The sequence below is a fragment of the Cannabis sativa genome, chromosome 9, assembly GCF_029168945.1.
Source record: "Cannabis sativa cultivar Pink pepper isolate KNU-18-1 chromosome 9, ASM2916894v1, whole genome shotgun sequence".
Taxonomy (NCBI): domain Eukaryota; kingdom Viridiplantae; phylum Streptophyta; class Magnoliopsida; order Rosales; family Cannabaceae; genus Cannabis; species Cannabis sativa.
The window spans coordinates 17,374,772-17,442,055 of NC_083609.1; the positions used below are offsets into that span (position 1 = coordinate 17,374,772).

Sequence of the window (67,284 nt, forward strand, 5' to 3'; positions counted from 1 at the left end):
AACTTGACTTAAAACTTCAAACTTGATTTTCAAACACAGACGGAGTGTGTTGAGCATCCAAAATTTAAATTTTCAGCTCAATATTTCGTACAACCCCCAAATTCCATGTTAAATCCGCCATATTCATATTTTGATCATGTTTTTCTCTCATTTTAACTCATATGATGTACTTTACCATTAAAACCTTGAATAAGAAGAAAATAAGCATAAACTCAAATAATAAAAAAAAACTAATAAAATATGTTCTAAACTACATAAACGAGTATAAGTCTCGTTTATCACATCCTTGTATGAACCATAAACCAACGAACTAGGACCCATGAAGAATCAGACCAATCGATGAACCAGACCCATCGACGACTTACGTGAGATGAAAAAAAAGCCTCTGCCATTGTCGATTTCAAGCTATGTCTTTTCTGTCTTCTTTTTCTTCCTCTTTTTCGTCGTTGGTATTCATTTGGTTCGTCTAGAGGCATTGAAGAGAGAATCTTAGGTTCGAGTGGGTTCGAATGAAAAGTGTTAGAATTTGGGGATAAGATGAATGAGGTTCCATCTCAAAACTAATTGGCAATGGGAGGAGTAGCTCATTCATCTTATATATCACAATTTATTTTCACACATTACCAATGTGGACTAACTCTTAATACACCCTCCTCACGTTTGAGCCTGGAAAGTGTGGGTATAACGAACGACCTTTAAGAGACTACAGAACCAAACGTGACATTTGAAAGAATCCCATAAGGCCAAATATCGAGAAATTTGTGGTTGTACACGTCGGAAAATTTGTGGATTTTGAAACAGATCAAAGATCCAACTCTAGAAATTGGCACACATTGACAGAAAGGTTCCAAATGGAGGTTAAAGGGGAGACAGTGGAAGTATTTGTTTGGGCCGGTGGCACTTTCGCTCACAACGGATCACAAACGGCTTTTCAGACCGGTGGCACTTTGGGCTCACAACGGATCACAAGTGGCTCTGATACTATGTTAGAATTTGGGGATAAGATGAATGAGGTTCTATCTCAAAACTAATTGGCAATGGGAGGAGTAGCCCATTCATCTTATATATCACAATTTATTTCCACACATTACTAATGTGGGACTAACTCTTAATAAAAAATGATGCGATTTCAAAGTTTGGGTTTCATACGAGAAAAAGGATACGATTATGGGGTTCGATGATTTCTTGGTTCGGGTTTATGACAAGAGGGAAGTAATTTTTTAGAGTTATCAGAGTTTGAGATTCATATATAAATATATATATATCCATTAGGAATGGAAAAGATGGATTAATATTTAAACTAATTTGGGGCTTTTTTATTTGGGGTAAGTTGAAAAATGCCTCTTTTATCAATCAATTAACTAAATTTACCTCAAATTTTATTTAATTGAAATATACCTCTTTTTATATGTATTGTACCCAAAATACCCTGACATAAGGGAGTCACATAGAGAGTATCTTGAAGTGACAGGGGCAAAATTGGTACAATTTTTAAAAAAAGAGGTAAAAATGATAGAATTTAAAAAAGAGGGTAAAAATAAAAGAAGACAATATAAATAGGGTATAGAGTCTAATTTCATTTTTTTTATTTTTACACTTTAAAACAATTTTTTGTTGGTATTTTTTACGGAATTCTACATAGAAACTCATATTACAACTAGTGCTGCAACCTAAATTACAACAAAAAATCGTATAGAAACTTTTATTGCAACTAGCGCTGCAACCACTTTAGAAACCCAAACCGTAAAATTTTTTTTTAAAAAAAAAAAGTTATAAAAATAGTATATGGGCTAATTTCCCAACTTGTTTTTTTCATAAAAGGAATTCCATCTCATAATTCAATAGGAATATATTTTAGTTATTATTAGTAGAAGCTTTTAACTATTATTAATATTTAAAATAATTTAATTAAATAAAATGTCATATAAAAGGAAATAAGTGTCTTATAAAGAAATAATTTAATATTTAATTGGTTGAAAAAAAAATATAGCATTAACGTGTATAAAATTACTTATCAAAAAAAAGTGTATAAAATTAAAAGTATATAAAATATTTATACAGCAAATTTATTTATTTTTTATTTTTTTAATATAGTAAATTTACTTCTATATTGTAGTGAAAATTGCCAATAATCATAATGGATTAGTAATTTAACAAGGAACCCCACACAGCACCGAATAAGAGTTCAAGTGTGAAAAATGAAAAATTCGTACAACCTAATCCCCATTGTTCTTCTCTATCGCATTGGTCAATTCTAGCAACTAGACAAAACAAAACCTCCACGAAAAATAAAAAATATAAAAAATAAATAAATAAAAAAATCAATCCACTAGAAATAAAAATATTCCTTAGATTCCGTCACCCACGGGTGACGCAATTGTTACTCGTAGACTTTGCACCATGAACAACTAATCAACCATCGTCTTCCTCACTTGTCCCACCTTTCCCCCATTTCTACGCTCTTACTTTCTCTCTCTAACTCTTTATCCTTTCTCTTTCATCACTTCCAATCCAGCCACCATAGATGTACACCTCCAACTCATCTTCATCATCTCAGAAGCCAACCGGCCAGCCGCCAACCGGTCTTACCCGGTACGGTTCTGCTCCAGGTTCCCTACTAGCCACGGCGATGGACTCCGTTATTGGACCCGACCGCGAGTTCAACACGCTCAGATCGCCACTCGGCGGACACTACTTCTCGGGCGACTCCTCCTCCACTACCTCGGATTCCAGCTGCAAAGTCAACTCCTCTTTGCATAGATCGCATGGACTCAACGAGATAGCGGCCAGGATTGGATCCTCTTCTTCGTCGTCTTCCTCTTCAGCTTCAGTTTCAGCTTCGGCTTCTCCTTCTTCGTCTTTGGTACGCCAGAGGAGCTCCCCTGCTGGCTTCTTCAGCCATCTCAGTAACGTTGTTACTGATAAAAATGGTATATTAGATATTTTCCTTCTTTTTTTTTTTTGATAAATAGATATTTTTCATTTTTGTTTTGTTTTGTGCCTTTTTTACTTACAATTTTGTGATTTTTGGGTCTGAAATGACTATTTTATCCCTGTCGAATGAGAGGCCATTCTGAAGTATGAACTTCAACTGCCACGTGGGCAGTTGAGCACCTCTTTACGAGAAAAAAAAAATGAAAAAAGAGAAAGAGTAGAATCCTTCTCATATTTACTGCTTAATTGCAATAAAAATTTCAATATTCATATACAAAAATGGAAACTTGTATGGAGAGTGGAAGAATTCAGAAACGTTTTAACATTATCATAAGGCTCCCAAACAATTTTTGTTACGAAAACTGTTTAAAATTTATTTGAACTATTTTTTATTTCTCAAATTTTGTTACAGGTTCCATGAAAGCTAGAGAAGATTTTTATTTATAATTGTTAATTGTGTTCAATATAAAAGCTTCAAAGGTTGTATAACATAAAATATAAATTAAAATGAATAAATAGATTTTTGTGAAGTGGGATATATTCTACATCAAAACCATTGATATTAATTGTAGTTCAAGTGAGGATGTAATTATAGACTTTCCTTCGATGTAACTAGGCAATTACAGTAACTCACGTTTGGTGAGAATGTGAACTGTAGGTTTTTCTGTGACAAGGGGAAGTGGAGGTTATGGGTCTCAACAAGGTGGCACCAATTGTGGACCTGGAGTATCAAGGCTGAAGTCTCAGTTGAGCTTCACCAGACAAGATTGTCTTTCTCAAATTTCTGAAGTAAGTGAAAATGTGATTGATGGTATGAGCTCTGAAAATGGTCACCATAATGCAAGTCATTCTTTTGCCACTAGCTTTGGAATGGACTCCTGGGATAATAATACCAATTCAATTGTTTTCTCCGCTCCTCAAAGCAAACGAGCTAAGAATATGGATGGAGACTTGTATAACTGTCTCAATGTTCTGGATACCCAGGTACTTCAATTTTCACTTGTTTAAAGTTTTTATTTTATTTACTGATCAAATGAACCTTCTACTCATGGTCACACGTTTCCTGGTAACTTAATCTCAATAGTGCATTATCTGCATCACCAAACTGAATATGGTAAACAAATCAACTTGTACGACTTAGTAATAGAACAGTTCATAATTCTTAAGGTTGAATTGTTATAAGGGCTTCTGGTTCAGTATATGTGGATAACTTGCAAGCACTTGTATCTGGACTTTACAGTGATTTTAAAAACTGATACAAGAGAATAGTTCTTATTCCGTTTATGAAATTGATTAATAAATTGAAAGTTCAGTTAATCTTACCAGATGTGGCTAATCAAAGTTGGCTTGTATCGTATATATGTGTTTTACTAGAATTCTGAGACTTACCACTCTTTACAGATGTTAAGTGAAACATATCAACATTATACGTATAATGATGTTATCAGATTTCCACCTTTTTGAGGGGTTGACTTTTGGAAATTTTGTAAACATATATTTCCCTTTAGATCACTTCTAATATTCACTTGAAGCTCAAGATAAGTAGATAAACTTTAGTTATATTTTTTATTCGTTGTCTGTTTCAGTTTAGCCTTCCACAGACGACTCTAGAAATGGCAGCCGTGGAGAAATTACTTCACATCCCAGAAGATTCTGTCCCTTGCAAAATCCGTGCGAAGCGAGGCTGTGCAACTCATCCACGAAGCATTGCCGAAAGGGTTAGTATATTTTTAACTAATAATTGGATTGCCCTTTTCTATTCTAGTTTACAAGTTTTCTTTCTATCTCTTTCTCACACGCAATAGGCATTTTTTTCTTCTGAATCCTCCACTTTAGAGAAATTCATTCTGTATAGAAGGCCACATATTTTAATAGTCTTCTTAGTATGTGGCATCTCATGAGGACTAGTTTTTCATTCTTCCCTTTATGTGTTTATTCTTGGTTTGTATCTTTAACGACCAAGTCAATTGTTTGATAGTATAATTGTGGTCACAAATACTAAGTCCTTTTCTCTTTTAGAAGAGTAGGAATTCATTAATGTGACTTTTTCCAATCTAGGTACATATATCCTATAATATTGTACTGACTCCAGATACCTCGTATACAGGAGAGGAGAACTAGAATAAGTGGGAAACTGAAGAAACTTCAGGATCTTGTTCCAAACATGGATAAGGTATCCGTTTCGTACTTCTGAAACTCTTACTTCATGTAACATGATTTTTTTCTGTTAAAAAACTGTTTGATTTTTCAAAGTTACGTTTTCACCCCATCAGTAATGAAATCCAATGTTATCTTTAAAACATATTGAAATCTATTATTCGTGTTTAAGAAAAAAAAATCATTTATTACTCACTGCATGTGCACAATTTCACGAAACAACTACTGAAGGCTGAAACATCTGAGATTAGTAAGGCTATATGTCAGAAGTTTAGTTCATCAGAGGGACATCTAGCTTTTGTATTTTTAGATAAGTGGGGCACTTGTCTGAGAATTTATTTTGTTCTAACTTCTTAGGTCATTGCAAAATGGCATTTTTAATATTGCTTCTCATGAGAGTTTGCAATATGATGATGCTTCATTGTCTTTAAGGCACTTGGTTGTATTTGATCAAAAGAAGATATAGCTGTCCCTCATGAAAATTTCTGTATAAAATAACGTTAATTGCCTATTACCTTTGTTCAAAGAATTACATTATTAGTTAGTCGCACTTGTATGGACATCATTGTAGGGAAAAAAATTGTGTGGTTTTTTTTTCAAAAAAAAATTACTAATTATTCAAACAATCATCGTACACATATGTAATTTCATCAAATAATTGATAATAAGTGGGTAGTTTCTGAATTTGAAGCTAGAATAGTCTTTTTTTTTAAAAAAAAAAAGAAAAAAGAAAGAAAGAGGCCACATATCTTAGACTGACTCCTCCCCGTTATATATTGAAGCTAGAATAGTCTTGCCTCCAATAGAATACATGAAAGTAAATATCATGTCACTGGTGGAAGGATCCATTGACGCATACATTGTAAACAGAAACAGAACCATTAATGTTTTAGTTAACCTAGATTGAAGTGTGAGCTTGTATCATGGAAACTGATTGTGTAACTAATACCAATGAATCTGACTCTTTTTCTTTTGCATTGTTGTTACAGCAAACAAGCTATGCAGACATGTTGGACTTGGCCGTTCAACATATCAAGGGTCTTCAAAACCAAGTCAAGGTTTGTGACAATTTTATAAAGATAAATGCATAGAAGAGTGTTTTTATTTATTAAATATAAATTCCCTTGACAACGTCTAGATAAAATGATCATGAACTTTTGATAGCTTCACTTGACTTTGGTGTTATTAATAAGAAATTAAGAATGCAAGAAATGACCTGAATTAGTATCATTGCAAGCAATCACAGTTAATGATAGGCATTATCTTGCAGTTTCTATATTTAAGATGATCTTATGATAGCTTACGATTGAAATAATGAGCAAATGCTTTATCTCACCTTTCCACTTAGTTAAGGATATCAAACTATGGAGAGCTTGTATTTGTGTATTATTAATGTTGCTTGTAGCATTGGAGGATTGAAATATTAGATCTTTTTAATAATTGATTATCGTTAATTTATTGGATATCTTGTTTAAGCCATTTTGTGGCCTTGATGTCTATTTTCTTTTTATATATATAATATTACAGAAGCTCCATACTGAACTTGAGAATTGCACTTGTGGTTGTAAACAAAATACATAAGAGGCTCCTCTAACGACACTGCAGTAGACAACTAAACGGACCTCAGAGCTTTAGGGTTTGAGAAGTTTGGGATTGATCAAAATGGGACTAATTTTGTACCTTTACCAAAAGTTAGACTTGATAGAACTAGTAGGTGGAGGAACATTGTCTCAAAATGTTCATTGAGGAAAGTTTCTTTCATATTTTGTAGTGATTTGAATTTGCTGAGGTTCTTGCAATAAACAATGTATATATGATGGTTTAACCGTCATCTCTTAGTTCATGAATGATTGGAAATTGTTTCTTTCTTCCTTGGAAGGAATTGTAACAAAAATAGAACAAAGAAAATACAGTGAACTGTGAATTTTTGGTCTTTGTATCTATAAGCTTTGATCCTTTTACTTATCTAGATAGAGTTAAATAGAAACTGTGCAATATTAAGGCAAAATTTATTGTGGCCAGTAACCCATCTAATGAACCATTCGTTGTGCGGAAATGGAAAATATCGATCTATTTTTATATTGCCCATTTTATTAGTTTCCAACTGAATTTTGAAAACTAAATATTACCTAGTAATGTTAACCTGAAATACAAATCTCTTGTTTGGTATGAGGTGTTCAAAATAATTTGATTATAAGGAATATTATGAAGGAGAATATGATTATAGGGAAATTTGTAAATTATTGTTGAGTATAGGAATCTTATATATTATTTTAAAAAATTAAAATAAAAAATATTTTTTTTATTATATCTATTTAATGTTAATTATATATAAAAATAAAATAATTTATTAAAGGAAATATATTTATTAATTAGGAAACATTAAATTTTATTGTATTTTTTATTAATTAAAATGAACATTTCTATATATTTTATTACTATATTATTTATTTTTGTTCGCTATGTCATTTATGTACACCATCCGCATAAAATACTATTCAAATTAATATAATGGAAGGTAATAATTTAATCCCCTTTTTTAAGGTATGAACATTACCCTCCTGAAAGGTAGTTATATTAGGGAAATTTGATTTTTTATCCTTACATTAAGGGGAAATTTTTTCCTTAAACCTAAAATACCCTATATTGATAAAATATGACAATTTTTACTTAATTCCCATATTACCCCCTCATTCAAATCTGTCTCAACACAAGCATCAGACCAAGCCCAGCCCCATCGGACCCAGCCCAGCCCCATCGGACCCAGCCCAGCACCATCGGACCCAGCCCAGCCCCCATCGGACCCAGCCCATCTTCGTCTTCCCCAACCCATTCACGCCTGAATCGGACTGAATCGGACTGCGCGTGGGTTTTCGTTTTGGTCGGTTTTCGTGGTGGTCATGGCGTCGAGCGGTGCGGTGGTTACGGCGGTCGAGCGGTGCGGTGGAGGAGGTGGATCGGCATGGGTTTTGTGCGGTGGAGGAGGTGGATCGGTGTGGGTTTTGTGCGGTGGAGGAGGTGGCTGGCATGGAGGCTTTGTGGGTTTTGAGTTTGATTTGAGAGAGAAAGGAGGAAGAGAGAGAGAGAGAGGTTGAAAAATATGGGAGGGGTATTTTAGGGTTTAGGGAAAAGTATACCCATTTTTTCAATAGCTATAACTATTAGTTTGGGGAACAAATTTAGGTATAAAAAATGCATAGAAAATCAAATTTCCCTTATATTACTAGGGGAATAACATTCCAAGGCTAAACCCTCAAAACAAACAAGTTAATATTTCACATTACCATTATCTTACTAGCATTAACATATTCCAAATAGTCCCTAGTTTTTCGCATTGATATACTATGAGAGCTATAATTTTACATTGGTAGCATAAAGGCTTATAACATTTTCAATTTGTTGTCACACATGTCAAGTCATTTTTTTTATTAGTCCAACCAATAAAATTAGACTAATAAGGAATTGCACTCCTAGTTATTATAAAATTATATTTATTGAATTATTACTAACTAGAGAACTTAGCCGCGCTTCGCGCGGTGTTGACCAATTTTTATAATCTTTATATATATATATATATTTGTATTCATTCTGTATTATAAACAAACTGGTATTATTATAATTGAAAATATATTTTTATTTTTAAAATATATATAAAAAATTATTATTTTAGAACAAATATTAAAAATCGTGACAAAACAAATATTAAAAATTAATAAATTACTAAATAACAATGTAGATATACTATTAAAAATAATATTAGTCCACTTTTTAAAATTATATATATAGTTATATCAAATAATGATATAAATTTAATATGATTCAAATAAATAAATAAATAAAATTATAACTAATTGGTAATATCAAGTTATAAATAATTGTTCATTATAGAATTTTCGCAAAGAAAAATATTTTTAGAGTCAAATGAAATAAATTTACTAAAATTCTAATAAAATAGATAAAAAAATATTTTAGGATGTACCTTATATTCTTTTGTAATTTTCTTTACATAAATATTTATATATATATATATTAATGGATACAGAAACTTAAAATATTTTATATATTGCATATTTCTTTCCAAATTGAGATTTTTACATAAATACTTACTAAAAGATATTACTGAAATATACAAATAATAAAATTTAAACTTTGAAAGGATTTTTTGAAGAAAAAAAATTAGAATAATATAGATACAATTAGACCTACCTAAATTTAACATCGAACAACTATATAAAATATTTGCAATACAAATTTATTTAATATTTTATAGTGTTGCCTTTGGGATTTTTCGAAAATGTGTCTCCGGAGCTTGGAAGCTTGTATTTCTCATGTCTAATCGTGCTTGTATCTTTTGGGCTCGTATCGATTTCGTATCATGTCAAAAGTTCAATCCATATTTTGCATGTGCAATTATTAGCGTAAAATTTATATATTAGATATAACTACATCACTTAATTTTTTTACATAATATTGTTTACTAAATTTTTTTTTAATTAGGCTTTGAAAAAGAATATTCTTTAATTAGCATATCATATTAAAAATGTGTAACTAATAAAATTTTATTTTTTAATGGATTTCGTTATTCTTCGGTTCAAATCTAAAATGTTATACCAATTAAATAATTAATTATTTTTATGAATAAATTTATTAATTATATCACTTAAAAAACCTATGTTAAATAGTTTATTATTAGTTTAAATTAATTAATATAATTATTTGAAAGTGGAAATAAAATGAACATAATAAAGTACGAAAATAAATAATAAAAATAAGATAAAATTGAATAATTTAAAAATTATGAAAATAAAAAGATATTCATCACATGTATCAACAAAAAGTTGAAAATTACCAATTTATCTCATGTACCAAACTGAAAAGGAAAATAATTATTTATGAATTACGTAAGTCTATATTCAATATTATTATTATTTAGGAAAACAAATATGATCAAAAAATGATGTTTAACTTATGAGAATTTACACTTCAATGGCCAGAAATAATGAAATGATACTTTAATCAAATGCTCTTTATTGTCAAATATATTTTATATTTATGATTTGCATATATAATTGGTTAAATATGATATAATAAATATTTAATATTCTATCAGTTTAATAAAATTCTGTATGTTTCCGTTCATCAGTTTTATTTTTATTAATTCTTCTTTAATTGCATTAATTATAATTTTGAATATATAATTAATATTCTATCAGTTTAATAAAATTCTGTTTTTTTTCCGTTCATCAGTTTCTTCTTTAATTGCATTAATTATAATTTTGAATATATAATTAAGGTGATGTTTAGTTGGAAGTAATAAAAACATAAGAGTAGAAGAATGAGAATATAAATAAAAGTAGGAATGAAATAGAATAAAAGAATGAAATAGTCATTGCACCAAAATAGTGGGAAGTTCATTTCAATACTTTAATTTAATATGCAACTAAATAAAAAAATGAAATAAAAATTATTTTATTTTTATTCTATTCTATTCTATTACCTCCAACCAAAAGCAACCTAAAATCAGTATTTATATCTTGAAGTACATCATAAAGTAAAAGCTTATATAATTTTTTATAAATTCTGCTAATATAAAGGCAATGTATAAGAAAGAGAATGAAAATGTTAAAATTGACAATTACACATTGACACAGCAAATATCATTATAAGTTAACCATTATAAAAAAAAAAATAAATAAATAAATGCAAGAACAATGACACTACAAAATAATTTTGATATTCCAAAAACCATATATGTATACAATAACAACAAACAAAAGAAGCTATCTTTTTTATTTTTTTGATAACAAATTATATGGGTATTATAGGGGTGTCTTAACAAATTATATTGGTGTTATAGGGGTGTCTTTGTTGTATTAAATAATATAAAATAAAATTTATAAAATAATATAAAAAGATTGGAAAGAAAAAACAAACCATAAATTAAAAAAAAAAAAAATAGATGATTGGAAAGAGAGTATGCCATTAAAAAGCTCACATAAGATTAAATTTATTTTGCATCCAAAATATATTATTCTTTATAAGAAATTTATAATTACAACAATAAAAAAATTCTAATGGAGTATAAAAAAAAATGACAAACGATTGCAAGTGTAAACACTAATCAAAAAATGATAATAAATGATATATAATAATGTCTTTGTTTTAAAAAGATTCATGAAGATTAGTGAAGGCTTTTAAGATTTTTTTGTGAGTGAACTTCAGATTCTTGAAAATATAAAAATACCGTGTCAAATAATATGTATTACGTGAATATATGACATAAACTTTAAAGAAGTATTGGAACAATATAACTTTTGGTAAATACTATAATATAACTTTTATGAATTTTGGTAATACTAATCAAAATACTTTATAAAATTAAGAAAGAAAAATGATATATTTCTTAACATCTCTTACACCAGTAATGGTCTCTTTGCACATCAACTCAAGAAGCCTCCACCTTCACTTTAGTCCTTCTTCATATGTCTATTTTGCTTCTTCAAAGCACTTAAGTAATTATTTTTTGCTCACATTAGTTTTATGGACAACATTTCTTCTTTGTCTAACAATTATTTATAGTAAAAACCAATGAGATTAAAGAAATTCATAAAATTAAAACTGATATATTATTTATAATTTTTTTGAATGAATATATTATTTATAATAATAATTATTAACCATAAAATTTTTATTTTAGTAATTAATGAAAAACTGAAATTCAAAAATAAATATGATAAGTTACCTACGTTTTTTTTCTTTTTAATATATCTATATATTCATATAGTTTAAATGTGATATAACTTACATTATATTAAAAGTGGTTTTAATTTGCTAAATAATTGAAAGGTCATCATAAAATCATTAAATGGTCAACATTTATCTATATTAAAAAAATTGATTAAAATATATTTAAATGTGAAAATTTGAGAAAATAAAGAAATGATTAAGAAACTTAACTAAGTTGCCACATAAACTCTAATAAAGTTTCCTTTATATATAGATATAGATAGTCAATCCATTGATAAAATCAATTAAAGTAGTATACTCTTCTATTTATCTCTTGTTCCTTGAGTACATTTTAATTCACTTACAACAATTAAGTCATGTTTAGTTGGAGGTAATAAAATAGAAAAGAATTTTTTTTTTATTCAACTCTTTTGTTTGGTTGTATTTTAAAGTATTTGGAGTGTCATTCCAATGATTTTTTTTATCATTTTGGTAGAATGAAAATTGTATTTTGAAATGAAAAAAATGATCATTTCAATGCAAAACTAAAAAAAATTAATAATTTTTTTATACATTTTAAATTTGATTCTATTTTTATTTTTATTTCCATTTTCATTTTTCTATATTTTCACTCATTCCAACTAAATACACCTTGATTTATAATTATATTGTAAATTATATACAATAACTATTCAACTTTAGAATCAATCCTTAAGGAATCTAATATTCTATCCGTTAACAAAACTTGAATTTTATTATTATTAAATTATGTTCTTAGCTTATTAAATGTTTAATTTAAAAAATTGTTATCCTTACTACTATAAGAGATATTGATGAGTTAATTAAAGACTTGATAAATGTGAATAAGAGTTTATGACTACTCAAAATTATGGTAAGTTTATAATATAAATATATATATATGGGTGCATTTTTAATGGGTATTACTTATGAATGGGTCAAATTAGAAAATTTTGAGTTTTTATGCTTGATTTTTATATCTAATTAAAAAAAATCTCTCATTTTTATATCATATGGTCTGAGATTGTTCCATCGGTAAAAAAAAAAATTTTAAAAAAGTTTTTTAACAAGAAAAATAAGAAAAGAAAAAGTTAAGTTTGAGTTAAATATTTTTGTATGAACATATTTTTGATATAATGTAAAAAGAGATATTTTTTTATATATTTTTTAATTAAGTAGTTAAATTAAGCATAAAAATTCAAATTTGTGATTTCATTATTCGTTATTAGATCAAAATTCGATAGTTTGATATTTTTAATATTAATATTTATAATTAAATTTACTTAGTAACCATTTATAGATAATACTTATTAAGAAGTGTTCCATATATATATAGGGTAATACTATGGTAGGACCTAACAAAAGTTTCCTATCAGTAGAGAATTTTTTTTACCACTAATTTTAAATTTTGTGGTTATTATGATGTAATGTATATACTCTTACTATAGGACTGGTTGTATACAATTAAAACTTTATACATATTATAATAAAATTTGATGATATATTTATTTTTAAAAAATAAAACAATATTAATAATTAAAAATTTTATTAATTTTTATTTTTAATTATTATTATTATTTTCTAAAGTTAATTTAAATTGTTTTCATATAGATATTTATTTTTAAAAGTTCATCTGATGTAGGATCACTTGAATAATTTTAGATGCTTTTTAATTAGTACCGTACCAACTTGCTTCTCCTAAAGTACTCATTTTTTTTTTTGCAGGAAAAATAATATCTAACAGACTTAATTAATTTTTTTTATAAGTGGCGTCTCAAAGGAGCAGCCAAACAACAACAAGATAAAAACCAGAACACTGAACAAAACAGTCAATAGACTAGAACTACTCACAGCCTAAAAGCAAAACAAAGAAAAGACTAGGTGTAAACATAAAAAAAAAAACAGCAGTAAATTATGAAAAGCCTAAAAATGAGAAGCCAAAAAAAAAGTTTAGGAAAGCAATTATTTTTTTAAAATAAATACCAATATAAAAATAATTCAAATTAACTTTATAAAAAAATAATAATAATTCAAAATAAAAAATAATAAATTTTTAATTATTAATATCATTTTATTTTTTAAAAAAATAAATATCATTAAATATTATTATAATATGTACAAAGTTTTAATTGTATACAAGTAGTCTTATTGTAAGAGTATACACCTTACATCATAATAACCACATGATCTAACATCAATGGTAAAAAAAAAGTTCCCTACCGGTAAGGAACTTTTGCTAAGTCCTACTATAGTCTTGCCCTATATATATTTGTTTTCCTTTTTCAGTTAAGTTCCTGATGTATGTACGATATTTGTTGTTGAACTGATTCCACTAATTTCTCAAATTTATTTTCTCTTTTGTTTTATTCAACAAATTTATTATATTATTTCCTAGTGAAATGTAAGATTAAGTTAGTTTCATTTTCTTATGTATAATTAAATTTTAAATATATCAATTGTAATCAATATATATATGGATCATGAATAATAAAATACAAGTTTTCACTGTATATCTTTTCTTCACATGGTATTAGTAGAATAATTTCCCTTGTTTCTTCATCATGTCAGATAATAATCAAACCTCCACTACTCCATTATCATCCTCTCACATCAAACAAGACCCTTACTCTATTCATCATTTTAATAGTCCTGCAACAGTCCTTGTTACACCGCTCTTAACAGGAGATAATTATAGATCATGGCGTCGCGCAGTTAGAATGGCACTTCGTGCAAAAATCAAACTAGGTTTTGTTGATGGATCCTTGCCCATTCCCAAAGAACAAAATGATATTTCCAATTGGGAACGTTGTAATGACCTAGTTGGTAGTTGGATTCTCAATGCAGTCTCTCGTGAGATTCGTCTAAGTATCTTGTATGCTGAAACTGCAGCATAAATTTGGACTGATCTCAAAGATCGTTTTTCTCAATCTAATGCTCCTAAAATATATCAATTGAAGCAGTCAATTACTATCCTCAAGCAAGAAGGTATCTCTGTATTATTATATTCTACTCAACTCAAATCCTTATGGGATGAACTCAATTTCATTCTCTCTATTCCTTCATGTATTTGTGATCATGCTAACAACTATATTGATCAACAAAATCAAGATCGTTCTATGGAGTTTCTTCAAGGACTTCATGACCGTTTTTCTGCTATTCGTAGTCAAATTCTCTTGATGGATACATTCCCTTTAATTCAGCGTATCTATAATTTAGTACGTCAAGAAGAAAAACAATAAGAGATTAATATTCGCACAACTCCGACAATTGATTCTGCAGAACTCCAAGCATCAAAACTACCTTTTAAGTCACCTGGCAAGCGCCAACGCCCTTTTTGTGAACATTGTAACAAGCATGGTCATACTCTCGCTACATGCTATCAAATTTATGGGTTCCCAGACAAGCAGGTGAAGAAACAAGGGCCACCTTCATCGCCTTCCGCTACTGTTTCTAATCAATTGACCCCTGAACAATACAACAAGATTCTTGCTCTTTTATCCAAAGATGAATCTAATGGATCATCAGCTAATTTAGCAGGTTCAATCCTCACTTGTTTATCTCCTTCTTGGATTATTGATTCAGGTGCTTTTAATCATATATGTACATCTCTTTTATTTATTTATTTTCTTCATATTCCACTGTTAATAAAGGTATTTCAGTTCAATTGCCTGATGGCTCTCGTGCGCCTGTGACACACATAGGAACAATTCATTTTTCACCATCACTTATTCTGAAAGATATTTTTCATATTCCATCTTTCAAATTCAACTTATTATCGATTTCTCAATTGAAAAAATCAAGCAATTGTGATGTCTTATTTTCATCTTCTCAATGTATATTTTAGGACCGAGCAACGAAGAATATGATTGGTCAGGGTAGTGCTCGCAATGGTCTATTTTATCTAGATGCTAGTTTGCATTTTAATTTTGTATTTTCTTTTAAGCGTTGTAATAAGTTTGACATATGGCACTCTCGCCTAGGTCATCCATCTAGTTCTCGTTTTAATTTTCTTGTTAAGACTTATCCAAGTATTCTTTCAAATAAAAGTTTTATTTGTGATGTATGTCCAGGTGCTAAACAATCACGTCTTTCTTTTCCTCATGTAACATCCCGATTTCTCGAGATGTCACACAAACAATTTAATAAGATGAAGACAATAAAATATTTCTTTATTTAAAAATATCTAAGCATGAGATCTCACAGTTTAAAACAAAAATATTTTTAGTCTCGTAAACATAAATAATAACTAGTTAGATCAAAATAACGGATCCACAATGTTTAACATTTAAAAAAACATTAAAAGTAAAATACTGCACCAGCCCCCTAACATGCAATCCACGTCTCGAGCTCTTCAATCTCACTGCTTAGCCTTACCCTTACCTGCACACAGAGTACCCGTGAGCTAACGCCCAGTAAGAAGAGTTATGTAGGACATAACCCTCCTAACTATATACTTGACATAAGTTACTCTTAATATTAATCAACAATAATTCACATTCCATAAAATATATTCACAATGTATGTTGTTCTCACATGCATAAATCAAGTCTCATACCGCACATTATACTCACATACGATAATCAACTATACACTCATGTTGATCAGACATGAGTCAACCTGCCCTGCCTTGTGTTATTCTCACACTTGGCATCTAACAGGACAATCACTTATCATAAGTTATACTCACTCATGATAAAGTTATAACCTACAAGTGCTATGCTCACACAAGCAGTAAGACCCTAACACTATTCTCATGCTAACGATGCTAATTATGTAAGGAAATCATCACAACACACAATCAAATTAAATAACAAATAAAACCGAGTTGTATGCATAAACATACACCCTGTGCACAGATGCCCACTCTTCTTACCTCAGTTGCTAAGACCACACTTGCTACCTCGAGCACCTCAATGTGTTTCCTTGTTGAGAACAAGATCTCAAATATTCATTAACACGGCAATACATTCAAGTATGATACTCTAAACTCATACAGAAATTCACGTAAAAATACGTAATAAGCTAATTTCACTTGCATGTCACACTATACATAATCGTTTATCATTTTGATTCACACAAACACATTGTATGTACTCAAATAAACATTTTTAACGTAAAACATGAATTCATACAAATATTTTTTACGTAAAATTTTACTAAAATACTATTTATTCTAACAAAATCCAATTAAATAGTTAATTAATCACAATTAATTATAATAAATACCTACAACAACTAATAAATTATAAAACCTATTTCATTTTATATCATAGACAGCAAATAGTATTACAAAAATATATTTTACTATTTTAACAGCACTTAACTATTTTTTATAATTAATTTGGGAATCAACTAAATAAATGCATGAAAAATATAAAAATAATTGAAAACCATATCTAACTATTCTAACACAATTTATAGTTTGTACTAAGCCATAAATAATTTATTTTGAATTTTTTAAGCAACCTAGGTACTTTTCATAATTAAATTAAGAAATGACATAAATAATTCATGAAAAATACAAAATCGCCTGAAAATTCAATCTATCAATTTTATAGTAGTTTATATCACATAGCCCATAATATAAAATAAACCTAGATTTTTCTGAGCAACCTAAGTATTTTTTATAATTAATTTTTAAATTAATTAAATGATTCACAATAATTCCAAATAAATTCAGAAATTATGAAACTTCACCAGGCACCTTAGAATAAAATAAGGAATCAAAATCTACAAAAATATTTGAGAAAAACACCTTAGAACTGCTCAGAACGTGGTCGCTGGCGTTCACGTCAGTTTTGTCGCCGACAAGGTGTAACTTTGTCCCCGATTGCTCTTGACGAGTCCTTTCGATTGGGGAAGCTCTCCACAGTGCTTATGACCTCAAAAGGATCAAGATCAACCAAAGAAAAGAGGGCCAAGTTGGCAGATCGGAGTTGTCTCTTTTGTTGGCGGTGTACCGTCTTTAATGGAGTCAAAATCTTGGTCCTTCGTTTTGGATGTTAAAGCTTCATTTTCTTACGTAAAAAATAATCCTTAGGGTCCCATACACTCATATCTAACCTTCCTTGACCCAAGAACAAGTTTAAACATGTTCGAATTCGTGTCTCTTTCAAGTCGTGCCTTCGAAGCTTCAACAATGGTGAAACTCGAAACAGTGACCTCCGACCCTTATACAACTTTAAAAGGCTTCCTTAGGTCTACATAAGTGGTCTCAAACATCCACTTTCACCCAGGTTGCAATCCTCTCGAAGAACGAAAAAATTTAATATATTGTATACACCGTATACACCGTACTTTGTGTGTGTGTGTGTGTCTCGTTCTCTGTTTTGGCGTATGAAATCTGAACTCAATAACTAATTTTTCTAAGGTATTTAAACCCAAGCAAAAAGATCGCTTTGAACCAAAAGTGGAACAATTCTCATTCCACAAAAATCGGTCCTCCTGTTATAGGTATCGCACGTATATACACTCGGTTTAAACATTTCGTACAGAATAATAATAATAATAATAATAATAATAATAATAATAATAATAATAATAATAATAATAATAATAATAATATATAAGAAGTGTGTCAAATATATCATTTAACATTATAATAATATTTACCAATATTATTATACTAAAAATAATAATCACAAATATTATTATATTATTATAAGTTAACACATTTCATTATTATTATTATTCCCACACTAATAATAATGTACCAAAATCAAACAAATCACAGAGATTTAATATTCAGATATGTATATATTTATTAGGCATTATGCACATGCCAAGAAAATCAACCATTATATCATCACAAAAATTTCATACATATTTAAACTTATAAATATGTAAACTACAGATCTTGCAAAAGCAATCCTGAATGTTGTCATCTCTGTCGTGCTCTACATGCTGTGGAAGAACAGGAATGATTACCTTTTTAATGATGTTTGTAACAATGTTTCTTCCCTTAGTAAGGAAATCAAATATATTGTTAAGGCTAGAGTTGTTGGGGGCTCATTGTAAAAGCCAAAAGAAGAAAGATCAATATGTTTTGAGTGTTGTAAATAGCTGGTAACAGCTCGGTTTCTGGTGTGTTTTCGTGGTGGTTGGTTTGTTCCTCCTGCCTTGTTCTTTGTATTTGTTTTGTCCATTTTGAATAAAAAGTTTCCTTTTGTTCAAAAAAAAATATGTAAAATAACAAAATACTCTCATTTGGAAAATTTACAAAAATACCCTTCTGAGTTTGCACATATTACAATTATCCCCCTCTAAAAGAAAATTTTGTCTTGAAATTTTACTCAAATAATTGGATATTTATCTCGCATTTCAGACTCTAGTTCCTAAGTAGCTTCCTCAACCACACTATTTCTCCATACGACTTTCACCAAGGTAATTGTCTTATTTCTCATCCTATCTTTTTGATCAAGAATCTTTACCAGGAGTTCATTGTAAGACAAGTCTTCCTGCAAACCCAGTGTTTCATAGCTCAAAACATGTGATGGGTCTCACACATATTTCTGAAGTTGGGATACATGAAATACATTGTGCACCCCAAATAATGATGGCGGTAAAGTTATTATGTAAGCTACACTACCTACTCTGTCCAATATCTGAAATGGACCAACATATATGGGACTTAGTTTCCCTCTCTTCCCAAATCTCTTCACTGAGAGTCCTTTTCGTGGTGTCACTCAAAGAAACACATGATCACCCACTTCAAACACAATGTCTCTCCGCTTCTGGTCTGCATAAGATTTCTGTCTGCTCTGAGCTATGATCATTCTAGCCCTGATCTTCTGAATAGCTTCATTGGTGTGTAGAACTGCATCTGGCCCTAGGAGCTTGTTCTTCCCCAACTCATCCCAATGCAGTGGAGACCTGTATTTTCTTCCATACAACATCTCATAAGGTGCTAACCCGATAGTAGACTGATAGTTGTTGTTGTAAGAAAATTCAATCAAAGGCAGGTATTTGCCCGATGATCCTTGAAAATCTATCACACATGCCCTCAACATATCTTCCAGGATCTGATTTGTTCTCTCAGTCTAGACATCTGTCTCTGGATGACATGCGGTACTAAACTTCAATCGAGTTCCTATCGCTCTCTGTAAGCTTTCCCAAAAAGATGAAGTAAACCAAGCATCTCGATCACAAATAATAGAATACGGTACCCCATGTAATCTCACAGTCATAATCTCATTCACATAAAGTGTGACAGTCAGTAGTCCCATGATCCGTAAGGGGAAATACCGGGTAAGCTGTACAATCCCACACCGCCTGGGGAAGGTCAAGTGGGATGATTCAGAGACTGTGTAGGTATGGGACTACACAGTTGAAGAGAGCTTAAATGGATTGATTGGTACTACCTATATCAACAAGGTGCATCTTGTTTTTCGGTAGCCCATCACGAAAGAACTCCACAGTTAAGCGAGCTTGACTTGGGAGTAATTTCAGGATGGGTGACCTCCTGGGAAGTTTTCCCAGGAAGTGTGCGAGTGAGGACAAAGCATGCTGGAAACACTCGTGTTGGTCTGTAGGGTCAGTCATCAATCCAAGAAGCATCCAGAGTGGCGTACCCGTGTATAAGAGCCATTAGTCCGTGGGTGTAAGGGCCCAATGGAGGCTTGAAGCGGGGACGTTACAAATGGTATCAGAGCCTTGACCCAGCCGGAAGTGTGGTCGACGAGGACGTCGGACCCCGTAAGGGGGGGTGATTGTGACAGTCAGTAGTCCCATGATCCGTAAGGGGAAATACCGGGTAAGCTGTACAATCCCACACCGCCTGGGGAAGGTCAAGTGGGATGATTCAGAGACTGTGTAGGTATGGGACTACACAGTTGAAGAGAGCTTAAATGGATTGATTGGTACTACCTATATTAACAAGGTGCATCTTGTTTTTCGGTAGCCCATCACGAAAGAACTCCACAGTTAAGCGAGCTTGACTTGGGAGTAATTTCAGGATGGGTGACCTCCTGGGAAGTTTTCCCAGGAAGTGTGCGAGTGAGGACAAAGCATGCTGGAAACACTCGTGTTGGTCTGTAGGGTCAGTCATCAATCCAAGAAGCATCCAGAGTGGCGTACCCGTGTATAAGAGCCATTAGTCCGTGGGTGTAAGGGCCCAATGGAGGCTTGAAGCGGGGACGTTACATAAAGTTCAGCGAATTGGTCCATGGAGTAAGTCATGCGTAATGGCAGAAAATGGGCAGACTTTGTATACTTATCCACAACTACCCAAATGGCGTCATGCTACTTTGTAGTTTTAGGTAACCCAGTCACAAAATCCATAGAAATCTCTTCCCACTTCCATTCAGGGAATTTTAGTGGCTGTAGTAATTCTGCTGGTCTTTGATGCTCTACTTTAACTTGTTGACAGGTTAAACATTTGGCCACAAATTCAACTACATTCTTTTTCATACCAGGCCACCAATACAATATTTTCAGGTCATGATACATTTTAGTGGTCCCGGGGTGAACTAAATAAGGTGTAGTATGAGCTTCTACCAATATCCCCTTCTTGAGCTCATCACTATTGGGCACATAAATTCATCCCTTGAACTAAATTAATCCCGTGTCTGATATATCGTAATCTTTGGCGTTACTATTCAAAATTTCTTGCTTCAGTTTACTGAGATTTTCATCTATCGTCTACCCCTCCTTAATTCTTTCTAACAAGGTTGATTGTAGTGTGATCTTTGCAAGCTGCCCTGTGATAAACTCTATAACAGCTCGTTCCATGTCTTCTAATAATTCCCTTGATACTCCTTGTAAAGTAGAAACTAGTCCTGGACCTCTACGGCTGAGTGCATCGGCTACCACATTGGCTTTACCAGGACGGTACATTATCTTACACTCGTAGTCTTTGACTAACTCCAATTATCTTCTCTGCCTCATGTTTAACTCCCTCTGGGTGAAAAAGTACTTTAAACTCTTATGATCGGTGTAGACTTCACAGTTCACTCCATAGAGATAATGACACCAAATTTTTAGTGCAAAAACCACTTCGGCTAACTTAGGTCATGTGTTGGGTATTTTTGTTCGTATTCTTTAAATTGCCTTGAAGCATAAGCAATTACCTTCCCTTCTTGCATTAGAACACAACCCAACCCTTGTTTAGATGCATCACAATATACCGCAAAGTGTCCCTCTTCTGTTAGTAAATTGAGGATTGGTGCCGAAATAAGTCTACTCTTCAACTCTCGGAAGCTTTGCTCACACTTGTCTGACCAGGAAAATTATAGATTCTTCCTAGTTAATGTTGTTAAGGGTGTGGCTATTTTTGAGAACCCCTCAACAAACCTTCTGTAAAAGCTGACTAAACTTAAAAAGTTGCTAACCTCTGAGGCGGTCTTTGGTCTAGGCCATTCTTTCACTGGAGCAACCTTGGCAGGGTCTACTTTTATTCCCCCGTTAGTGACAATGTGGCCCAAAAATGCAACCTCGAACAACCAGAACTCACATTTTTTGTACTTGACATACAACTGACGTTCCCTCAATCGTTGCAAGGTTAAGCGTAGGTGTTCCTCATGTTCCTCCTCTGTCTTAGAATAAATCAATACATCATTTATGAACACAATGACAAACTAATCCAGATATTCCTTGAAGACTCGGATCATGAGGTCCATAAAAGCTGTTGGGGTATTTGTAAGTCCAAATGACATCACCATGAACTCATAATGTCCGTATCTCATTCTGAAGGTTGTCTTCGGTATGTCTTCATTTTTGATTCTTAGCTGATGATATCCTAAACGAAGACCAATCTTGGAAAACACATTTTTCCCTTGAAGCTGGTCAGACAGGTCGTCAATCTTTGTAATGGGTATTGATTCTTTATAGTCACCTTGTTCAGTTCTCGGTAGTCTATGCACATTCTCATAGTACTGTCTTTCTTTTTAGCAAATAGAACTAGTGCGCCCCACGGAGAGTAGCTAGGTCTGATAAACCCTAACTTAAGTAATTTTTCCAACTGTATTTTGAGTTCTTTCAATTCAGATGGTGCCATTCTATATGGTGCGCGGGAAACTAGTGCTGTCCCAAGCACTAATTCTATCACAAACTCAATTTCTTTGTGTGGTGGTAATCCGGGTAACTCTTCTAGAAAAACATCAAAGAACTCAGCGACTACCCGTGTTTCCTCTGGCTTTCTTTCAATTTTCTTGGTGTCATCAACCATATTAACTAGGTACCCTAAGCACCCTCGCTGCAATAGTTGCCAAGCCTTCATTGCTGAGATAATAGGGGTGTAGGGTTTTTTTCCTACCCCCTGAACTCGAATGTCTCTCCCTCTTCTGGTGTGAAAACAACTTTCTTTTGCTTGCAGTCAATTGATGGTCCATATATGGTAAGAAAATCCATGCCCAAGATTACATCAAAATCAAATAAATCTAATACAATCAGGTCTACAAATAATTCCCTACCATTTATCCTAACAGGTATACCCCTAAGCCAATTTCTAGAGATTACAACCTCCCAAACTAGTAACATGGTCCCAAATCCTACAATAAATAATTAACTTGGTGCATTTATATGATTAACAAATGTGCTAGCAATAAAAGAATGAGATGCACCAGAATCAAACAAAACTTTACAAGTGGTGTTGGCCATAGGTATCTGACTCGATACAACCGAAGGACTGGCCTCAGCTTCTGCTTGAGTGATGGCCCAAACTCTGGCTGAAACATACTTGTCATCTTTCTTGGGTTCTGCTTTGTTCCCAGTCTGTCCCCACAATGGGCAACTGCGTTTGATATGTCCTTTCTTTCCACATTTGTAGCATGCTTTTGCGCGACACTCGCTGAGATGACGTTTGGTACATTTAGAGCATTCTGGAATGTTTCGCCCACTGTTACCATTAGATCGTTGGTCGTTATTAGTTTTGTACCTCTTGTCTTGACTTGAGTGACTGGACTAATATTGTCCATTTTTCTTGTGGTCATTAGAATTGGCTCCACCTTTCTTAGATTCTCTCCTGGCAGCATTTTCCTTCAAAATTTTGTTTTCACTCCGCTCAGCCGTAAGAGCCATTTCGACAACTTGAGCATAACTGAATTGACCCCTTGACACAATTTCCACATCTCGAGCAATCATTGGTTTCAAGCCTTCCACAAATCGATGTGCTCGCACTCTATCAGTAGGTACCAGATCTGGAGCAAATTTCGCCAGTCTATCAAATTTTTGTGCATACTCTGTAACATTAAGGCTCCCTTGGACTAATCCAGTAAATTCATCGACCTTTGCTGCTAGAACTGGTGAGTTATAATATTTCTCATTAAAGACCCTTTGAAATCATTCCAGTTCATGGTATCCACATCCTTCGTTTGCTCCACCACCTCCCACCAGATACAAGCATCTTTCCTCAGAATGTATGATGCACACTTCACTCGGTCATTCCCATCAACCCTTAGCATCTGCAAAATACTTTCTATGCGACTCATCCATTCTTCAGCCACCACTGGCTCTACGCCTCCCTCAAACTCAGGTGGGTGTTGTTTTCAAAATCTCTCTACTAACATCTCATGTCTAGCCTTTGTAGCAGGATATACCACCGTAGCTGGTGGGTCTCTATTTTCTGGCTCTGGCGGCCTTATTTGAACTAGCGGCTCCGGTTGATGTCTCAGTTGACAAAGTTCTTCATTTGGCCTACAAATGGTTCCTTCCAGTGCAGCAAGGCACTCTTCCCATCGCTGTGGTGCTTGAGGTGGTTCATTGATCCCTCCATCATCTTGGCCTCTATCTCGGCCTTGGCCTTGGCCTCGATCTCAACCTCGACCTCGACCCAATCTGATTGACCTTCTAGGAGGCATTTCTAAACTCCTGAACCACACAGACCAAAACACATCAAGAAAGATCATTTTGATCATCAATTTTACATAAAAAGAATATTACACTCCCGCGTGCAGAATTTAAAGGCAACTTAATTATAAGTAATAACCACTTACAATACAGTGAGTCGAGCTCGTCTCATGGCGGTGAACTTTACATGTTAGGGCTAACCACATTCTTTAGGACCGTGTTACTCTGATACCATATTGTAACACCCCAATTTCCTGAGATGTCACACAGGATAGTCCGTATAAAACAGTTTAATAAGATAAAGACAATAAAATACTTTTTTATTGAAAAATATCTAAGCATGAGATCTCACTGTTTAAAACAAAAATATTTTTGATATCGTAAACTTAAATAAGAACTAGTTAGATCAAAATAACGAATCCCCAATTTTTAACATTTAAAAAAACATTAAAAGTAAAATACTGCGCCAGCCCCCTAACATGCAGTCCACGTCTCGAGCTCTTCAATCTCACTGCTTAGCCTTACCCTTACCTGCACACAGAGTACCCGTGAGCTAACGCCCAGTAAGAAGAGTTATGTAGGACATAACCCTCCTAACTATATACTTGACATAAGTTACTCTTAATATTAATCAACAATAATTCACATTCAAAAAATATATTCACAATGCATATTGTTCTCACATGCATAAATCAAGTCTCATACCGCACATTATACTCACATACAATAATCAACTATACACTCATGTTGATCAGACATGAGGTAACCTGCCCTGCCTTGTGTTATTCTCACACTTGGCATCCAACAGGGCAATCACTTATCATAAGTTGTACTCACGCATGATATAGTTATAACCTGCAAGTGATATGCTCACACAAGCAGTAACACCCTAACACTATTCTCATGCTAACGATGCTAATTATGTAAGAAAATCATCACAACACATAATCAAATTAAATAACTAACCAAACCGAGTTGTATGCATAAACATACACCCTGTGCACAGATGCCCACTCATCTTACCTCAGTTGCTAAGACCACACTTGCTACCTCGAGCACCTCAATGTGTTTCCTTGTTGAGAACAAGATCCTAAATATTCATTAACACAACAATACACTCAAAAATACATTCAAGTATGATACTCTAAACTCATACAGAATTTCACGTAAAAATACGTAATACATAAGCTAATTTCACTTGCATGTCATAACATACATAATCGCTTATCATTTTGATTCACACAAACACATTGCATGTACTCAAATAAATATTTTTAACGTAAAACATGAATTCATGCAAACACTTTTTATGTAAAATTTTACTAAAATACTATTTATTCTAATTAAAACACAATTAAATAGTTAATTAATCATAATTAATTATAATAAATACATACATCAACTAATAAATTATAAAATCTATTTCATTTTATATCATAGACAGTAAACGGCATTACAAAAATACATTTTACTATTTTAACAAAACTTAACTATTTTTTTAAAATTAAATTAGGAATCAACTAAATAAATTCATGAAAAATATAAAAATGATCGAAACCAAATCTAACTATTCTAACACAGTTTATAGTCTATACTAAGCCACAAATAATTTACTTTGAATTTTCTAAGGAACCTAGGTATTTTTCATAATTAAATTAAGAAATAACATAATAATTCATGAAAAATACAAAATCGCATGAAAATTCAATCTATCAATTTTATAGCAGTTTATATCACATAGCCCATCATATAAAATAAACCTAGATTTTTTTGAGCAACCTGAGTGCTTTTCATAATTAATTTATGAAATAAACTAAATAATTCACAATAATTCTAAATAAATTCAAAAAATTATGAAACTTCACCAAGCACCTTTGAATAAAATAAGGAATCGAAATCTACAAAAATATTTGAGAAAAATACCTTAGAACGGCTCAGAACATGGTCGCCGACGTTCATGCTGATTTCGTCATCGGCAAGGTGTAACTTTGTCCCCGATTGCTCTTGACGCGTCCATAATGGATTGTTTAAAAAGACTACATATTGGTTACCCATATAGTCCAAATATATTCACTGTCGAGATGCTTGTAAATTAAATAAATCTATTTTGGTTTAAAACAAGCATCTCAACAGTGGTTCTCTAAATTCTCAAACACACTCATTAGTCATGGTTTTAAACAATCCATTTCAGACTATAGTCTTTTCACATATATTCACGGTCCCACATCAATTTTTGTGCTTGTCTATGTTGATGATATTATTAACACTGGCAACAACGATGCTGCCATTTCTAAATTTAAAATTTTTTGGCTCAATCTTTTTTTATTGAAGATCTTGGCACTCTTAAATATTTTTTAGGTATTGAAGTGTCACGATCTAAGGAAGGTATTTTTCTATGTCAAAGAAAATATACCATTGACATTTTATCTAATTCTGGTATGACAAGTTCAAAACCATTAGATTTCCCTATGGAACAACATCTTTGCTTGCAACCAGCAATTGGTGCTCCACTTTCTGATCCGACAATTTATCGTCAACTGGTGGGTCGTCTTTTATATCTCACTGTCACCCGACCAGACATCCAATATGTAGTCAACACACTTAGTCAATTTATGCAATCTCCTTATTCCAGTCACCTTGATGCTACAAATAGATTTCTTCGTTATCTTAAAGGTACTGTTGGTAAAGGATTATTCTTTCTGCATCAAGCTCCCTTAATCTTGTTGGATATGTTGATTCTGACTGGGCTAGTTGTCCTACCATACGTCGATCCACCACTAGTTATTTTACCTTGTTAGGTTCTAATCCTATTTCTTGGAATACCGAGAAACAACCAATTGTTTCTCGTTCGTCCGTAGAAACGAAATATCGCTCGCTTGTTGCACTTTAATCTGAATTGCAATGGTTGAAATACCTTCTTACAGACCTTGGTATCACTCATTCTCAACCCATTACAGTCCTTGTGATAGCCAAGCTACAATTCATATTGCTGAAAATCCAATTTTTTACGAACGCACTAAACATATTTAGATTGACTGTCACTTTGTTCGAGAAAAAATACAACAAGGGCTCCTTACTCCATCATATATTTGTTCTAGAGACCAACTGGTAGATATCTTTACCAAATCTCTTGGAGGCGACACTCATTTTCGACTACTTCGTAAGTTGGGTGTTCTTGACATTTCAATTCCCTCTCTAACTTGACAGGGGGTGTTGAACTGATTCCACTAATTTCTCAAATTTATTTCCTCTTTTGTTTTATTCAATAAATTTGTTATATTATTTCCTAGTCAAATGTAGGATTAAGTTAGTTTTTTTTTCTTAAATATTTAAATTTCAAATATATCAATTGCAATCAATATATATATATATATAGATCATGAATAATAAAAACACAAGTTTTCATTGTATATCTTTTCTTCGCATTTGATATATACATAATATTTCTTAATGGATATTATTCATTTACAGAAATTTAACTATAAATATTAATTTTAAGAATATTAAATTATTAAATTTTGATCTAATGACAAATAATAAAACAAAAATTTTAATATCTATTCTTAATTTAGCTACTTAATTAAAAAAAATATCAAAAAATATTTTTTTTTACGCTATATCAAAAATATGTTTAGATACAAAATATTTAAGTCAAACTCAACTTTTTTTTTTATCTTTTTTTTTGCCGAAAATCTTTTTTTCTTATTTTTTTTCAGCCGATGGAAAAAACCCAAAAATGAGAGATTAAACTAAATAGATAGAAAAATTAAACTTAAAAACTAACATTTATCCATTCATGAATAATACCTACTAAGAGTGCACACATACACATATACATATATATAGAATATTTCTACTATAAATATTAATTTTAAAATTATTATATTATTAGATTGTGATCCAATAACGAATAATGAAAGAGAAATATAAATTTTTATACTTAATTTAGGTACTTAATAAAAAAAATATTAAAAAATATCACTTTTTACACTATATCAAAAATACGTTTATATACAAAATACTCAAGCCAAACTTAACTTTTTTTTTTGTTGAAAAACTTTTGTTCTTAATTTTTTTTTTTTTCAACCGATGGAACAACCCCAACTTATATTATATAAATATTATATAAAAGTGGGAGATTTTTTTAATTAGATAGAAAAACTAAGTATAGAAACTTAAATTTTTATAATATTACTTATGAATGGGTAATATCCGTTAAGAGTGATTTTACTTATTAAGTCCAAAATTGTATATTGTTTTTTCTGTTAAATATACAACATATTGCTCTTGCATAGCAGATCCAAAATATTAATTAACTTTTCTTTGACTGCATATTCTTTTTTTTTTTTTTTGTTATTTAAAGGTGAGATCATAGTAAATAAATTGAAGAGAATGAGGGCATTCTTTTAAATTTGTAGAATGAGCACATCTATTTTATTTATTTATTTTTTTTTTCAGAACAAGGACATTCTTTGAATGAAGGCATCTATTTTCTTTTTGGCAAAATAAGGGTATTGTTTGAATGAGAGCATTTATTTTTTTGGTTCACGACATTTCTTAGATGAGAACATCCATTTTTGACGGAATAAGAGCATTCTTTAGATGAAGGCATCTATTTTTTTTGACCGAATGAGAGCATTCCTTAAATGAAAGCATCTATTTTTATTTATGGAATGAAAGTATTCCATAAATAAATAGAGAGAAAATGAGAAGAACAATACACATCAAAATAAACAAAAAAAAAAAAAAAGACATAAGGATGAGAGCATTCCATGAATTACTTACCCTCAAAGCTTGTTGATCCTTACCAAAATGTATTTCTCTGTTTCTTTTCTCTCTCTCAGATTTTTCAAAGTGTATCCCTTTTTCTGATCTCAACTCCTCTTATTGTATACCCTATATTTAATTTAATTTATTTATTAACTTCACCACGTAATGAGAGAAAAAAAAAATAAGAGTAGACAGTTAAAAGAGTAGAGAAAGTTTCCTAATTTTACTCTCAATTTAACTTACTATTTTTTTATTATTATGATTATTTTATCAATTATTTTCTTTCAATTTTTTTTTTAAAAAAAAAAAGTATTTGTATTTAAATAATAATAATTTTTTTTTTTTTTGTGTTCAACACAAGTTTAATTTTGTTTTGAAAAGAAGTGGCCTGTGTTCAAAAAAAATAGAAAAAAGAAAAGAAGTGACCCTTCCAACCTTATAGAGTCGTATTCAAATCTCTATTTTTAGTACAACCTATAATATTTTCAAGAAAAAGTAGAAGAAAAGGTGTTTGTAAAGGAGATGTCCCAAGCTACAACCTTTTTCTAGTATTCTTGTTCTTTTTTTGTAGAAAAACAATAGATAATTAAATACAGTATTCTAGAGTCGAGACAAGTATTCCTACCTATAGTTTTGTAAGCATTTATCATATACATGTCAATGAGGGTCAGATATCCAATTGATTATATATCAAACTCACCATTGTACCAATTATATAGGAGGAATGTGCATGGATTTAGATCGAGCCCTATTATAAACACACATAGTTTAGTTTGCCAAGCCTTGCAGTATGATTCATAACAAGCTCCAGTATGTTACAGTTCTTCAATTTCCACATGTCCAAACATCTGAAAGCACTAAAAGTTACTATACATCCTCTCTAAAAGACAATTTATTACAACAGAGATTAAAATAGTTAAGTGTCAAAGAAAAAAAGTTAAAAAATCAAAACAAGGTTTCGTTTTCTCTAAACTAAACAATTTCTTTCTTACCATTACACATGCTGAAATTTTATACTTTTGTCGGTCTCAACATATACATATTACATGTCTTTTCATGAGGACAGCGAAATTTCACCAATTATATTAGACAAGTCTGCTACATATATATTCACTATTTCAATTATCTTACTGGAGATAAAATGTCATTATTTAGATTAAATCAATCTATATAGACTAATGGACAACATATGCTTATTATTAGAAATAAGTTTCGGTGATGTTAATGCCAAATTCAATGATTTGTTGGAAGAGAAAACACATTGATATTGTTTCGATAAATAAGATAATGAAGAAAGAAATTGAAAGCTCATATTCATTCAATAGAATTCTGCTTGCAAACAAGAGGTAATTCCCAAACCTTTTAGTATGTTTGCAAGGCTGTTACTCCAGAAACACTTGAATACGATCGCCAATTGTGTCATTAAAATCTATCAAGAGTTTCCCTCCTGGTTCATAAGCTGCATCATCTAACAGCTCTTTGAGGTTTACTCCCCCCAAAGCTGTATAACAGAATGAGAAGTTCTGAGATTTAAAGACTTAACAACATCAACAATCCTTTTACAACAAGCAATAAAATAGGAAATACCTGGGACTATACTGGTGACTCCTTCCAAGAATCCAGCCTGTTTGAAACAAAATAAATAATTACATTATTTGTTGATGAACTACTGAAATTTAGGAGGCATTTGGTTGAAGGTAATGAAATGGAATGGACAAGTGATTTTCATTTCATTCTTTTGTTTGGTTGCATTTTGAAGTATTAGAATATCATTCTAATGGAATGCCCTTTCTATCATTTAGGTGGAATGACTATTCTATTTTGAAATAGAAGAAAAGATCATTCCAAGGTACCATGAGAAAAATTTATTGATTTTTTTATCAATTTTTTTTATGCATTTTAAATTTTATTCCATTCTATTCCTATTCATATTCTCATTTTATTCCTATTCCTATGTTTTCATTCCTCCCAACCAAACGCCACCTCAATGTTTTTTTTTTTTTTTTGTACTGCAATTCAATGTTTGATTCTCTTCAACAGCCTTTTTTGTTTTATAATGCAGGGAGAGAAAGGTCCAAGATAGGATCTTGGAGTTCCAACAGTGAAACTAACAATCACGTTTGAAACCCAAGTAGTCAAACATGAAAAATAAAAGCAGCACTGCCATCCATCAACCATGAAAGCTAGAAAGCAATGGAAGATTTAGTTTACGTCCTTAAAACGGAGGAAGATTAACACAAACTTTTGTCAAACAAAGCATTGTATTCAATCCACACTGGCAAGTCCTAACCCCATGGGGTGGTGGTCCAGTAGTGAGGAGAAAGTGCCAGTAGGCGTTTGTTCCAAGGTTAAAATACCCAGAGACTCAAAAACCTTGGGGCCACTAGGAGGTCTCCCGGTCAAACAGTCAGGACAAAAAAAAAAGCCCACATTGGCAAGTCATGAAGCTGCATTCACTATATAACCACCGGTTAATGCAAGAACTATAAATAAAGGACCAAGATCCCCTACGGAATCACCCATGATGGCTGTTTCAGTTCTTGATTCAGTTGAACTGCCCGGCGGAGCTTTTCAATTGCTTCAAGTGTGTTTCGTTCTTCAATCTCTCGGAAAGAAGAAGAGGTCCACCCAAACCATTCTTAATACCACCAAGCCCTCTCAAACGAGTTCTACTATAGAAGCTTTCAACGTAACCTAATGGCTGACCAACATTAAATGGTAACCGGTGGTACCTCAACACTAAAGGAGGACCAGTCAATACATGACTCATACTTGACTTCTATATAGTCACCAAGTGTGAGATCTTGGTACCATATACTGATTAAGAAGTTTTTGAAGATGGTAACAAAACTTTAAGAAACGAAACTTGTATAAATGAGAACATAATACAAGTGTGAATGTATGCACACTAGAAAGAACAATACACAAACTAGAATCTCCAATCCTCGCTATCGCTAAATCAGAAAACAAAACCCTTTAATTCTTTGCATCAAATAAACAGATAGTCACCCAATATCTATTTTTTCCCCATTAACACTCTTCATTGTCTTTGACATCTTCAAAAACAGTTTTGGTTACATAATTAACAAATTAAAATTCATATTAATTAAATAACATCAAAAACAAATCAGAAGACAATTCGTACATTGTGAATCTATTCGGATTATTATTGTGTATGTTAGAATAAAAGAGTATATATCTGCATGTTTGTATGACAGCACACTATTCTTTTTATTCAAGAAAGAGATACAGAAACCAAGAAGATATATATTTTACTAAGCAAAAAACAAGATTTTATTTCAAAACAATGATGTGATAAAGTGACTAAAACATGTGACAAGATTAAGTTTTTGAAGCCCATAGAGGGTAGATGACTTACAGGAATCCTAACATCAAGTTTCTCAAATCCATCTTTTCCTGTTAACTTTATTCTCAATGACCGAGACCAGATCCCAGAAAAAGGATCTCTTGAACCATCGGTACGATAGCTATTGTACACTTCAGGAGTTATTACTTCAACTGCAGGATCTTCCCGACTTCGATCTCTTTGCTCTGCATTATCTTGAGCCCTCTGTTGAATGTCATTTACACTACTGCTAGCTGAAAAATTAACATTACTTTAAAATAATAATTTAAGACTCTGTAATGGTAATTTTATAAATCTATAACAGGCTTTTTCTTTCTAAAAAATATACTCTTACATAGTAATAAAGGTTACAACTTCTTAATATTACCAAAAAAGAAATTATGTTAAAAACTGAAAAGAAAAGGTAGAAAATAAAATGAAAAAAAAAACTAAGATCACTTCAACTTGTATCAGCAATATAGCAAAATAAATATACACACAAGAAAAATGGAATATAAAAAAGGTACATCTTAATGTCTGAAGTAGAATAGAAATCATCACGGAGTTAAACTCTTGACTTAGCATAATGTGGAGATCATTCAAGAAAGACAAGAATCACTCCCACTAGGAGATTTGTGTGTTGTCAGCAAGTTAATACTGATGCTTCTTCATACCTTTGCTCAGTAGTACTAATCAAGATTCAACTAAATAGAGAGGAAAAGTTTAACTTCCAATCAGTAATTATGTTTCAATGTAGAAAACTGCTACTGACCGAGGGCAAATCAACTTTGACTAACAATTGTAAACAAAAGTACTTGACTAAGAAGTATTTCTTACCTCTCCGTGAATATAGCTGGCTCGTGCTGGGCCTAGGCCTGGTAGCATACCGCTTTTCTTCTTCGTAATAGATGTTGAAACCTAAGATTTCCTTCATCTCTTCAAATGATGGCATACTTCCAGGAGAAGGAATACGACCACCTCTAATAGCAGTAAGTGCATCCTGCAGTTAGAGTCATAATTGAAATCAACTAAAATCATATACTAGAAGAAGTAGCCAGTAGGCTTATTATTTTCTCGGTAGGTAAGCAAATAAATGTCAAGCCACAAACGTTTAATCTGCAATATTTAAAATTTGAGCATATGGATCCATAAATCGTTAAATTTCTTTCCCCCCACAAAGTACTGGAATAAAAATATTCTGCTTTCATATTTCATGATCCCAGTCCCTCCAATTAATAAGTGTCACATCAATCCACTTGTATTAATAGTTAAATACAAAAAACAGTTATTGTTAATAACAAAAAATGAGGCAATGTGGTATTTCGTAATCAGGTGAAATGGATTGGTGGGCATGTAATTTTTGTTAAGAAATGTAGGTAGTCAAGGCAAACTAAATTAGCTTGCCTTCTTCAAATGTTCCCATTGAAGTACAATATGTAAAATATTCCTCTACAGATGTCAGATTTACATTTCATCCAGAATTACCCGAGTTTTTTAATTATTAATGCTTCATTAAATTATTGGTTACAAGATGTCAAGATCACTATCCAAAAATTGGACCACGTATAGATAATATTGTTCTCTTTATTTTTCTAGCTCACCAAGTATGCAATCTTTGAATATAAGAGATGTCGATGCTTAACCTGCATTGCTTGCATGGATACCCCAAGTAAGGAAAGTGGATAGGCCACAATTCTATATCCAATATCTCCGAGTTCAAGAAGATTAAGTATCGGTGTTTTGCCCCCTCCTTCAAGCATATTAGCCTAACAATAATCAAGTAAATTCATCACCAATACAATCTATTTTGGAAGCTCTAAGTTTCAACAGAGAATTATTTGTCCATTAATCAGTATTTTACAAAACATGTATACATGGCATACCATTTTTGGAACCAAGGGAGCAGTTTCACAGAAAGCTTTCATTTCTTCTTTAGAAGTTAGTGCATCGATAAAAAGAACATCTGCTCCAGCATCAGCAAACGCCCTTGACCTCCAGAGTGACTCATCAAAAGACACTGCTTGCCGGGAATCAGTCCGAGCCACAATAACAATGTCAGATCCACTCTCCTTCCTAGCATCAACAGCAGCTTTTATCCGCATCACTGCCTCCTCTCTTGATACTACTTTTCTGCCTTGTGTGTGACCACAAGCTTTAGGAGATACCTTGCAATGGAAGTGCATAAGCAAACTGCACATTAAGCAGGGACAAAGTTGCAAATAGGACATCACAACTCAGATAAGGGAAATATCAAATGTTAATTAGATTGAGAAATCAATGTAGGATAAATATTTGAGACTAGAGACCAGCTTAAGAACTAAACATCATGACGTTGTAAGATCCTAGGCCAGGAAAAGTCCAAACAATCAAATATGATGAATATCACACAAGCGAAAACACTTAATATGATTATCTAGCCATTCATTTACTTTAATGTCAGTTGACAACTTCAAACTTCAAAGGTCTCATATATACAAGGTAATTTATATCCTTACGATCCTATCGATCCTGCTTCAGTGGAGACAATACCTACTGCTAAACATTTTATGTGAAAATGAGAAGCTGTACTTCTTTATTCTTCCTTTTTCTTTTATTTTTAAAGACATTGAATTGATAGTCAACAATCTATGTCAAACTCAGTCTAGCCGATTATGTTTTCTTCATGAAACCAGAATTTATACACAAACAAAAACTTTCAGTTTGAACCAAATGAAAAGGTTGAAGGTTATTGGGTCTGAAAAGTTTCTAAGGCACCATTGGTGCCTAACCGTACTTCAGTGTCTCATATCGCTATTGGTAAAATTAAGTATCGAGCCCACGTTATTTAATTTAATTACTATTATGGAATATTGCAAGTCATTTTAAGAATCCACCTTGTGGTGGTGGTGCCGGTGCCTAATAGCAATGAGCATTGCTAAGGTGCCTAACATCTCTGTGACATGATTTCTTATAATTAGTCAGTTGTCTATAATTTTTATTAAATTAAAATAAATGATACTCAATATTGAATTACTCGGTGCAAGGCAGCTAGGTGCCCCTTGTAGCAATCCTCGTTCATTAACAAATGTCTCGAACACAAACTTTCATGACATGAATAGAAAAGTTAGAGCAAACACCCATTTACAAATGTGTGAGAGAGAGCATATTAAAAAATCATGTATATCTACCTGATCTTCAAGTATAATTCCAGCAAAACCAGCTCTTATATAAGACTTGACAGTCCTCTTAACATTCATGGCGTTTCCGTACCCATTATCACCATCCCCAATCACAGGAATCGACACAGCTTCCGTGATAAGTCTCCCCTGTTCTATCATTTCTCCAAAAGATATAAAACCCGTATCGGGCAACCCCAGTCTAGCAGCTGATATCGAAAACCCTAAAGTAACCACAAAACTCAATTAACGGAATTAATTGAATTACTGGCCTTGAAAGGACTGAGATTAAGTACATACCACTGGTAAAGCAGAACTCAAACCCAGCTCTCTCCACCAACTTAGCACTAAGAGCATCGAAACAAGCGGGGCCTTGGTAAATCCCCGGCGATTCAAGAATTCGACGAAGCGCCTTGGCCGGAGGGTCAGCGATGTAATCTTTGTCACCTGAGTAAGCAGCAACGGTATGGAGGACCGGAGAAACTCTTTTAACGGCGACGGAGGTAGACTTTTGGCGAATGATCGAAGAGTCAAACGCGAGATTGGAAAGGGATGAAGATGGTCTATGGAACGGTGGTCGTAATCGAGATCGTTGCCAAACTCCGATGGTGCAGCCATGGCAAAAAGATTGCATTGAAGAAGAAGATGGCTGAAGAATATTCATTCTCTTTATTCTCTCGAAATTCCTCCAGTCTCAAATCTATAATTTTACTCATGTTTTTGTGTGACTAAATTTAATTTACTCGTGTTTTCTTTTTCAGAAAATAATAATAATAATAAATAATTTTTTTTAACACAAAAAAAAGCTCATTAGAACCTCAAAAGTAAAATAGAAAAATCTAAGAGAATAACATTAATCAGAAGAACAACACTAATTAGATATTAGATGTAGATAATGGATTCAATTCAATAACAATAAGAACAATTGATTGTTAAATATTAAATATCTAATTATAATTAGACTGTATAAAAGTTTTTCCTTCTTTTATTATTATTATTTAATTTATTTATTACTTTGACGTATATATAATTAATTTTTAAATTTAAAAAAATCTCAATCATTTTCTTATAGAAATTTTTACATCAAAAATACAAAATGTTAACTTTATTATAATGTGACTTATTGGGCTTTTAACAACCAGATGTACGGATCTATTCCGATCGACTCTTTACCGGAGAACATTTTGTGTAATGACCGAGAGGTCTAGTTTCTTTTTATATATAACTACGCTTATTTTCAAAAAAAAAAATAAATAAATAATTTTATTATCAAAATACCACTACACGGTTACCCAAACATTTATACACTTTTCCTTTAGTTTTTTACATTTGTAACACATGCACACACAATACATGCTTTTTTGACACGTGAGTGATTGATGTATTACATCAATCTTTCTATACATCATTTCTCTCTCTTTTTTTCTTTTTTTTTCCTTTTATTTTTCATTTCTTTTCAGTTTTTTTTTTTTAAAAAAAAAATATCAATCTCCATAGCTGAACACTTCCCCCTCCACGATCCCAACTCGATTTCCCTCTTCTTTTTGTTCTTCACTTTTTTTTTTCAACTCCCATTACTGAATCCCATAACTGTTTTCCCTCTTTTTATTTTTCTCTTAATCCATATATAAATATGGCCGTAACTCGTCCTTCCCCTGTTCAAAAGAAAAATTCTAAAATGGAGTTGAGGAAGATGACTCTGATTTTGCTCCTCCATCGTCGAAACGTGGGTGAGCTCCTCCAAAGAAGAAATCAAAGGTGGTTGCCTAGGAAAAAATTCATCAAGATGATGCTCAAAAAATGATTAAGATGGAGCTGGTCTTCGATCTCAGGTTTGTTTTCGGTTTCTTTTTCGCTTCCCCCCTTTTTGAAATTTTTTTCGTATTTGACATTAGTGTGTTTTGTGTTTATCGATTTTACTATTTTAGATTTTTCATTTTAACACTTCTTTTGGTTTTGTTTGGTTTTTTAAGGCTTCTATTTTTTTAGTTTAATTTATTTGTTCTTTTTATGGGTTTTTCATTTTTGTTTGTTTAGTCTTAATTTCTGTTTCATTTTGTTGCTTTTTTTTTCTGTTTTTGTTTTTCCAGATGTTTTATTGTTTTTCATTTCAGTTTCTTCATTTGATTATTTCTCATTTTGTAATAGTTTTTTCATAATTTTTTAGTAGTGCAAACACCTTCTGTATGTATTTTTTTAATATGTTTTTTGTCTAGTTGTTTCCTGTCTATTTTTATATCATCAATGGGTAACAATGAGATTTATCATGGATGTTGATGTTCAAATATTTTTTCCTGTATTTTAGTTTGTATACAATTGTTTTGTAGTTTTATTATAGTTTTACTACTTGCATATGTTATTTCATTATAAAACTAATATGCAACTATTTGCACAAAACTTACCATGTATAACTGCTATTTCTTGTTCCCCGTCAAATTAAATTTCTACATAATATATAAACTATCATAAAACGATAATGTAACTATAAGACAACCAAAACAAAAAATAAACAGACTTATACGTAACTGATTGTACCTTAATTCGAATTTGTTCTTCTTATTGTGTTTTAAAAAAAATATATTCTACATTGGAAACCAGTAATCAACCAAAATGCAACTATATATAACGTAGATCTATTATTCATGAGGTTTTTTTTAAAAAAAATTTCACATCATACATTATTTTGGATTCGGTGGGAGCTCCAGATATGTTTGTTACAGATCTACATTTCATAAATCTGAATTTCAATATTAGGGGGAGTTGTTTTGATCGAATAAAACATAAAACAAATGTGTAATTTCAGTTTCTTCACAGTTTTTTTGGTTTTTGTTTTCGTCATTTTCTGTTTAGATCATTGCAGGTCTTCTTTTCCAGTTGATTTCGCCGGAATTAATGGTGGTAATTCCCTCGTTTTGGTTTCATTTTGGTTGTGTTGCTGTTTTGAACGATCGAGGTCTGTTCTTCTTGATCGTTCGTTCCGTGCGGCTGAAGGTTTAGAGCATGTGGTATTTTTGTAAATATTTATATGTGGGCTGTATAAATGTTTAAAGGGTCAGTCCATAGTATATTTGTAATTTTTTTTTCTTTTTTGTATTTTTTTATTTTTTTCCCTTTTTTATATGCCTATAAAAAGATTTTTTTTACTGCATTGATAATTATTTGATCTCAAAAATTACACTATTATAATCTACTCCTTAAAGTGATCGTTTTAATATATAAGAATCATATATTTATTTGCTGTCACCAAAAAAATAATAAAAATTAATAGTAACATTTTAGTTTCTTTTAAGGCCCGTTTGGCACAGTTTTTTCTTTTTCACAGCACAGTTGTGTCAAACTAGTCCTTAATCATTAATTAAACAATAGTAAAGCTTAAACAAAATATAATATGTATCAAACAACCTCATAAGATACTAAAAAGTATTTTGTTATAATCTAAATAAACTTATTTTTGTAAAATAATTTTGATAGATTTCTAAAATAACTGATAACGAAATTCATTAGCATCTTAAACATTATATATTTTACACTAAAAAATCAGCTAGTATATAATTTCTTATATTTGATTGTAACTTATTGTTTAACTAAAAGTGTTAAAAAAACGTAACACCGTTATCTTGACTTAAACAATAAAATAACGTAATATAACCTATAAATTTAAAAATAAAATTATAGTTTTAAAGTTAACTATGAGATATTAAAAATATCATAATTTATATGTATGAAATAAGTAACCAAATGTGTTATCAATAAGAGAGAGAGAGTTACCAAAATATATGATTCCCACATCTCAAAATATATTTATAATTTTTAAATAAAAAAAAATCAAAGTATCTTAAAAAATAAAATAACATAATATAACATAAAATTTTAAAACAAAATTATGATTTTAAAAATAACTAATTATAATAAGTAACCGTATGAGATAAAATTCTTAAAGTAAATTTTCTAATAGAAAAGTAATCAATTGATATCTTATTCAAATCACAAACAACTAAATGTTTGTTATTTTTAAAACTTCAAAAAGCAAAAAATTTTGGAAACGAGATTTTTCCAGTTTTTTCTATTTTTGGTAATTGATTTGAATTTAAGTATTTATGCTAATGTGGCACTTCGATATTTGTGTAAATAATTTTCTTGAAGGTATTTTTGTAAAAAAAAAATATTTTTATGTATAATATTGAAAAAATTCATTTTTAAATATTCAATTAGATCGAATCGGATGTTGGATGAGATGTCTAAAAATCTAATACATCCAACATCCAATTGAACTAATTATTATTTTCATTTAGTTTGGATGAGTAATTAAATTTTATATTATTATACGTAAAATATAGATTTGTATATATGATAATTAACATTAAAAGTTTACTTTTTTTTTTTTTATTATTTGATGGATCTAATCCAGTCTAATATATATTGAACCTAAAATATTAAATGGATCCGATCTGATCAAAAAAATATTAGGTCTAAAATTTTGGATAAATCTAAATTAAACCAATAAATCTTTATATATTAAAAGTGCCTATGTAACGGCAATTCTTGGTTTAACAGAATATGCTTTACAAATAAAAGAATATTCTGTTAAATTTAACCCCAAAAAGAATGTCCACGTTTTCTCACTCTCAATTAATCGTTTTCTCAAAGGTTTCTCTCACGCAGCTGGAGTACACCATTCTCACCTCCTACTCCCTCGAGAAATTTCGTCTATACGAAACCAGAGCGGTACGCTATTCTTATAGTCTATTTTTCAGCATACACACTAATCTCCTTCTTTAAGAAAAGAGAAAACCCATCCAATTCCATATTTTTGAGTTGCTTCCGGGTTCTGAAGATTGATCGTTCGGAGCCGTCCGATCTCAATCTCAGTGAAGACCCAGTTGTGTACTCCTCGCAGGAGATTAAGAACCTCCTTCAGCGGATTGCCGAAGGCAATCGTGCCACCGGTGGTTGATTTTTTTTTTTTTTAATTTTTTATTCAAAAATAATAATTTCCTTGGCTGAGGTTAAATTTAAAAAAATACGACTATTCACCTTCTCTTCTTCCTCTTTCATTATTTGCAATTACCCTACATCTGATTGACAAGAAAACTCAAGAATTGATACAACGGAGAGAGGTTTCTCTCTCTCTCTTCTCTTTCTTGCATAAACCCACAAACCATACAACAGAAAGAGGTTTCTCTCTCCTCTCTCTTAGCGATTTCATTCTTTCTGGTTTAGAATTCTAAGAATTTGGGGGCGCATCGAAACCCTAGATTTGCTCCCATTGTTGACCGGTGACTTTTTTCAGATTCGTTTTCTTTTATTTTTATTTTTGTTTCGATTTTTTTTTGGCATTTTTAGAAACTATGTTATGAGCGCAGATCCGTTCGAGCTTTCATGTTTTATGTTTGTGTTTTTGCATGGTACCTCCCAAAAAAGTACAGTGGATGAACTATTACAGTAAGCACCCTTACCAATTCTTCTTTTTCAGATTATTTGTTATTATCTTTACTGATTTCATTCTCCTTGTTTCAGATTGTTTGGATTTTGTTATGTTTTAAAAGTTACTTATTTTATTGGAATTTGGATTTAATTTTTTTGGGATATAAATTTGTTCGTTACTTCGACATCTATTTGAGATGATTTTATTAATTTATTTATTTCGTTTCCGTGCATTTCTATGCTCTGTCATCAACTGGTTTTGAATTTAGGAGAAAAGATTATTAATTTGTTTATGTTTGTGAGATTTCATGGCTTGGTAGCTAATATTTGATTGTTCAAGCCTTTCGTAGCTAACCTATATATACACACACATATATATATTTATTTATATGTGAGATTCCATGGCTTGTTAGCCAAGATCTGATTTTTCAGCCTTTCATAAACCACTACCACCATAATACTCCCCATGGTTTGAACTTCAAAGCCAGTACCTCGTTGCACCATTCACGACTCTTGAGGGCAGCACAGTCGCGAGCCACTGTCATTGACCAAGCTAAAATTTTTCAATATTGTGACTCGTTTCGAACTATAGAAACAAACTGTTAAACTCATCAAGAAATCAATGGTATATATCCATCTCTGATTGAGAATTATTCGAATTTATAGAATTTAATTGAGGTTAGCTATAATGCAATCATTATTGTTTGGCTATCTTTTTATATAATTATATTGTTAAGATACTAAATTGATACGAGGCTATTATTTGTAGGTGTAGGATTTTTATAAACATGTTTATACTGGTTTTATTTTTTTTTTTTTGGGTGGGGGGTTGTTTCATTAACATTGATATGCAATCCCATTCTATAGAAAATAATGAAACTTTAACAATATACTTTTGTGCAGGACATGAAGTACATACATGCTGCTGAAAAAAATTAGGTGGACTGAGATTTCTAAACTTATAATTGTCTTGATTCTGAGTTCCTACCAAGAACTAATATGGTAACAAATTAATTAAGGGTTTATTATGAAATGGAGAGTTCTATTTTGCTTTAATTATTTTTTTTCTGGCTTCAATTTCGTTTCAAATTCTCTGCCCTGTATGTGTTCTTCTTTATTTTATTTTTCTTGCAGATTTAGTGATTGCAAGTAGTAAAGGATAGTCTCTTGCTCATTCTTCAAAGGTATACTATTATATATTGCCTTTAAAAGATGAGTTACTTTATAATATCATAAAGATATTAATTGTCATAACAAAAAATTAGGTCCAAACTTATGATTTGTTGTCATGAGAAATAATTCATGTAATTAGATAGACTTTACCTTTAGAAGCAATGTTGAGTTCTTGTGCTAAATTACCTAGAATATTCAAAATTATTGTTTCTAATTATAGCACTTTTTCTATGTTCAGGTTTTGCAGCATATGATGAGTGGTCTCATTACTTGCGTGTGCATCTCAATCTGTGGTTGATAAGTAAAAAATAGTTTATTCCATAGCCATATTTTACACTTGATTATTTCCGTTGGATTATTTTAAAGAAACTGAACATGTATGTTCTGCTGTTCTAGAACAATAGAAATGGAAAGTAGTATCGATAGAGAGGGAGGATGACTTGGATACTCTTTTGGAAAAGTAATTGATGTATGTGCAAAATATAACCATGATTGCTTTCGACTATTAATAAAATTTCATTCATATTTATCCTTTTTTTTTTCTCACATTTCCTTTTAGCATTTTTGCATGGTAATTTCATTCATATTTTCATATGTTCTCACTGTTTTCTATTTGTACTCTGTTTTCAATTTACCTTGTTATTTTTTTGTACCCTGTTATTTGATGCCTTACATATATTTTCATATTTTGTATTCTGTTTTGCAGATTTTATTCTATGAGAATTGCACAGAAAGCTTCAATGTGTTGGACTTCAAAGACTTAGCAATATTAAAAAATTGGTGTAATTAGATTGCAATATTAAAAAATTAGTGTAATTAGATTTATAATACATTTACAAGTCCAATTTAGTTGGTGCTTGAATTGAGTTTGTTAGAAATGTTTTGTATTTGATTATATGAATATTTTGTTGTTTTAGATAATTTGAATCACAGAACAGGCCGTTTAATCAAATAAAGTCTTACGAGAATGACATAATAACACAAAAATGTACTATTGTAAAATAAGTGAAGAAAAAAATATTGTATGAAACTAAAACAATAATTATTTTTTAAGTTTATTAAATAATAAATATTACAAAAAAAAAGTATTATTATTGAGTATTCTATAATACTTTTAATGTATTACGAAAATAAAAATAATAATTATAGTTTAAATTTATGAATGAGAAAATATATTACGTAGAGTATATTTAATAATACTTTCAATATAAATGAAAAAATAAGTTATAGAAATTAAAAAAGATAATACCTATTTAAACATGTTAAGTTTTAAAATAATACTAAATAAGTATTTAAAAGATTTTTCAATAATACTTTAGTATAACTCATACAATATATTATAAAAAGTGAAGAACTTTTAATAACACAATATTTATAATACTTTTTAGGTATTATAAATACCAAGTTTTCTTGTAGTGAGTTGATTTTTGTTTGTGTATTTCAGATTCGTGAGAGAAGAAACTATCGGTGTGTTAATTCGATCTCTACTCATAATTTCGCTGCTATTCTTCCAGGAGATTCGGTGGCTGGACTTGTGGTGGCTAATGGTTTATCGAACTTTCTTAATCTCTACAATACGGTTTTAATTGTGAGACTTGTCTTGACTTGGTTCCCTAATACTCCTCCCGCCATTGTTAGCCCTCTCAGGTAAAAACCTTCTTTCTGTGCAAGTGAAACCCTATATGAAGACTATTGTTCGTTCATTCCATTGCTTATCAGTCCTAATTTAGGATTATTGGAGCCATAATCTTAAGAAATAACTCTGTTAATACTTGACACTAATATCAAGAACATGGTTCACTCCATTGCCAATTATGTTTATTTGTTTAATTTTTTTTTGACAAATTAAGTTTAATTTTGAGTAGAAACAAAAAAAAAAAAAAGAAGAACAAAATTTGAATCTTTACATGTTATTTATCATGTTCTATTACAGTATTATTACATAATCATTCAACTTATTGTTGATTAATTTAGATTTATTGGAGCCATAATCTTAAAAAATCTCTATTCTAATCAATCTCTGATATTAATATGAAGACCATGATTAAGTTTAATTTTAAGTTGAAACGAAAAATGAATCTTTACATGTTATTTATCAAGTTCTAATACAGTATTAATACATAATCACTTAACTTATTGCTAATTAATTTAGGATTATTGGAGCTATAATCTTAAGAAATCTTTATCCTAATCAATCTCTATTGATACTAATATATAATCAATCTCTATTGATACTAATATATATCAAGACTATCGTTAAGTTTAATTTTGAGTTGAAAAAAAGACAAAAGAAAAAAATTGAATTTTTACATGTTATTTATCAAGTTTTAATATTGTATTAATACATAAATTACTCAACTTATTGCTAATTAAATTAGGATTATTGGAGTTATAATCTTAAGAAATCTATGTTCTATTCAATATTTTATTGATAAATTTCAGCACCATATGTGATCCTTACTTGAACATATTCCGGGAATCATTCCTCCACTTGGAGGCACCATATGTGATCCTAACTTACACCCATTTAAGTAATGTTTCTTTAAGTATTGGAACATCGATTTTTAGTTTATTTTTGGATTAACTTAAGAACATATTTAAATCATCAAACTTTCTTAAACACTAATATATTACATTCAATATTCACTTTTAATTGACAACATTATAAACTATAATATTTAGATATATATAATAATAATCTCACCTAATAATTAATAATATTTTTTCTTTAATTTTTAATTGTATCACTTTGAAATAACATAGAAAAACATAAAATTTAGTATACGTGCCTCGCACGTAGCTTTTTGCTAGTATATATGAAATACATCCAATTGATAGAATTGATCTAATCTAACATCATATGGATGTTGAACCAATTCTATGACAGAAATTATTTAGATCAGATTAGATGATAAAACTTAACATCTAATATATAATTGGATCGAAGCTGAATAGACCTACAAATATTAGAAGTGGTCTAATAAACACCCCCTAGCACTAATACAATCAAGTGACCAAACCACCAAACATGATAATCTCGTAAAGTGATAATTTTGCTAAAGATAAAGAATGTGCAACACTAATAGCAATCTTAGAACAATATTGAAAAGAAATACCATTTAATTATTACAATAATAATCACTAACCATAACTCATATTTGGAAAAAGAAATTATAATATATTTACATCAACTTTAAATATTGTACCTTAATATATAATTACATGATATAAATTTAATATTTTCATTAAAATATAAGAAAATAATAAATTTGTTATTAATTTTATTTTCGCCACAAATTACTCTATTTTCTTTCAAAATACGGTGGAAATAATATGTGATTTATTTAAATTAAAATTATTTTAGGTACAACTTATGAAAGGACTCCTTAAAATTAGTTTATAGAAATTTCCAATTTTTTTACTTTTGTACTGTGGGGTAGAATTTTTTTTTAAAAATACTGTGTATGTTTTATACTGTGTATTGTATTAAGTTTTTACTATTGTTCAACGGCTATTTTTTAGTTATTATTTTTAGTTATTTTGTGTTGTTTTTAGTTATTCTATTTTGTATTCAACTGTTGTGATATAAAAATATAGTATTTTTTAAAAAAATTCCCATCACAATATTTTGTGTAAAAGCTACCTCAAATTTCATTTCAGTATTTTTGTTAGATATTTAGGCCCAGGCCAACAAAGTTTTGGTCCAATAATGGTGAGCCCTACGTGGAAGCCCATTTCACGGCTCTCTTTCAGACTAATTTTCTTCCTTGAAAAATGAAAACTCAAATCGATTAGCCAGCCACAATCTTAGACTCATCGGGACTCGCCGATTCTTCCAGAACAAACAAACCAGGGTTTGGTATTCGACAGCCATAGCCAACAACTCCGCTGAGAACGACAGAGTAAAGGGGGAGACGAAATGTCTTCGATTTTGCAATCTCTTTTGAATCCAAGGAAGAGCTGGTTGGCTGCTCAGCACATGAAATCCGTTTCCCAAAGCCTCCGTAACTACGGTCTGCCCTCTTTCCCCCCTAAACAAAAATGAAAAAAAAAATCCCTGATTCAATCTATGTATAAGAATTTTGTATTTATGATTTCATCTTAATGGTTGATTTGATCATGGTTGGGTTGACAATTTGATGAATTAGGGCTCCGATATGATGATCTGTACGACCCCTACTACGATCTGGACGTGAAGGAAGCTCTCAATCGGCTGCCTAGAGAAATAGTTGACGCTCGTAATCAGCGTCTCAAACGTGCCATGGACCTTTCTATGAAACATCAGTACCTCCCTGGGGATCTTCAGGTTCGCTTTTTTTTTTTGCCTAATTAAAATTGTTGGGTAATCATGTGGGTATTTAGTCTCATTGTTTGCAAATCTGATTCTTTACATTAAATTGTCGTTTTCCTTATTTTGTTCTGCAAAGACAAACGAATTGTTTATGTGAATAAACATTTGTAGAATCATAATTTTCAATTTGTGGCGTTCGTTCTTAATCCATTTTGCGTTTGTAAACTTACAGTAATTGCTTCACGAGACTTAGATTATATCCATTTGTGGAAATTTAGATTTTTTTTTTTTTTGAGTGGATCGTTTCTGGGCATCTGGCATATTGCCAAGTCCTACTCTCCGTTGGTTTTTAGTAGATGGAACATTGTTGCGTCCAAAGTGTGTTGCATTGATCAATACATAATTGAATTTTGGAGTAACTAGTTTAGGTTGTTCTCATGAGGTTTTGGTCCCGATTCATGGGAACGTACATAGAAATTTGTTAGTTGTTATTGCTGCCACAGATTGCTGGGTTTTGCGTGAAGACCTAATGAAAAATAAGTAGCGGATGTTAAGGTTAAGTTATTTATTTCTAACACTTCACGTATAGCACAAAAATCATCTTCTTAGTTTTCTTCATTCCTTTATTGCAACTTTTTCTTGGAATAGGGGAGTTGGCTTTGTTAATTGAAACATTAGGAAGTTAAACTAACAGACGGGTTCTGGGCTGAACCCAATTCTAATATTTCAGTTTAAATTGCAGCTGTTTAAATTTTTTTATTTTTTTTTTCACAAATGTTAAAACTTTGCCTTCTTTTGACTCATTTTCAGGCCATGCAAACACCTTTCAGGACCTACCTTCAAGAAATGCTTGCTTTGGTAAACACTTTTCTTTTTGTGAATTATTTAATAATGTTCTGTCTGCTGCATTCACATATTTTATATGTTTTCCGATTGCTGATGAATATTGATGTTTCACTTATATTTCGCAGTCCCTGTTTTTACCCCCTTTATGTATCTCTAAGTTGATCCTTAGCATGACATTTCGTCTCTGTGCTGCTTGTTCACTTGTGAAATAATTACACTTTGTATTGGTAGGAAAATATTTGTTTATATGGAAATATAGAGTGGTCGCCCAAAGGCTCAGGCATGCGATTTGCTTATGTAAGTTTGAGGTTGACTTCCTCCTTCTCAAGTAACGATTGAGTTGAATCCTATTATCAAAGAATATATATATATAAATAGAATGTGTGTGTGTGAGAGAGAGAGTTTCTAAGGTGGGCATTGTTTTAAAAATCGGTCGAGGCGCGTCTCAAGGCAAGGTGGTGAAAAAACGATTCTGAGGCGACTCCTCATCTGCCGGACTTGAGGTGGTTCGTGTTGAGGTGTATGAGGTGCTTCACCAATAGGGTTTAATTTCTGTGTTTTTAGGGTTTGTTTTGGGCTGACTTGGGCTTTTTTATGTTTTATAGCTTCTATTGATTTTTAATTGACTTTATGGGGTTTAGTTGGGGTCATTTCTAACATAATTTTAATGGAGTAGATAGATTTAAAAAATAAACTCTGAGCAGCTCCCTTCTTCTCGGACTCCTCCCTCCACTCTCCCCCAATCTCACGCAGCTCTCTCTCTCCTCCCTCCTCCCTCCTCCCTCTTTCATTCAGAGAAAGATGATAATCATGAAAACAATGCATGATCATTATGACTTCTTTGACATTTGAATTGGAATGGGGAATATGTTCCTACTTTCTATATATGTTTAGAACTTTTACTATTTTTATTAGTTTCTACTTTCTATATATGTTTCTACCTTGAATTTAGTTCATCATTTGGAGATCTAATTAGTACTTTTCATGAATTTTACGACTTTTTTATGGACTATGTGTTGTTTGTTATGAATTTTATAAAGGTTTTCTTCTTATTTTTGATGTGTAAACCTATTTTATAAAGTTTTTCTTCTTATTGTTGAGGCGTACGCCTTGCACGACTGAAGGAAAATGCCTCAGTACCCGATTCCGGTTTTTAAAACCTTGAAGGTGGGGCATCATTTTGCTCCTACCGTAAGAGTTCTTTTTGTTGACATTACGAGAATATACATCCTAATTTTTTTTATATGACGTGTAGCAAACATCTCATTAGTATAATTTATTGTCTAAAATAAAGCTTAAAATAGTTAGTAAATAAGCATGTGTTGTGTGCAACTAATTGTTTAAACTCTATTTTTGGTACAATAAATTTTTTAGAATTATCCAAAGCCTGACAAGATGTGTGCTATAATTATAATCTAGTAAATTAAATATAATGATTTAGTTATAGATATATATGTTCATTTAATGCATGGGGTTACCCTGCAATGAAATGGAATTAATTGAAACCAAACTATGCTTTGGTCCACATTGAGAAGTATCTATCAGAAAAACTACTGCTTTGATTTTTTACTGTGAATTGGACAGAATATGCTGAAATTTGTAAGCAATGGACGTTGAATTTAGCTAGATTTTGGTGATCTATCTTAAGCTGACGTAGACGCTGAAATTTGTCAATAACACATAGCATATTTTTTGCTGTTTGTATCCAGGTGAAGAGGGAGAGAGCAGAGCGTGAGGCTTTGGGAGCCTTGCCACTCTATCAGCGTACCATTCCATAAGCATGTTGTTGCTTCGTGTAGCTATTTTTAAGAGCGGATCTCCGAACATAGTTACATTTGCCTTTGTGATAGATGTGTTTCAATACTGGAAGTGGAGATTGTTCCTCTTCTAGAGCTTATTTCCAATTATTTTGCCTTTAGGTATCTGAAAAGAATTTTCCGACAGTTGCCATATAAGGCTTTGTCCTTATTTTCGATAATGATGAAGGATTCAAGTTTTTCTGTTCTATATACTTCAATAAAATAAAGCTATTTATTGGCTTACAATTTTAACTGTCTTTGCCCCTTTCTTTTCAATTCAATTTTATAATTAACTATTGAAAACTTAAACAAAAGGTGTTATTTTTGTATTCTGAATGTATAACTGTTTCTATAATAAACAGGTTGATTAGAATATTTAAATGGCATGGATTAACACATCTTTGTCCATCATTTTACTATGAACTTATCGTCGCAGCAAAATTTACACACGAAATTGCATATTTTTGGTTTACTTTATTCTGCTTTTAAGTTTCAAACACTTTATTTTTTGTAGGAGGACGTTAGTTTGGTAATTAATTGTACAAGAAGTTTGTAATGAAATAGAAAATGGCAAAGAGCTTATGTTGTAAGAATATTACCGAGCAGATGATATAGCAGAATCTATTACTATACACAAGAATATGACCATTTTATCTAAAATAGAAAAGAAAAGTAAAAATGGTTGGGCATAAGTTGGCAACAATAGACACTGACATCTCGATCTAAAGCTGTCAGAGCAGACAAATGTGTGGCCATTTTAAGATATGGTAGCTCAAAGTATTTGCCTGTCTTATTGTGAATGTCGATCATGATTTTTTTCATACCCATTGGAACCAAATTTCACAATTTACATCCACAAAATATTTCCTTCTCATCTCAATTATGGAATATGGTACGTCTCTATCACTATGTCCATATGCCGACGTTTTCGACTGTTCCTGTGGTAGTATATGTATGTACCTACCTTTAGGTGTAGTCCGAATGATATGTTCCCTGCTATTGTTATCTTTCAAAACTAAACAATTAAATTATATTATGGATGGAATGGATGGAATGGATGGATCATTGATCGAGTAATGCAGATTTTTCTTATTTTCTGTGGTCAAAACATGTTAACAAACTCTGCATATTTCTCTTGCATGTTAACAAACGTGTGGTCATTCATTTTAACTCTGTTGGGAAAGATGTATATAATTTTACTTGGAGTTAAAACGTTAAATCAAAGCTGTCAGCTTCCATAAGTTTTATGAGACGATTTTGGAATAAATATTGCCTCGTGGGAAACCTATCTACTGTTGGACATTCCATGTGATACCATGAGCCCCATGCCTTAATGGTTCACTATACACCATCTCCCTCTTTGTCTCTATTGACTTGGGTTGCCCTCACTAGAAAATTCCCATATCTTAGTCATTTAATTAACTATATTTATCTCTACAGTACACTATCCCATATTCCTACGAATCTGGTCTCTATCAATTTCAAACTCATTGTCTTCCTCTTCTTCTTGTTTTTCTTTTTATTGATGGTAGTTTTTTCCCATGATAAATTTCCATCTTTTTTTACTTTTTTTCAAGTCATGAACATGTGAGACAGAATAGCCAATAATAGTTACTTGTCTTCAGTTCATATTAAGACAAACAATAGATATATATAATAGAAGCTACTTAATTTGATCTAATCTGAAGCACTAGAGCAAATATATAATCACGTACTCAAAAGCATATTATTTACTCAAAATTGAAGGTGTCCAATTTAATTAGGTTCAATATATATCTCCACCAAAGCTTTCACAACCTTTTCTCTACCTACATATTTAGTTTTCATTTTAAGGAACCACAACACAACCTTCATTTTTTTTTGGAAAGGAACCTTCTACCGATTCATTTTATTATAATAATCAAAGTCCAGTAGTGAGAATGGCCTTATCTGTTATTAAGTGTTATGTGCTCTAATCATTATCTCACATTAATATTATTATATTTATATATATAAATTTAGAAACAACTTCATTAAATGAGTAACGTGGACAGTTGAGTCATTTCATTTGATAGTGTCGTAAACAAATTCACTCGCGGCTGGGTTGTCTTTTCCTATCAAACATGCATACGTCGGATTAAACTCAAATGATTCATCGCTAGCCAACGCCATTTCGAAATCCAATGCTTGGATATGGAATGCTGATCCTAGTTGAGAGTACTGAGAAGGAAATAAAAAACAAATTCCCAGATATTCTTCCTTTCCACAGAAAATATTTTTTTTTTTAAAAAAAGGGAAATTCGTCATAATTCACAAACATATCAATAGATAGATAGGTGTGCCTCTTCGTTGTTTGTATTAGGAAGAAGGGCATGTGAACTTATAAACTCCAGAGTATTATTTATCTCATGTTTTACTGTATAATTTAATGAGGAATAGGGTGCTATTTGATTGTATAATATTATTATAAAATAATATTATGTTTTGTATTATATATTTTTTTAATATATATTTTTAGTTATATCATATGTGAAACTAAACTCGATTCTCTCTTTATTTTTATTTTAAACTTGAACTTTGGATTTCAGACTTTAAATTCAGGCCCTGATCTTGATCCAGACCCCGATACTACAACCTCAATCAACCTTTACCTAGACCTCAGACCGCAATCCAAACCTTGAACCAAACCCAAATCCCAGACCACAATTTGAACCTCGACTTAGACTCGACCCGACCCCAACTCGAACTTGAACTTCATCCCCTAATGAAGATCCCATACCTTGGACCTTGAACTCCAAACCTTGGACCCTAGACCTTGGACCAAGAATCCTAGCTCGGAGTTGGACCTTGGACACGGTCTAGACTAGACACTGACTCCAACCTTAGACTTAATTAGACCCTGAACTTTAGACATGGCCCAAACTTTGGACCTTCAGTCCCCAACCCCAAACCGGACCTGGACCTCGATCCCTGACATAACCTGGACTTGAATTAGACCTAACCCCGCCCTTGCCCCCACCTCGACCCTAAACCCCTGCCCCTACACGAACCCCAACCTTTACCCAAACCTCGATGTGAAACCCTAGCCCGAACTTGGACCCAAGCCCCACCCCGTACTTCAAACCCAGCCTAAACTCGCACCTCGACCGACCTAGCCCTGAGTCGGACTTGGACCTTAAGCCCCAGTGCAACTCTAATCCCCAAACCTCAGCCTAACCTGGAGCTTAAATCCTAACCTAACACAAACTCAGACCAGGTCGGGGCTCTGACCGGGACCTAATCCCGAACCCTAGACTCGAGTCAGACTCAAACCTAAACACGACTCAAATCCAATCCCATTCCTAGCCCCAAACCTCGCATGATCGAAGCCCGAACCTCAGCCTAATCCAAAGCCCAATCCCCATCTGGTAAAATATGTGTTTGTAATTATTTTTTTAATAAAATTTTACTTGATTTATAATAGTCAAAATCTAGAAGATAAAATTATTAATGTTTAACATCAGTGTCAAAAATGTTACATCACTATTCTATTATCTACGTAAGACTAAAGCTAACATAAACACCATGTTTCAGCAACAAGAATAGTTTAGAAGAATTTTAAGATTGAGAAAAAGTTAGGTGTAAAAATTGTATTTGTTATTTTATTTTTATTTACGTAAATATATGTGAACAACTATGGTATCCACACAAAAAATAATTAACGAAAGGTATAATCTAATTGAGACAAGTATAACACACATATATATTATATATATATATTGCATATTTGATAAGAATCACTTTAAGAATTCACAGTGTAGACCTCAACAATCATTGCAGGCACCTCTTCAAACCAGGATAGCTTATTGTCTAGCCTAAGAGCATACTGAGCCAATCCATGAGCTGCAGAGTTATTATTGCGAGCCACATGTGACAAAGTTGCCTCTAGAAATTTTGACAATAAAACTATAATATCAGCAAATAAAAACCCAACTCATTGAAATACTTTTTTCTCCTTATTAATAGCCATCACCAATGATAAAGAGTCTGAACACACTGCTTGAACATGGATCCCACAAAAGTGAGCCCAATTAAGGCCAACTAGCAAAACTAACGCTTTAAACTATAAAATAGAAATCCCCCCTGTACAAACAAAAACAAAAAATTGATATCAAGTTAGATAACAAAAATACTTTAAAAATTACAACATACAATAGGAAATAAACCAATTACAAAGGTCCTAAAATAAATTTAATCTTCAAAAAAATCATTCTACTCCTACACAGAAGATTAATTACTGTTGACTGAGATTTTTGGCAACTAGCTTAATATATGAATATCGATAATAAAGTGTGTTTAACAGAAGATATTTTTACATAGTTCAGGCGTTAATGAGCCTTAGTCCACGAGTCACTTCTATTGGCATTGAAGGTTACAAAAATGGTAGATTTCCTAGAGAGTTTGACATTGTTCTGGCTTGATCTAAAATTCTTGGATCCTTTTTACAGTGTACATGTTACCCTATTTATAGGAAAATATATGTGGGATTTTTGGAAAACAAAGGCTCATGAGGTTCCATCTCAAAACTAATGGTAATGAGTGGAGTAGCTCATGTTCTTATATATGGCTCAATATTTTTACATTTAATATTTTTGGGACAATGTTGTCCAATATCCTCCTCAAGACGGTGCTATTTTTTCTCACCAATATTGAATCACCTTATCACAAGAAATGTTATTTGTTCGCTTATTTATTTTTTTTATTCGGATCTAAAGTGTCTTTAAACTATCTAGATCTCATGCAGCTGACTTTACTATCTGGATAGGTGTGGATTGAAAGTCCATGAGGGATATGTCTTTGATACCATGACAAAAATCATGAGGTTCCATCTCAAAACTAATTAGTAATGAGTGGAGTAGCCCATGTTTTTATATATGGGTCAATATTTTCACATTTAATCAATGTGGGATAATATTGTCCAATACGCGTATACTCAAAAGTCCCTTAAAGGTTACACCTTTAGAGGTTATTTCCTTTGGTGAGGAGGGCTTGTTACTGATCTGTGTGACAATTGAAGGCATGAGCTATTTATGCGTGCATGAGAAATATGCATGTCATAAAAAGTAGTGGAGGAATCCCCAAGTATGTTTGTTTTATAGGAAACTCGTTTTGCTGCTCGCACGTAAGGGAAAAGCTATAGTGCTTTTCCTAGTTATGCGTTACAAAAGTTAGGACCAAATGCAATAGAAGGGATCTGAGAGGTTTCAACCCTCCCAGATGTTTCTTCATTTAAATCTTGCTTGTATTAATTCCTTGAGTTGACGTGGACCTCTCGGATGATACCTTGCTCATAGAGCTGCCTACCCTCTTTCCCTGTGAAAATATTGTCATTATGTATTTAAGTCAAGTCTCATTTTCCACCTAGCTAATTCTTTGAGTGTCGCGTGTGTAGTCTGATTTTTTGGATAACATTTACCCCCAAGTCTATGCTTGCATTCTTTAGAGTAGGGACTTGCTAGTGGCATCATTTGAGTTTCCATTCAGGAGGTGAACATATCATTGTGAGGCATTTCATGAAATAGAGATTTGTATGGTGCAAAGCAAGTGTCTGTTGACAACAAAGGTTCTTCCAAAGGTGGAAGACATGGAAAGGGGAGGTCTCATTCTAGAGGACACAAAGACCGTAATGGCTGCTATCACTGTGGGAAACTAGGGCATTTCAAAAGAGATTATTATTTATGGTAAAGAAATAACAAAGGAACATCAGATGATCAATATAGTGACTCAAACCATGGAGAAAATTATTTCTCAAAGCAAAAAGAAAATAAGCAAGAAGCTAATCTAAATGATGGCTATGAAAATGGAGAAATTTATATTACTGGAACTAAGTTTAAAGATGAATGGATTTTAGATTCAGGATATACATTTTACATGACTAACAATAAATCCTTACTTACTAATTTTAGGGAATCCAAAGGAAGGAAGATCATCCTTACTTATAGGGGTAGACTTGTGCCTAATTTATCCAGAAATTTAATTTCTATAAGTGTGCTAGATGACCTTGGTATTGTGAGTAAGATTGAAACATGTACTATGAAACTAAGAAAATATTCTATGACCATAATGAAAGGCTACAAGGAGGGAGTCTATACTACCTAAAGGGAGAATCAATTTAAAATTGCTACAACACAACAACAGAAATTCTTAAAGATTCTAAGGCAACACTTTGGAAGAAGGCTTGGACACATAGGTGAAAGAGGTTTACAAATAATGAGTAAGTAGAATCTTTTATGCAAAGATAAAGTAAGTAAAGTTAATTTTTGTGAACATTGCATATTGGGTAAGTATTATAGGCTTAAATTTAAAGTTGGGACACATAAGTCTAAAGACATTTTAGTATGCAAACATGTTTATTTAAGGGGTCCAAAAAAAGTACTAACTCATGGGTGGAGTAGGTTCCTAGAAAGGTACCAACTCACATGGACAGTAGTTATTTTCTATCTATAGTAGATGACTATTCTAGGAAAGTTTGGGTATTTCTTTTAAAACATAAAAATGATACTTTTGCTAAGTTTCAAAATGTGAAAACCCTAATGGATAATTGCTTAGAGTTTTGCATGATATGTTTGACACATATTGCAAATGGGTAGGTATTCAAAGACACATAACTGTTAGAATTGCCCTACAACAAAATAGAGTGGCAGAAAGGATGAATAAAACTATCATAAACAAATAAATATGTATGCTCCTTTTCAAGCTAGGTTGGCCACTAGTTTTTGGGGGGAGCAACACTTACAACAACTTACTTGATAAACAGATGTCATTCAAGTGCTATGGAGTTCAAAACTCCTGAAGAGAGCAAGTTCGCTAAACACCCAGATATGTCCCATTTAAAGGTATTTGGGTGTGCAGCATATGCACACCAAGTGTTGGTAAGATAGAGCCAATAGTTCTCCCGTGATCCGTAAGGGGAAATACCAGGTGTAGTGGCCAAAAATTGCTCTTAGCCCAACGATCGAAGTACTTACGAAGCCCACTTATAAGTCAGAAACAAGGAACGCGTAAGCCCAATGGCTCACATGGGCCACGCCCAATCCATGCTTTTTGGGTCATACCCATATTCGAATGTCCAACCCACAATAAAGCTTGATTTTAAAGTGTAATGTTAGGGTTGACGCGTGGAGGAAGAAGAACGTTAAGTTTCCCAACTAACCCAAAAAAATAGCGATCTTCCCTAGCATAGCGGAGCGAGAATATCAACCCTCTGAGTGATACGCTAATGGGAGGACGCTCATCTAGGAACGAACCTTTAAGATGACGCTCATCCCTGGAGAAGTGGGGGAAGACCGTTTCTCTAGGGATGGACCACGTTTCAAGAGGTAGCCATTTTCCTAAGATAATAAATAGGCCCACACTGGGACTGAGTGATGGGAAAAAAAGGATAGACGAATATTCACTCTCTCTCTCTCTCTCTATAGTTTTACTACTAAACTTATCATTTCTCTACGATCTGACGTACTCTTTCTCATTCCGGTAAGCAAGGTTTGACCGTCGATCATCACATAACCATAGACACAGGAAGTATTTATTTACATTTCTTATTTTCTTTTCTACTTCGCACGATAAATTTACTGACTTAACCGTCGGAGTGCCTTCGGCCGGCACCACCCCAGTGTCCCAAGGTTTCACGGTAATCCTTTGTCTTTGTTCCGCAGTTTGTCGGTGCCCACTAACGCTCATTCCGATCATTGTAGATTTTAGCATCTACACCAGGTAAGCTGTGCAATCTCACATCGCCTGGGAAAGGTCATGTGTGATGATTTTGAGACTGTGTAGGTATGGGACTATACAGATAAAGAGGGCTTAAATGGATTGATTGGTACTACCTATATCAACAAGGTGCATCTTGTTTTTTGGTAGCCGTAACGAAAGAACTCCACGGTTAAGCGTGATTGACTTGGAGTAATTTCAAGATGGGTGACCTCCTGGGAAGTTTTTCCAGGAAGCGTGCGAGTGAGGACAAAGCATGCTGAAAACACTCGTGTTGGTCTGTAGGGTCAGTCATCAATCCTGGAAGCAACCAGAGTGGCGTACTTGTTGGGTTTTATGCCCTAAATAAAACTCTTTACAATCTGATTAGTTATCAATATAAGAAATTTGAAGTGATTGATGTTTGCATGAATTTTACATGCTAATGGTTTAATATGTTTAATATGTTTATTACTATTACACACAGAATCAGTTAAATCCAGATCATATATTTATTCACAATTACAGTATCGGCAACACAGTGGAATGTGATTGTGTTCATATGAATCAAAAGACTTGGTACTTGTTTCATCAGTGTTATTGGGTTTACACTAATGTGTTAATCAGCGATGATGTATACTTACACTTGGAGTAAGTGTTATGTTCTTTCAGGACATTAGTAAAGTATACTAGTTTCGAATGTATGGAGTATACATTGGACTGGACCGATTTTGCAACTAAGTTAAGATATTACAAACTTACCGTTATACATATCTTTCCAAGTCAATATCAGTAGTTGATCTTAAGATTAAAAGAATCTAAATCCTGATATGCTTAGGCTCAACTTAGGAGTGCTATTCATGTTCTTTGATTTATTAGTTAAGCCTACTTTTGGGTAAGGGTGATACATATATTTTGGGAACATGATAGTATGATTGAGTGGGAGTGCTGAACATAAATATGGAATCTATAGCTTCTACTGGTGTATAGAAGTCAAGTGATGATTCCCTTTGAGCTTAGCAAATAGAAGTAAATTGATGAGTTCTTGTTTAACTGACTAATTATTAGATCACTAAACACCATTTACAGGTAGCTAAGTGTTTTAAGGGGCAAAATACATTGAGGGGTGAGAACGGTAAAGAAATTCCATCTCGATGTAGATCATCTATATAAAGGATCTTTAAATCACAATAAGATTATAACAATGGTTAAATGAGATGGCATATTGATATCGTGGAACATACAATATGCTCTATATAAGTCTGAGAGTGCAATTCTAAGTTCTAAGAGTGGATTCAACGAAGAATTAATAAGTAGGAATTTACTTGGTAAATTTGGTTCACTTATTGGAAGCTCAGCATATAGATCCATGGTCCCCATTCTAGTTGAGAACATTCTGCTTGTAAGACTCATTAATTGATTCGTGATTGATCAATTATAATTCTAAAGTTAGACTATGTCTAATTTTATGAATTTTCACTAAGTAGGGGTGAAATTATAAAGAAAAGAGTTTTTAGGTTTATTTATTTATTAATGGACTTTATATGTCTAATTAATAATTAAATTAAATGACAATATTATTTAATAATCTATTTTAGTTATTAAATAATTAATTTTGGCATTTAAAAGGTTAGAATTGGAAAATTGGCGTTTTTGAGAAAATAGAGATAAAATTTGATAAAACTGCAAAATCAAGTGGGGCCCACTACAACACCATGGCCGGCCACTTAATGAGTTTTTTCAAATTGATATTTTCATTATTTTAATGCCAAATAATTCTTAACCTAAACCTAGTAGTTGCCTATAAATAGAAAGTGATGGCTCAGTCACAACACATGCTTTGACAAGTTTTCACAAGCCTTTCTGACAGAAATTTCTCTCTTCAGAAAAACTGAGCCTTCCCCACTTTCTATACCTGGCCGAAACCTCTTCTCTTCTTTTCCCTTCATCAATTTCGAACCCTAGTGAAAGAGTAAGTGCCCACACACAGCAAGCAGTAACTCAATCATAGATTGGAAGACTGTGAAGGATCAAACTTGAAGAAGGACATTCGGGCTCAGATCTTGATTATACTCTGCTACAGAAAGGATACAAGGGTTAGAGATCTGAGTGGAAGGAGACATTAATTCCGCTGCATCAATGTAAGGTTTTCTTAACTTTATATGTGTTTAATTTATCGTTTTAGAAAGTTCATATTTAGGGTGTTTAAACAACATACTTGTGAGTAGATCTAAGATCCTGGTAAAATAAATTTCCAACAACTGGCCTCAGAGCCATGGTAATTGATTTACTTGCAAGAAATTTGGACTTTAAAACGATTGTTTGTTTGTTTTTGGATGGTATCATGTTGTATTGAGTGTTATTTGATGATTGATTGGTGTTTGTAAATTTTCGTGAAAAATAATTGCGATTCTGTTTCTGGAATTATTTTTATTGGATAGTATGGAAAAAATTAAGCAAGTTATTTTTTTACAGAACTCAATTTCGATTTAATTTGAATTAGTTATGATTTTTTGAAGATTCGAAAAAAATCGGAGTTATGCTGAAATTTTCCTGCGATCGCGAAAACTTTCCGTACAGCTCACAATTTTTTCGTTTTTCTTCGATTTTTCATATTTTTTCATGGAATTAACTTCCGATTTTTGGTGTAGTTTTGTATTTATATATTTACTATTCCTAATTCAATTCTAATTATCATTATGAATTAATTTAATATTTTTTAAATTTAATTCAAGATATTAGTGTAATTTGAATTTGAAATTAGTAAATATCTATCTTTTTGCTTAATAATCTATCTTATTTTTAAATTTGATTATATCTTATCTTATTTTTAAATTTAAGGTTAGATTTTAACTATTTTAAAATTAATTTTTTTTTTAAATATTTTGACCTTATTTAAATTTAAAATAAGATAATTATAATCATATAATTTTAAATAGATGTAAGATATTTTGCTAGCTTTTAAATTTTGTTATTTTATTTATTTAAATTAAATTTAAAATCTGAAAAAGATATTTCATTTATCTTTTCTAATTTTTATTTAATTTTTATTTATAAAATAACATTTAATTTTTAAAAGTAGTTAGCAAATTTTTGAAATGATATTTAGGTTGGTTGAAACCTAATTTTTCAAAATAGTAGGTTTAATCTTAAATATTTATTTTTTAAATAATTTCGAAATTTAAATTTATAATTTTTTTTATTTTCGAAATTAAAAATATATATTTTTTTAAAATTTTATTTTTCGAAAATTAAATTAAATTTATTATTTATTTATTTAATTAATTATTTATTTTTCGAAATTATTTATTTAAAATTAAATAAATCCTGCTTCCAATTATCCAGCTAACCTTGTTGCAGGAGTATGTGGTTTTCGCTTGTGTGTAAGTTTTTCAAAACCTATTATTACTTGATTGCAAATAGCCATGGTTACTTTTTGCCAGATCTAATGATCTGATGGCTCCCTTTGTCAAGTTAATAATTTGTAACAGGTATATTTTACAATCTTCTTTCATCTGTGTATGACCTAGCAACATGATAGGATCCATCCAAGTGTGTACCTGTGTGAGCCTATATGTTTATTTTGTTTTAATATAGATGCATATAGGTTGTTGCTAAATAAAATGTCACACCATGATAGATTTTATTTAGGTCCATTTAGTTATTGGACCTATTCAATTAATAATAGTTATTTATTTTAAGGTTAAATTCCTCTCTTTCGGGCCTTGTGTGAGAGTTGGGAGCCATAGAAGTGGGTACGACATACTGAACCATACACCCCCTCACATGAACTACCCCAATTGTGAAGGCCCATTTGCCTGATTTGAATAACTGTACTAGGTTAATTATATTAGTTTGACCTAATAAAATTGAATTAGCAACATAATTAACTTTTAAAATATATGAAATTTATTTTCATTTTAATATTTTAAAGTTAATTTTAAGAAAAACACTTTAAGTTTTAGATATTATTTCTAGACAAACTATTTGTATTTTTCTTGTATTTAATTAAATATAGAATTTTAATTAACTAGATTCTTTCTGGAACTTATTTTATTAAATATTCCTATTTAAGTTATAAATTAGTTGTATCAACTGATTTTTCATATCTAACTTAAATTTGAATATTTGATTTAAATTAAGTTGAGAAATCCTAGGCATTAGTTATTAAAGATTCTTAAGATATTTTTTAAGTTAATATCTTTTCGAATATTAACTTAAAATGGAATATTTTAGATATTTTTTTTAGGTTAATATCTTTTCGAATATTAACTTAAGAAGATATCTTCAAATTAAGTGGTTATAACTTAATTTTGATATTTAATTAAATCTAAATTTGAAATTATTTAAGTTTTAGATTTTTTCTATATAACTTAAATTAGATATTTTTCAAATTTTTGTTGAAAAGATACTTAGTCAAATAAGATATTTTCTAAATAGTAATTTCTAGACTACTTATTATTTCTAATATTTAAATAGGAAAATATTATACTTTGTGAAATTAATTATTTAAATAATTAATTTTGTTACAATTTAATTAAGTATATTTTTCCTAGTATTAAATTAGAAATTAATAATTCAGCCTTCTCTACACTTAATTATTATTTCTTGAATTTAATACATTTAATTAACTTGAAAAATCTAAATATCTAAGTTGATTTTAATCATGATACTTGAATATTTATTGATTTTTCATGACACTTAATTAAATAGAAAATTATTTTTAGGTTGAAATTTAATTTTTCAACTTAAATTTAAATAATTTTCAATATATATTTTTCCTTTATTTTATTAATCAATTTCGAAAAATGGCATTTTATTTATGCAATATTTTTGATTTTTTTTTTATTTTGAAAAATAGATTGAGTTGTAAATTAATTATTTATTTTAATTAATTCTTGGACCAACTACAATCAATGATTTTTTCATTTAATTGATTAACTTAGAATAAATGAATTTAATATATATATATATATAATATTAGAAATTGAATTAATTAGTCAAAAGAAATTCTAGATAGGTGATATTTTTGCTTGAAGTATTTCTTTTCTATTTTTATTATTTTCGAAAAATTGTATTTTTTTATATACTTTAAATTTTCGAACTCAATAAATATATTCTCAAAGGAAATTTTTAAGTTGCAAATTATTTAATTTAATTCAACTTAAATTAATTTCCTTAATATTTATATTTAAGATTATTACTAAGATGGAAATAATTAATTTTATTTCAATCACCATCTAAGTATAATTTTATAAATATTATATTAAATTCTTCCTTTAGAATTTCAATTCTAAAATTCGAATTTAATGAGAATTAATTTATTAGAATAATAAAGAAAATACATTTTAAAGAATGAGCTTTATTATTATTAAGATATTCGATCTCCATTGTGGGTTTTACATCGCGTTTGTTTTAGTGAGTAATCCTCCCTAATGGAGGAACGTTCATTAGCAATTTCGCACCGTTTAATCTCGCATGATAAGTGGTTTGTAGGTGTTTTATATGGTATAGATCACCCTAATGGTGGCGACCATATTTGACTTGCAAATTGCGAAACAATGGTAGAAGCTCATAAGATAGAATAGCCTTGACTCTTGCCTAAACGGGACAACGCTGGATTCCAATCTTGATCGAATAAAAGGTTGCTAGAATGTTTAACATTTTAGATGAGCTGACAACTCTATTCAATGGATGGTAGCTTTGACTCTCGCCTAAACGGGACACTGATATCAGTTTGTTGAAAAACCTTGGAGATTATTTAGGATTGATTTTTTTTTAAGTATTTTCTCATATCATTCCTACTTGCTATGTGCTTATAATTTCTGAATTGATTTTGTGTTAAACCATTATTAATTTCTACTTGTTGATTTCTATTATTTTGTAGTATCCTGTATTATCAAAATGAATCCCATGTTATCACTGTTGAAAGAAAACAAGCTGAATGGATCTAACTTTAATAAATGGAATGAGAACATTAATATTGCTCTCATAGGAGAAAGTGCCTTGTTTGTTTTAACTGAGCTATCACCTGAAGTGCCTGGGGACAATGCTTCCAAAGTTGTGAAAGAAAAGTATGAGCGTTGGCAGAAAGCAAATGACAAAGCTCTATACTTTATGCTTTCTAGCATGGTTGACACCCTCAAAACTCGGTTTTCTAAAACCGAGAAGGCTGCTGAAGTTATGACGAAGTTAAATGAGCTATTCGGTAAGGCATCACTTCAGTCACACTTTGACGCGACTAAGAAGTACATTAATGCACGGATGCAACCTCATCAAAACGTGCGTGACCATGTTCTCCTAATGTCAAGTTATTTCCAAGAAGCTCAGGATCATGGTGCTGAAATGGATAGTGCTACTCAAGTAAGTCTTATCTTGAATAGCCTGACTCCAGCATTTCTACCATACACATCAAATTATGACATGAATAAGAAGGAAATTGACTTTCATGAATTAGTCAATGACCTTCAAACTTATGAAAATTTGATTGGAGGATCCAAGAAGAAAGGGAGTAAACCTCACAATCCTGGGAATGGTAATGGGACGATGAATCCTGAAGCAAATGTTTCCTCTGCTTCGAAGCCCAAATCGAAGAAGAAGTGGTACAACACCAAGAAGCGAACAAAAACCATGTAGAATAAAAAGGTTGTTCCTTCTGATGATGCTACACTTAAAGGAAAGTGTTTCTACTGCAATGAGAAAGGTCATTGGAAACCCCAGCGTCCTAAACTTCTTGCAAAGAAACAAGGTATTTCCATTTATAAACTTTAAGAGTTTTAGTGAATTATTATCCAATTGGATTTATGATTCTGGACTAACTTTGTTTATTTGTTTTTTTCTTCTTATAGGCCAAGCTACTTGAACTCAGATGAGTTGGATCGGAAAGCTAAACCAAGGGTGAAATCGTCCAGATGAAGATGAAGCTCTTCAATTTTTTTGAATTAATTGTTTTAGTTTAAAGACAATTTGGATTTCAAATTTAAGTTAGGGATATTTATCCCTGTTTCTCTCATATTGTTGCAATACATTTTTTTTATTAATAAAGTTTCTAATTTTCGAAATTCACTATTGCAAATTATGAGATTGAGCTTCATTTAATTTATCTTAATCAATTATTACCACATTATATTTGTATGTTTGTATGTGTAAGTGTTTTTATTATTGATGCAAATTCTATAATATTTACAACTCTTCATAGAGTTATATTAAATAAACACTAGAAACTATTTCTATGTTTATTAATAATTGTTAATTCTCATACAATTATTAAGAATTTGTTTAATAAAAGGATCTTATGATCTGATAGGGGTGGAGAAAAGTTAAGAAAACTATGCAGTTCAACGATCTTTTATATCTAATGAACTCTGGATAGTATTTAACTCCACATAAACTCTATCACACTAAGAGAATCATGATCTTTACAACCTTTAGGGGTGGATCATAATCTCTATATACTTAGGGGTGGAGGTTATCCACAAGTACCCTATATGTATATTCTTAGGGGTGGAGTCTATTCCACAATTCCCTATTTAACACATATATTTTTCTTTACACATGGAAGTAATATAATGAGTCAGCTATTGTCAATATAAATTCTTGATCTTGATTGTATGTTCCATTTCGTTTCTTACTGTTGTAAGTAAAAGTTTGATACCTTTGAAAGTTCTTTTATAAAGTTTCACACTACCTTAATTGAGTGGGAGAATTTTAAAGTTCTATGCCCATCATAATTAGGTTGATACTTGTGATAGGTACTTAAGAACACTACTGAAAAGCAAATCTAACCATTCACATGGATAGGAATAGCTTATCAGAATTATGAGAATAAGATAAAGAACTCTAGTTCAGTCCATTCGAATGACTTGAACCAAGAATTCTTAATCCTCATAAAATTTGATGGTATCTTAATCTTGATTACTTTATCTCTGGCATGTATTTTTCACTTCAAATACTAGTCTGCTATGTTGATGACATAGTCTTAACTTAAAGTTTCAGACTAATACAAAAGTCACAACTAGATAACTCTCCATACAATAAGAGGTTAAAAGTATTATTTAACCAGACATCTGCTATTGAGTGGGAGCTATCTGAGATGTAATCAAATAGGGAACATTAGAAGATATTCAAGAAAGATTTATGAAAGTGATCTATATGTTAGATATTAAGGAACTGTGTATCAGTTGTCCTAGTATCTCACCAACTCATTTCGATTTCTATGAGATGGTGCTTACTTTGGGGGTGGAGGAATTATTGAATAATAAGTCAAGCTCTACCAGAGAAGAATTATAACTTTGTCTATTCGAAAATACCAGAAAGTTATATTGCTGAAGAAAAGTCTACACTGTATTATCTCAATTACATATTTTAAAATATGAGAGATATGTCTTCTGTTTATTCAGATGTACTTTTAAAACAGTAAAGATTTCAGTATCGCTTGATGAGTAAAGCATATAGTAAAGGATGTTTCATAAGAGTTTTTATGAACTAGTTTCCAGGAGTTTGGGTGGATTCAAATATACTACACTTGATCTAAGGATCAAGACATCAGATTGACCTATTTTTACAGTTTGTTTTATATTAGTGCAAGTGGGAGTTTTTTGGGTTTTATGCCCTAAATAAAACTCTTTACAATCTGATTAGTTATCAATATAAGAAATTTGAAGTGATTGATGTTTGCATGAATTTTACATGCTAATGGTTTAATATGTTTAATATGTTTATTACTATTACACACAGAATCAGTTAAATCCAGATCATATGTTTATTCACAATTACAGTATCGTCAACACAGTGGAATGTGATTGTGTTCATATGAATCAAAAGACTTGGTCCCTGTTTCATCAGTGTTATTGGGTTTACACTAATGTGATAATCAGCGATGATGTATACTTACACTTGGAGTAAGTGTTATGTTCTTTCCAGGACATTTGTAAAGTATACTAGTTTCGAATGTATGGAGTATACATTGGACTGGACCGATATTGCAACTAAGTTAAGATATTACAAACTTACCGTTATACATATCTTTCCAAGTCAATATCAGTAGTTGATCTTAAGATTAAAAGAATCTAAATCCTGATATGCTTAGGCTCAACTCAGGAGTGCTATTCATGTTCTTTGATTTATTAGTTAAGCCTACTTTTGGGTCAGGGTGATACGTATATTTTGGGAACATGATGTTGGAAATTATTTTACCAGGATCTTAGATCTACTCACAAGTATGTTTATTAACATCCTAAATAAGAACTTTCTAAAACGATAAATTAAACACATATAAAGTTTCAGAAACCTTACATTGGGTGCAGCGGAATATAATGACTCCTTCCGTTCAGATATCTAGCCCTTGATTACTTTCTGTAGCAGAGCATTATCAATATCTGAACCTGGATCTCTTTCTCTGAATCTTTGATGCCGAAACTCCTTTTGCTGAATGTCTTTCTTCACGATCTTCCTCACTATGATTGAGGTATTGCTTGATGTGTGTGGGCACTACTCATACACTAAGGATTTCGAAATTCAAGAGGGAAGAGAAAGAAGAAGTGGCAGCTAAAGATAGGGAGAGAGAAAGGCTCAGGTTTTTCTCTGAAGGAAAAATAGAAAATTTAAGTGTAATTTTCCTGAAGCCTTCACTATCTATTTATAGCATTCCACTAGGGTTAGGTTTGAATTATTTGGCATTAAAATAATGAAAATATCAGTTTAAATTTCCTACAAAAGTGGCTGGCCCTATACTAGTGGATTTGGGCCTCACTTTTTGCAATTTTGCAGTTTTACCTTTTCTGCATCTGATTTTCTCAAAAACGCCAATTTTCTAATTCAACCATTTAAATGCCAATTCTAACTATTTAATAACTATAAATAATTATTAAATAATATTGTCATTTATCATATTTATTAATTGAACCATACAAAGTATCATAATTAACAAATATGCCCCTATTAACTCTTTCTTTACAATTTCGCCCTTACTTAGTGAAAAATTCACAAATAGACATAGTCTAATTTGAGAATTATAATTGATTAATCAAAACCAATTACATGAGTCTTACAAGCAATATTATCTCAACTAATGGGGGGACCATGGGTCTATATAACCGAGCTTCCAATAAGTAGATCAAGAATTTAGCACTAAAATTCACTAACTTATTAATTCTT

At 31.4% G+C, this 67,284-nt stretch overlaps 3 protein-coding genes and 2 long non-coding RNA genes across 8 annotated transcripts; 3 read left to right on the forward strand and 2 right to left on the reverse strand.

Moving 5' to 3' along the window:
• The first annotated feature begins 2,273 nt into the window (after positions 1-2,273).
• Positions 2,274-7,028, forward strand: LOC115723126 (transcription factor bHLH128). The gene is made up of 6 exons (XM_030652554.2): positions 2,274-2,930; positions 3,593-3,918; positions 4,521-4,652; positions 5,042-5,107; positions 6,081-6,149; positions 6,619-7,028. The coding sequence occupies exons 1-6, from the start codon at positions 2,525-2,527 to the stop codon at positions 6,670-6,672; spliced, it is 1,053 nt and encodes a 350-aa protein (XP_030508414.2). The 5' UTR covers positions 2,274-2,524; the 3' UTR covers positions 6,673-7,028.
• A 16,152-nt stretch (positions 7,029-23,180) lies between these two features.
• On the reverse strand, positions 23,181-27,962 carry LOC133030889 (uncharacterized). The gene is made up of 4 exons (XR_009684421.1): positions 26,542-27,962; positions 25,642-25,708; positions 24,765-25,149; positions 23,181-24,639 (listed from the first exon to the last, which is right to left on the reverse strand). It is a non-coding gene; the product is annotated as an uncharacterized LOC133030889 (long non-coding RNA).
• Positions 27,963-29,810: 1,848 nt separating this feature from the next.
• On the reverse strand, positions 29,811-36,739 carry LOC115722836 (uncharacterized). Its single transcript, XM_030652176.2, has 9 exons — positions 36,190-36,739; positions 35,902-36,113; positions 34,618-34,899; positions 34,378-34,500; positions 33,572-33,734; positions 32,768-32,988; positions 30,976-31,012; positions 30,748-30,889; positions 29,811-30,236 (listed from the first exon to the last, which is right to left on the reverse strand). Exons 1-8 carry the CDS (start codon positions 36,551-36,553, stop codon positions 30,771-30,773), a joined length of 1,521 nt encoding a protein of 506 aa, XP_030508036.2. The 5' UTR covers positions 36,554-36,739; the 3' UTR covers positions 29,811-30,236; positions 30,748-30,770.
• Positions 36,740-40,620: 3,881 nt separating this feature from the next.
• LOC115710403 (uncharacterized) lies at positions 40,621-43,407 on the forward strand. 3 transcript variants are annotated; one of them, XR_004010395.2, is made up of 5 exons: positions 40,621-41,331; positions 42,217-42,315; positions 42,448-42,497; positions 42,725-42,955; positions 43,193-43,407. It is a non-coding gene; the product is annotated as an uncharacterized LOC115710403 (long non-coding RNA). The 3 variants fall into 3 exon arrangements; XR_004010394.2 differs by having other exon boundaries at positions 40,621-41,938; positions 42,217-42,497; XR_004010393.2 differs by having other exon boundaries at positions 42,217-42,497.
• Positions 43,408-46,229: 2,822 nt separating this feature from the next.
• On the forward strand, positions 46,230-49,674 carry LOC115722841 (cytochrome b-c1 complex subunit 7-2, mitochondrial). Of its 2 annotated transcripts, none has more exons than XM_030652181.2 (4): positions 46,230-46,499; positions 46,635-46,792; positions 47,588-47,635; positions 49,333-49,674. In XM_030652181.2, exons 1-4 carry the CDS (start codon positions 46,406-46,408, stop codon positions 49,399-49,401), a joined length of 369 nt encoding a protein of 122 aa, XP_030508041.1. In that variant the 5' UTR covers positions 46,230-46,405; the 3' UTR covers positions 49,402-49,674. The 2 variants fall into 2 exon arrangements, with proteins under 2 accessions (XP_030508041.1, XP_060959628.1); XM_061103645.1 differs by lacking the exon at positions 49,333-49,674 and adding an exon at positions 47,855-48,553 and having other exon boundaries at positions 46,260-46,499.
• Positions 49,675-67,284: the final 17,610 nt, after the last annotated feature.

Coding starts and splice junctions, on each gene's coding strand:
- LOC115723126 (XM_030652554.2), top strand. CDS start 2,525: ATGTACACCTCCAACTCATCTTCATCATCTCAGAAGCCAACCGGCCAG. Junction 3,919..4,520: donor TCAATGTTCTGGATACCCAG/GTACTTCAATTT, acceptor TGTCTGTTTCAG/TTTAGCCTTCCACAGACGAC. Junction 6,150..6,618: donor GTCTTCAAAACCAAGTCAAG/GTTTGTGACAAT, acceptor ATAATATTACAG/AAGCTCCATACTGAACTTGA.
- LOC115722836 (XM_030652176.2), bottom strand. CDS start 36,553: ATGAATATTCTTCAGCCATCTTCTTCTTCAATGCAATCTTTTTGCCAT. Junction 36,114..36,189: donor TGAGTTCTGCTTTACCAGTG/GTATGTACTTAA, acceptor TGGTTACTTTAG/GGTTTTCGATATCAGCTGCT. Junction 31,013..32,767: donor AACTTGATGTTAGGATTCCT/GTAAGTCATCTA, acceptor TGTTTCAAACAG/GCTGGATTCTTGGAAGGAGT.
- LOC115722841 (XM_061103645.1), top strand. CDS start 46,406: ATGTCTTCGATTTTGCAATCTCTTTTGAATCCAAGGAAGAGCTGGTTG. Junction 46,793..47,587: donor ACCTCCCTGGGGATCTTCAG/GTTCGCTTTTTT, acceptor ACTCATTTTCAG/GCCATGCAAACACCTTTCAG. Junction 47,636..47,854: donor TTCAAGAAATGCTTGCTTTG/GTAAACACTTTT, acceptor TTGTATTGGTAG/GAAAATATTTGTTTATATGG.